This window comes from Hydra vulgaris, chromosome 15 (genome assembly GCF_038396675.1).
Source record: "Hydra vulgaris chromosome 15, alternate assembly HydraT2T_AEP".
Lineage (NCBI taxonomy): Eukaryota > Metazoa > Cnidaria > Hydrozoa > Anthoathecata > Hydridae > Hydra > Hydra vulgaris.
Window position 1 is genome coordinate 44172268 of NC_088934.1, and position 67411 is coordinate 44239678.

Consider the following 67411-nt stretch of genomic DNA (forward strand, 5'->3'; position numbering starts at 1 on the left):
ATGAAATAAAAACTTTTCTTTCTTAACGTAGAATTAAATTTAGAGATATTATTAAATTAGAATTAAAGAAACAATGAGTAAAGCAACGAAAAGTCCAATCTGAGACTATTTTGATATTGATGAAAATAATCGCTCAAAAGCAATTTGTAAATTTGTAGACATTCAGCCGTATTCTTTAGTTACAGATCAAGGATTTAAAAAACTAATTATGCATCTTGAACCAAGGTATACCATGCCCTCTAGAAAACATATGACTAAAACAGTTGTTCCTTTAATTTATGAAAAAATGAAAATACAAATTATGAATGATGTAGCAAAAGCAGATTTTTTGAGTTTTACCACTGACGGATGGACTACACATCACAATGATCTAAGCTTTTATTCATTAACAGCACACTGGATAAACTCAGAGTTTAATTCTATAACAGCTGTGCTACAACTTAAAAAAATAACAGGCTCTCATACAGGTGTAAAGATATCAAAATTTCTAAAAGACTCTTTAAATGAAAATACCAACTAACAAAGTGTACTTTGTACTTCTCAAGTTCTACTACCAGATGGGAAAAACAGATGAAAACACTTGAAGTCACCCTAAAAAGTCAAAGTGAAACACGCTGGTCTGCCAAAAAGGAGGCTATCCATTCACTAAATAATCAAATCACAAATGTTTGCAATGTTTTACAAGAAATTAGTAATGATTCTCTGCTAAATGCTGAAACAAGGTCCGGAGCTAGAGAGATGGTTTAAGTTGATTTTGAGTTTCTTTGCTGGCTTGACCTTTGGAACATGATACTTACATTAATTGACGGAGAGAATCGCAGCTTACAATCAAAAAATATGACAATTGATATTGCATCAAAGAAAATTGCTGGTCTGATTGCTTCTATACAAAACCTTCAAGACAGGGGCATCTATAACAGCATGAAAAAAGCTGAAATAATATCAAAAGATCTTGACATTGAAGCTAGCTTTCCAATCAAAAGAAAACGAAAAGCAAAAAGGATGTTTGATGATGAAACAAGGGAAGAAAGTTCATACATACCTCCAGAAAAAGATTTTGAAATTAATTGTAATATAGTCTTTGACAGTATAATTACACTGGAGATTTGAAACAATGGCTGAGATTTCATCAGATTTTGAGTTTCTAAATGGTAACTCTCTTGCAAGTATGTCAGTTGAAGATCTGAACAAATGTGGAGATAAACTTTGTCAAAAATATGTTCGTGACCTTAATGCTAACGAATTTCTATCTGAAATTGAAGTTTTAAGCCAGTGTCCTGATTCCAGATTTAAAAAACGCAAATCCATTGAAAATCTTGCAATTTATGCACACCTATTCTTTGACTGAGGCATACCCTTTCATTGAAATTGCTCTTAGAATCTTTCTCACACTACTCGTTACTGTGGCATCATGTGAACGTAGCTTTAGCAAACTTAAGCTTTTGAAAAATTATCGAAGATCCTCCATGGGTCAAGAACGTTCGACTAATCTTGCCATTTTGTCAATTGAAAATCCCCTGGCAAAATCTCTGTGTTACAATGAAATTATTGATAACTTTGCATCATTGAAAGCTAGAAAAATAAATTTTGTTTAAATGTGTCTAATTTTAATATTTATTAGAAAAACTAATGCCTGGTAATTTTTTCAATGACTTTCAACCACAAAGCACGATTTAAAGTTGATTTTAAATGTGCTTTAAGTAGGTTTATCAAAATTTGAATCAAATTAAACATTAAAAAAATTATTGAATTTGAGGCGGCATTTTTTCTCCTTGCCCGAAAGGATTTTTGATCTCACTACTGCCCTGGTTTTATCTCATAAAAAGGAAAAGTATTTAAGGAATCGTCCATAAATTACGCAACGCAAAATAAATTAAAAACAAAAGTAGGAAGTAATAAGCTGTTTTATGCGGTGATTTTCATTAAACTTAATAAGCTATTTTGACTTTTTATTTAAATTAATACTCTGCGAGGGAAAATTTTTGATTTTTTTTGTTTTGTTTATTTTGAAATTTGTGTTACGTAATTTAAGGACAATCCCTAAGCTAAAATTAAATTAAAAAAAAAAATTGTTTTTAATATTCTAACTGAATGTAACTTTAAAAGTAAGCTAATGTTAAAATTGAATATAAAAAGTTAAAATTTTATTAGGGCTAAATACCATAACGGTAACCATAGGGCTATATAAAGGGCTAAATACCATAACGGGAAAAGCGTGTAAAATATTTAAAACACGTTTTTTATTCAGCAGTAAAAATTTTTAGATTTTTATGAGCAGTAAAAAAAATGTAAAATATAAAATCGCACCACTAAGCACTAAGCGTCACTAAGCGGAAATAGGATTTTACTTTAGGGAAAAGGCGCCTATGATGGCATACTTAGCTTTGAAGCTTTATTATTAAGCATCCTAAAGACCAAAAACAAAAGTTTTGCTATGGATACATTCTTTGTTACATGTAGAAAATTAATAACCCTAGGAATTTTCATCAGTTTTATTTTTTTATTAGTTATTTTTATTTAAAAAAAAAAAAAGCACAAGTATGCCATCATATGCTCCTATGATGGCATAGGGGATGATGGAACTGGTTAAGATCAAGGGTAACTTGACGATTTCATTCTACCTTAGAGTCTTCCCTCAGAAATGCCAGATATTACGCGTAATCATCCTAATTAACCCTTTCGTGCTATACAGCAGCAGTGAAGAATTTTGCGCATGCGCATAAGTGATATTGCGTTTTATGTGTTTTTTGAACCAAAAATTTTTTTCTAAAACATCCTTTAAAAAAATCTTATCAAAAAATCTTATCAAAAATCTTACCAAAAATTTTTCAGAAAAATTCCTTTTTACACTAACAAATATGTTGTTTTTATGAAGAAAAAAAAAAGTTTTTCTCCACTCGTCAATATTGCAACACACCTAACTCGTCAGTATGCCATCATAAGAAGAAGTCATCGTTTTCATTTAAACAAGCAATGTCTGTCTTGTTAAAAAGATAAAATTAAAATAAGTATTCCACTAAATGCACAAACTTGGAAATAAAATGGATGAAAGTTTCATTTCTGCACAGTTAACAACAAACTCAACAGCACATCCCAAAATTGATTTTTGTTGATTATAAAAGCATTATTTGTGCATAAGGGACGTATTTTCACTAAAACTAATGTAAAGTCAGTATAGACATGTTGGTCTAATCACTTTTTTTGCATAACCACTATTTATGAAAATATGACTGGTAAGCCATCATAGGCGCCTTTCCCCTGCATTTTGTAAAAAATTACAATTCGTAAAAATTTTCATTTTAACATTTTCAACTTTTTCTTTTCGGAATTAAGGAGTTTTTTACGGAATGGAATTAAGTTATATTTTTACGGAATTAAGTTCCTAATTAAGAAAAGACTGTTTAAAATATGTTCAACTTTTCTTTTTTAAGAGGAGGAATTCAAAAATTAAAAAAAATTTAAGGATTAAAAACACTCATGTCTACAATAAATTTTTATATTGCTCATGAAAAAAATCAAACTTTTGCATTATTCATATATATTATCAAAATAATAATTTATTAAATTAATTAAAAATCAAGAAAAAACCCAAAAAAGTTTTTGCATATATTTTTTAAGTCCAGAAAGGTTAATGGATTGAATTATGTTTCTACAGAGGTAGCCAGTTTTTTGTTTGATGCAAGTTTTATGCAACAAACGTTTGTTATTTATGAAAAATTATTATGAAAAAACAAATAACATGTTCAATAAAGACAACTCTTTATTACCGTAAACTAAATTAGTCCTGAAAACAAGAAAAAATTTATATATATATATATATATATATATATATATATATATATGTATATATATATATATATATATGTATATATATATATATATATATATATATATATATATATATATATATATATATATATATATATATATATATATATATACGTGTGTGCGTGCGTGTGTGTGTGTGTGTGTGTGTGTGTGTGTGTGTGTGTGTGTGTGTGTGTGTGTGTGTGTGTGTGTGTGTGTGTGTGTGTATGTCTATATATAATAATAATAATAATAATAATAAAAAATAGAAAAAAAATCCAATGGTTCTCAGATTACTAACCAATTTTCCTTTTTCAGAAGGAATGCAACGTTAGTGCTTAATTTAGTATATATTATATGTTAATATAATATAACTAAATATTATATTTGAGGCAAGTATTATATTGAGGCAAATATTATATTTGAGGCAACCTATGATATCTCTGCTTTTTATTATTTTAAATATTTATTTTAAACTACATATAGATTTACATTACTATTGAACTGTACATTTGTATATATAGCACCGGTTATTATGCAGTTAAGTGGTGTAAAATAATTTTACAAAAAGTAAATTTTTTACTAATTTTTCCATCGTGAGTAGAGAATTTTTAAACATAAAGGATTATTTATTGGCTTCAGTATTTAAATCGACTATCTTAAAGCCTGCAGCCATAAAGGAGTACCGCTACATCGACTGAGGGTTTGGTATGGACAGCAATCTTTTTTTTTCATTATTTCAATAAAAAAAAAAGATTGTTTCATATGCCAAACCCTTAGTTGGTGTAGGGGCACCCCCTTGCAGCAGCAGGCTATAAAATAGTTGATGTATACTGCCCTATTTAGCCAAATAGGCGTACTCCATGTTTTCTCTAAAAACAAGTTATTGGTATCATTATATAATATGAAGGGTACTGCATATGTTTATTAAGCCAAAATGACGTGTTTAGTTAATTATTATCCTCAACTGTTTCAAAAAAAAGAATTCAAAATAATGAATTAATATTCATTAAGTATAATTGTTTTATTTATTAAATTATTTTATCATTTTAGGTTATCACACATTTGTTAGTTTATAACTGTTTGTGATTGTGAAATATATGATTGATGGATCATTTTTATGAGTTATAATAGAAATATTGTATTTTTACCATGAACAAATCTTTAATTAAAATTAACCCTGGTGCCCTTGTTTGTAATGAAGCTGAAATTATTGGTGATGTCTCCATTGGTGTCAAAACAATTGTTCATCCAAAAGCAAGGATAATTGCAGACAAAGGTATTTGATATTATTTACTTCTTGTAAAACTAGCTATATTGAAATCATCGTAGTTTATAGATATAAAAGCAACGTAAAAGCATTAAAAAAAGGATGCTTCAAGTTTTAGTTTATTGCTAAATTATTTTATTCTAGATCTTGTTGAGCGTTGAATATTTTAATTAAAAAAAAAAAGGATATATGTATCTATATCTATATATATATATATATATATCTATATATATCTATATATATATATATATATATATATATATATATATATATATATATATATATATATATATATATATATATATATATATACAATGTTGTAAAGTATTTTAAATACATATTTTAAATACTTTTGAAGTATTTGTATTTTGTATTTCAAATACTTTTTCAATCAAGTATTTTGTATTTGTATTTAAAATAAAATTTTGAATGTATTGTGTATTTTCAGTCTTTTTCAAAATACAAAATACTTTATAATTTTTTTTTTTTTAGTTCTTTTAGCTGATAATATATACAGCAGAGCTGATTTTAGGCTGATTTTAGCTGATTTTATTTTTTGATTTTATTGATAATATATTTATAAAATGGAGTCAGAAAAATGGACGAGGTTTATATAAACAACAGTACAGGGGAGCAATGGCTAATTGCTCAAAACTGTGGTCACGTGTCAGCCGAAGCACACAAGCATCGGATGCTGTGGAGAATTTAACTAAAGTTTCATTGAGGACACCAGGGAAGACTCGATGGAATTCAACTTATGATGCCATATGTTGACTTTTGGAGCCAAGGGTAAAAGAAAAGCTCCTCTAAATCATGGATGCATTGAAATTGCGTCGTTTTAAACTAGTGGAGTTGGAGGTATTGGAAAAATACAAGCAGTATACGAAACCTATTGCTGATGCTCTGGACAAACTGCAAACGGAAAATAATTGTTTTCTGGGATTCCTGAACTTTTGGAATGAGAACTACAAGTTCGAAAGAAACTTGTAGTTCTCATTCCAAAAGTTATCCACAGTGGAAGTTTAATTGAGGGATTGATTTCAAACATAGATCAGTGTCTCCCACATTTGTTTGCATACATAATTCATCTAGAATCTATTCAATTGCAGCTGCATCTCATCCTCATTTGAAACTGCGATGGGTTCCAGAGGAAAAGAGAAACTGGGTTAAAAATGCCTTCATAGAAGAGGCACAAAAAATCAGTTTAGCTGAAAGTTCTGCAGATGCTGATTAAGCTTCGACATTTGGAACTGATGATTTTTTTGAATTCGAATCACCAAAAACAAGCTGCATACAAACTAGTCAGTCAGCAGTCACTATCAAGTGTTTACAATATCTTGAAGATGGTTTATACACATATTCATTAGCATGTTTGGAACAATATCCAGTTTTTAAAAAACTTTTCAGAGATGTTAATGCAACTGTTCCATTGTCTGCTCCAGTTGAAGGCCTATTTTCTAAAGGAGCCTTAATTGCTGTGCCACGCCAAAATCGGTTATCAGATAAACATTTTGAACAATTGTTGTTGCTGAAAGCCAACAAACATTTAGATTAGATTTTATTTTCATTTTAAACTTTAGTTGCAAACTGAAATTTTGGTTGCATGTATTGGCCTCTAAAGGCTCATAATAAGTTGTTTTACCATGGCTTAACACATTTGTTGTTGAAATATAAATAAAAGTGTTTCTGGTATCTAAAAGTAATTTTTTTAAAGCGCATCCTTTTTTTTCTATAGGTAACTGTAGGTAACTTTGTTTTTAACTGTAGGTATAAACTTTGTTTTAAAACTGATTATCAAAAATTGTAAAACATGTTTTCAGCTGCATTTATGCATGCTTGAAACTGCTTAACTTCTAACCTATAAACATATGGTAGCGGTTTTGTAAAAACTGTGGTAGCAGTGTACCTTGGAGGTTGCTTATGTTGTGTACCTTGGTGGTACCATTAAGGTACAAACTTGCATGATTTTGTAAATACTGTTATAACTAATATTTGTTATGAAAGTATTTTTTTATTGTTATAGTTTATTATGATATTTTTTTTGTTTATTAAGAATTTCTTGAGTATAATATGATGTGTGTATTTCTTTGTTAAATTATAATTATTTTTTTTTAATTGTTATTTTCTCTTTGATAATTTTCTTGAATTATCGAAGAGTTTATAAAACTGTGCATGAGTTGGGCAAAATAGACATGGTCAATTAGTTGCCATATCCCTCTATTACAGGAGGTTCACCATGACAGCTGGAAAAACTCATTTGGCATTAACTTTGATTACCTGAATGTAGTGTAGGTAGATGCTAAATCAAAGTGAAATACTTATTATTACTAAACTTTAATATAGATATTTGTTATTACTCTTTTCTTAATCAACATTATTTCTTTTGTAAGTTTTTAATACTTTTAAGTATAAGTTAGTTTAAGTTTATGATAATATATAATTTCAACATAAGTATTAATTAATATAAAGTATAGTTATTAATATTAAATATAGTAATATAATTAATTAATATTAAATATAGTTTATATAAATCTAACTAGATAGATTAATATTATTTCTGATGTGAAGTCCAATTATCCTAAAAGTAAACATATCAAATTTCTACCATGTTGAGTACTTAATCTGTTAAAATAATAATACCTCCAAGGTACAAAATACATACCTCCAAGGTACACCACCGGTGCTGTACCTTAGCTGTAATATAAACTGTTTTTTAAAGTTAAAAAAGGGATGAAAAAATATGTCTGGATGTTTAATAAAAAATCCTAAAGTAACTAATATCATAAAGTTAATAAAAATATATTATTACAGAACATATTGTAAGTTTTTTTTTTAATATTTGTAAAAGTTTGAAAATACCTCCGAGGTACACTAATCTCCCCTATATATATGTGCATATATATATATATATATATATATATATATATATATATATATATATATATATATATATATATATATACTTTGCCCAAGATAATAAATATACAATGGCCCAAGATATTAAATGTACAATGGGTAAAATAAAGTGGATTAAAAAAATGCACATAACCCTCCCGCCCCCCCCCCTCCCTAATAAAAAATAATAATTTAAAGTATTATAAATTTAACTCACCTCTCCATTTAAACATCAATGGAGACTTCAAGAACCTGTCAGAAAGGGTCGTTCTCTGAAGAGATCTGAAAGGAGGGGTGACATCTGTTTTTTGCCCAGTTAGGCCAAGAACTTTTTTTTTTTTACCAACTAATGATTTTATGATGAGGTTCACACTATTCTGCAGCAGTAGCAATGGTGAATATTGTTGCTTAAGAATAATAACATTAAGTGAATGGGAACCATGCTTCACAAATAATTCACTAGCAATGTTCCATTGTGGCTTATTTAAATATCAGGCAAAGTGCATTATATGCAACACGTAGACGATAGAATGAGTCTTTTTGAAGGAGTCCTAACTGATATCCATAAATTGGACTGCAAAAGGCATTAAATAACATGATCTTTGTTTGTACTAGTGCTGTGTTGAACTTTCTAGTGATGAGGTTAGCTTTAGCATCAATGAAATGTTTTTTTTTTTAAATATTTTTGTTATCTTGCATATCATTTGAGATCAAATGACCTAGGTATTTATATTTTGTAATGTATGTGAGAACCATGTTAGATGGGCTCATAACTTTAAAGAAACATGATTTAAGGCTTAATATTGTTTTAAGCTATATCATGTTTCACAGCATACTCAGAGCATAAGTCAAGTAAGATCTGGAGACCTTTGGCTAACAGTGCACACAAGACAATATTATGTTTGGACAGGAATTGCATGTGGTTATTGAGTGCTATCGCTGACCATGCAATTGATTTTTTTTGTTGTTGACAATTTGACCATGGTTGTTTAGATGTTTTGATAATTTAAACATTTTCAGATATGCGCTGAAAAAAGAAATGCTAAGCAAAACATAAACTCGGAAAAAAATAAAAATCTAAAGAATAAAGAAAATAGTTCTTTAAGAAAAAGAAAATGTATAAGCTTTAAAATCAAACTCGAAAAACTCAAACTCAAAGCAAAAATTACTTTTTGTTACATTTTTTACTTTAAAACTTATCTTTTGAAACATTTTATTAAAGTTACGCAAAATGCTTTTACAAATTACTTCTAATGTTTGATAAATTGTTTAATAAATGAACAAATTTTATTTATATTATTGAAAAGTAAAATTAAATTATTGAAAAAATTATAAATAGTACTTTTAAATTGCATAAACATTTTTTTCAAAAAAGTGCAAAAAAAACTCTTTAAAAAAATAATTTCGTCTTTTTAAAGTAATAATTTTTAATCATTTCACGATCTGATTAGTCAATCAAGTTTAAAAATAAAAAACTTTTAAACAATTCTTTGTAAAAGTAGAAACAAAATAAAAATAAAGCAAATAAATCATTCCATTGCAATAGGTGATTTAATTTAAATTATTCATTATTTAAGTAACTTGAAAAATATTCTTTTAAAAGATTTTTAGGAAGATATGGAAAATTAGTTTCAAATGTTTAAATTTATCATAAAAAATACATGTTTACTAAAAAAAAAAAATTAAATACAGCATTTATTTTGCACAAAATGCGTTTATTTTCCACGATCATTATAATAATTTTTTATTTATTTATAGCCTTCGCGTAAAATAAAAATTTTATTTATAGCATAAAATGAAAACTTTAGAAATGATTAAAAGTTTATTATAACAAAGATTTTTTAATCGTATTTTAATTAATAATTAATTCTTAAAACATCAAAACAGCCATGGTCAAATTGTTAAGAAAAAAGTTTACAAGCGTAGCCAGTTACAGCGTGCAATCGCATGCCATTCCTGTCTAAGCCTGCAATATCATCAGCATAAAGATGGTTAATGAGAGAAAAATCCAAGCAGTAGCCTATGGTAGATTTATTAAGTAGAACACTAAGATCATAAATATATATATTAGATAGCAAAGGAGACAGTATACCTCTATGTCTCACTACTTTAGTGGTGGTAAGTGTTTTGGATAATATGCCATTCTATAAGATCTGAGCTGTTTGACCAGCATACCAGACAATGAGTAAGCATAAAGTTACACCAGAGATAATTTTAAAAAGTTTCATAAATAGTGTGTCAAAGTGTACTCTATCAAAGGCCTTACTAATGTCAATAAAGGCTACATGCATATTTGAGTCTTGTGACAGGTAAAAATTTGAAATATATTTTTTTTAAATAAGAACAGGCATAAAAGTGCTATGGTTTTTCTTAAATCCGAATTGATCGGGATCCCAATAATTAACACACAAGACAAAAATATGCTCCAGAATCTTGGAGGAAATTGTAATCAAAGCAATAGGGCAATAATTAGCAGATTTGGAGATGTCACTATTCTTGCACCAATAGCCATGTGTTCATGGCAAAGCATGGAGGAAAAACACAATGATAATATATTAAAGTAATTCAGGCTAACATAAAGATAATGTTCCATCTGAAGTCCAAAATTTTCAGCTGCTTTTCCAAATGATTTATGATAGATTGGACTTGACTATTGGGAGTGACAAGATGGGCATCCTTTGATAAATTATCAAGACCTAAGGCAGAGTCAATAAAAGGTAAAGAGCTACATTTATTGCTGCGAATACATGTCACGGTAGACCAGAAACTTTTGTTCTTATTTGCTAAACTCTTTGTCAGCTTTTCTGTTTTTGTAGTATCTTCTTTTTTACAGCAATGAATAGCATATATATATGAAGCTCTTGCATTTTAAATAAGATTGAAAGTTGGGTTGTTATAGTTACGTCATTGACAGAATGCATCTCTAGCAGCCTTATGAGCATCTTTTACATAATCCGTCCAACCTGGTATAGGCGGTTTTTTATTTGAAAGTTGTTTTAGAATGGTTAAGACACTGAGATGAAGATTGAGTAAGACATTCATAGAACATGTAGTTAATGTGCTTATGCGCATTACAATGAACATCACTATAGTTAATTACCTCGAACTGATTCATGTTAATTAAAGACACCAAGTTAAACACAGTAGAAGTATACTCCTTTATCATAAGTTATTAACATAGCATTGAGAACTTTGGAAGACAAGATAGTGATCGATCCAAGAAAAGGTGCCCCTTGTTCACTAACAAAAGTAAAGGAATCATGTGGTAGACAGTTATCAGCTGTGACAAGATGTTCATTAGTACAGAAATCAACTAGGAGATTACTGGATGGAGATCGGAATTGTGGTTCACAATTAAAGTCACCAAATAATAACAAACACACCAAATAATAACAAATTTACCATTTAAATCTGAAATAATAGCTGAAAGACTACTAAGACATTTAAGATACTTATCATATTCTCTTACTATACACTTATTACATTCTCATACGAATCACAAGGCATGTAGACACTGATAATTATGAACTGAAACTTATTATAAACTGAAAATTATTAACAAGTTGGATAGCAATAAACTATGTATTATCAGTTGTAATTACTCAAGATATATATATATATATATATATATATATATATATATATATATATATATATATATATATATATATATCAGGGACTATTCTAGGAAAAAAGTTTGTGCAGCGGTAAACCCCCTCCCCGTCCCGCAGAAATTTAGCGAAAATATTGCCAAACATCAGGATTTTTTTGCAAAAAAAAAAGTCTTAAACATGCAATGTCCCACTCTACATGCTTTTTATAGCCTAATGTTGTCCTGACATTTTAATGTCTGTTACAAAAAAATTAAAATAGTAATACTCTTGTTGTTAAATGTTTTTCTCGTGTCATTATTTTTGTCTTTTCAGATTTTAAAAACACTAACTATTGTCAAGCAAATATTTGAGGGGTAATTTGGCCAAAATTTTACCCAGACCTCTATGAGCTACTAAGGTAAGTGCATTTTAAAGCTCGAAGCATTTACCATAAGGTAAGTGGGGTAAATAGGCCATTTTAAAAATTGGAATAATATGGGCACTTTTTTTTTTTTTTTAATCAGTTACAATCAAAATTTGCACGCACAAACTATAGTGACTACCTCATAGAACAAATGAAGGCCATTGCTGCTGGTATTCTGGTTAAAAGGGCATCTGAGACCTACAAAGTTTCCAGATCAACTCATAAAAATTATCTGTATGGTAAAAACAAAAATATGTGGAAATCTTTGTGAACTGCTATTCCTGCTGATGAAGAGCTTGTCATTAATTAAAATTGAGCAATGACAAAGCACTTTATCAACAGAATGAAGAGCTTTGGGATCTGTTTTTGTTAAGACACTCTATGAAAATTAAAAATCTTTGAAAATATTTCTCTGGGTAAGATTAAGTTTACAGATTTTTGAAATGGTACCGCAATTTTAAGAAGTGGTGCAGTTGCAAGTGAATAACAGCTTGTTATTTTTTCAACAATCTGCACAACCTGATCAAGGACATTGAACTTCTAATGTAATGAACTATGATAAGACTAATCTAAACAAAAACCCTCCAAGAAAATGAATTATAGAACACAATGCATCCAGATACCATTATAAAGATTGAAATGCTTCTGCAATTATGAATCTTTATTTTTTATTGTATTTGTAATTGTATTTAAAAAACCGAGAGAAGAATAGATGGTTTTAAAAATTGTTCTTAACATATTTTATCTGTTGTATTAAATTTTTGTAGATTAAAGCATATTCTTTCCACATTAGGAGACAGGGTCACATAAAATACACAAAAAAAAAAGCGTTCAGGAAACAATATGTTTTTGTTCTTGTTTTTTGCTCTGAGGTGAAGTGTATTTATCATAGTTTCTTTAGAAAGTTTATAATATGGATTAGAATATGAATATAAAAGAATATATAGTTTAAGAAGTATTATATTTTCAAATATGATATACTTAACTGGGTTGAATTCGTATAAAAAGTTGACGAAGATGCTCTTCTTAAATTCATGTGAAAATTCTCTTCTTAAATTCATGCATCCTCATTTACCTTACACTTTTAAACTCTGACCTAGTAGACATGATTGCCATTGGGTTCCTAAGCCTTGTATCCTAAATATGATAAAAACACCATTATCTTCAAGAATGCAGATGATTTGCTTAAGTCTTTATATTTGCTTAATGTAGTATACAAATTTTCTTTTATAAGCAATTTATGAATTAAGCAGACATAAATAGTCTTTGGTTTCTTATCAACTGGTTTCTTATTAAAAACTTGTATATTTTTAGACTTGAATATTTTATCATCATGAATTTTTTATTTTAGCTATTATGAATCGATTTTTTTTTAAATTATGGAAATTTTCAAAATATGTAATTTTTAACATCAAAATGTATTTTTTCATTTATTTATTTTTTCATTTGTTTGATTGTCAAAAAATCTCCCATCTCAATTTTCAACCTCACTCTCAAATTTGCACCAAAACTTTAAAATATTTAGTTTGATAAAAAGAATTTTTTCAAAAAAAGCCTCTGTTCTGTCTACTACATTTTCTAAGATAGATAAGGTCAATTCCCCATTTGATTTTATTTTATAAAATAGTCAACATTTTGAAACTGGTTCTAACTTTTAGATCACTTGAATGATCACATGTAACCCATAAAACTATCTCTAAAATCCATTTGATATTAGTGTTAAAATTTTGCAAAGCGATCTGTGTGATGTGGGCAACCATTTCTACAATCTACAAAGTAAAGAATATCTGAGACAGTGGGTTACATGCCTGGCCCATTTTCTTATCAAATACTTTTATCATTTTCTTGACAAAAGGCACTCTTCAATAATCCATTAATTTTACAATGCAACAAATAAATTTATGACACCTTGCTTGATATAATGCTCCTAATCAATCATCGAAATTTATAATAACATTTATAATTTATAGTTATAATTTATAATAAATAACTTAAATATATCAGGTGTAAAAAATTTTAAAAAAGGGTAATGAATACCTTCTCCCTCAAATACACTACTACCTATAACATAATTGTTTTTATTAACAATATCCTTGAATTGATTTATAAAATAGGGTTTACACGCTTAACCAAGCCCAAAATAGGCATCAAAAACGGAGGGGGTGTAACTTTAATGTAGTTTTACCAATAAATTAATTTTCTTTTAGCAACATTTTTTACCCACAATTTTACCAAATTAGAATTTTGCAAATCTTGAGAAGGGGGTGGTGGTTTCAAACACACACCGTCCTTGACCAAAAGATGCAACATCCTGAATGCATTACATGTGCTTGATGATTAGCTATTATCTCAGAGCAATTATTATTTGACATTGCTTTTATTTATTAATAATTTAAAATAAACAGATTGTTTCTTTTTTATTCATGGTTTTTTCAAAATAAACAGATTTCTTATTCATATTTATTTGAATAAAAAATGAATAAAAAGATTACTTTACTTTTTCGTTATAGGTAGTATCATCATTGGCGATGGTAATTTGATAGAAGAGCAGGCTACTATTATTAATTGTCATCCTGGTCGCACATTAGTAATTGGTCACTGTAATGTTTTTGAAATAGGCACGCATATTGAAGCTATTGCAATTGGTAGCAACAATGTTTTTGAAGCTAAAACATTTATTGGACCGAATATTGAAGTAACAGATGGATGTGTTGTAGGTGCTATGTGCCGATTGACTGGAAAAGAAAAACTTAATGAGAATACAGTGATATATGGAGAAAAATGTTCGAGAAGAATTGCTTTAGAGAAACCTGCTCAACAAATACTTCAATTAGACTTTTTAGCAAAAATCCTTCCGAATTATCACCACATGAAAGGAAAGAGTAAATAAAATCTATAAGATTTTCTTCGAAAACTTGTCTTGTTAACAATATGCGACACATTAAAATTACGGCATATTTTGTTTGTAGATAGCTATATGCGACACATCACAACCAACGGCAAATTTTGTTTTAAGATTACTTTGCTAGTTCATTATAACCGAGTTACGTCACAAATTTTTGAACGTAGATTAGTATATTGTTACATCAGATTCGTATTTATCGAGATAAAATATGATTTACTATGTCAATACTCTTATCACGTTTTGATTTTTATAAACATAAGTTATCGCTTTCAGGATTTAGCTACAGAAACATAAAAAATAATACTGAAAGAAAACATATACATTTATTTATTTAATGTTGTTTAATTTAATATTGTAATTTAGTGAATACTGTGATTTCAAATTTAGTGAATGTACAATTTTGTTTTTAGTAAGTAATGTTGAGTCTGCTCCATTTAGTTTCCAAAGAGCAACATCTTGAAATATTCAACACGAATTACTGACATCCAATCAAAAAAGTTTAAGAAAACCATTCAAAAAAGTTTAAGTAAACCTTAAATTTTGATTTTTAAAAACATTAGCTTTTATATTCGTAAGCATTAAGCTGAAGAGAGAAATTATTATTGAAGAAAACTGTTAATAAATTTTCGACAATTTTATATGGAAACTGATAGTCTAAAGAATAAAATAAGTTAAAAGGTTTTGAATTGGACAAAAAGATAGCGGACTTAGTACCCAAAATTAATTTACTTTACACAGAAAAAAAAAAAGTAAAACATGTTGTGAATACTTACTATTAATATCAATTGTGAATACTTAATATACTACCAAAAAAAAAGAGAAAATTGCATTAGAAGTGACCTACTCAGAAAAATAAACGTTCTATCTCGATGCTATACATTTAACAAGTTATTTAAAGTTGCTGGAACGAAAACATTCCGGTGAGCTGATAATTTATAGAAAATCAGTTTACTGTGTGTGTTTATAGAAAATCAAAGCAATTTTATTCCAAAGATAAAATGCTCAATAAGTTATACAATATTGATTAAACTTTGTTTGACAAAAGGGGTCGTTAATCAGCTATTGTTTCGCAATCTATATTAATTTTTTTCTTTAAAGGTTTTTATATTTTTATAGCAAAAAAAAAAAAAGTTCAAAAGTAAATATTCCTGAGTCATGAATTGATGTCTATTAATTATAAGAAGAAAGTAAAAAAAATTTTTTCAATTTTGAATAGATCTTAAGGTTCCTCTTAGGATTCTTGACGGGTCCTAATATTTTTGAATTTTTTTTTTTAAACCAAATTTGGACTCAAAAAGAGCAGAAAAGATGCTTATTTTATAAATAATAATTTTAACTGAAAAAAATATACCTAAAACCCCCGTTTTGTTGAAGATGGGGGTTTTAGATATATTAGGGTTAAGTAAAATTAAAAAATGTCCTTAATTTGAACATGTTCAAATTAACATTAGATCAACAAAGCTAGAACTTTTACAAAATGTTCTAGTTTAAACCCAAACTCCTTCGATCTATAAAATATTGTTTAAACTAATAATTTTTTATAAAAAAACAACAACTCCATTTTATATTATTTTTTTAGTTTTAAATAAAAGCAAATATTTTTTTCAAAATCAGCATATTATTCTTTTTTCGAGTACCAGGTTGATATAGTTTAGAAGAAAAAATATTTCAACAATATAGGACCCGTCAAGAATTTAGAGCCCAAAAAGGAACCTCAAGAACTCAAATTTATAAATTAAAAATTAAAGTAAGGTTCTTTTTTCACTAACTGACATCTATTCACAGCTCAGACAAATCAAATTTCGAAAACTTTTAAAATCGCTCCACTCTAGTGCATATATTTTTTAAAATATTTAATAATGGGTTATTGATACAACAAAAGTAAAACATGGTATTATAAATGTTAAGTTCATAAACGTTTTAAACAATCATATCTTTAAAAAAAAGGTTACGTATTTGAAAAATATATTACGCGCGTTGCATTTTTCATGTTTCTGGTAGAGACGTCATTTTTTTAACTTATGTTTACCTGTTCTTCCCCAGACGATATTAGAATAGTTAATATAGCTATAAATAAATGAAGAGTATAGTTGTTTTAAATTATTCTTGTTTATATAATTTTTAACCTTATATAAAATTTCAATGTTTTTTGCAACTTTGGTTAATATATAATCAGTATGAGTTTTCCATTACAGATTTTTATCAAGATAAACCAGATATATATAAGGCATATCAAGGAACTTAATAATGGAATCTTCTTTAATTTTTACTCAATCAATAAAATTTTTAGGCAAAAAACGTTTTTTTTGTTGAGAAACGGATACAAATCCATTTTGTTTTATCAATATTTAAGGTTAATTTATTGCCATATGAACCAGATGGAAATTGGTTTAAGTTCCTTGTCATATTTAAAAATTTTTTGTTTATCTCTTTGTCTGATAAAAATAAATTGCTATTGTCAGCAAATATGATGTCATAAGATCATAAGCTTTATTTTAATCATTAATATACCCTAAATAAAGGATAGAACTACTTTACTTGCTTACTTTTGGCCTTGTTAACAACTCTAAGCGAATTAGTAAAACTAAAATTTATGACTATGATGTTAAATGAAATGAAATAAATTAAAATTTATTTTATTGTGTTTTAAAAAATATTTCTCAAAATTTTTTTTGTTTATACAAAGTTTAAGACTTTTGTAAAGTCTATTTATGAACTTCTTGGGCGTTTTGCTCTGTCAGTTTGCATTAAAATGTTTTGAATAAAACTAAAAAATATCCTTAATTTGAACACGTTCAAATTAACATTAGATCAACAAAGCTAAAACTTTTACAAAAGTTTCAACTCAAACCCAAACTCCTTCGATCTATAAAACATTTTTTAAACTACTAACTTACGGACGGCGATTTCTTAAAAAGCACCTTGACTACGCTGAGAAGAGCATCGGTTAAACTTTTTTAAAAGGCGTTATAAACGTTGTATCATGCCACAGCCTGTTCCTTTCCCTTTTACATTTCCTAAAAATTACGTCTCGCTAGTTAGTCTCGCTTAGTCTAATTTACGACTTGCCCATTCAAGTTTTGTCAACAGACTCAAAGCTATCAATAAATAATGTTTTGGACAAAACTCTGCATTGTCGGATTGAAAGTTTACATACTAGTCTTTGTACTTCCAAAGTACAATGTAATACTAAAAACTAAAAACTAAATAAACTCAATACTAAAAACAAGAAGTGGTAGACTGATAATAAGTCATGGAGGTTTACAAGGTTGTCAAAACCCATTCCATTAGGGGTCGTCCATAAAGTACGTACGCTCATAGGGGGGAGGGGGGAGAACTTCAAAAAGCGTACGAAAGCGTATGGGAGGGGGGGGGGGAGGGTTCAATTTAAAAGTACGTACTTCGATTTTCTAATTTATCACAATTAACCAGCTAATCAATAGAAAAGTTACATTCTGACTAAAGATTCTAGTTTGCCAACATAAAAAGATGTATGGTATATGGAGTAAAGGGTATAGTTTTCCTCTATGCACACATATGTATGGGCGCCCTCAGAATTTTTTGATGTTCCAGATAGGACACTTTCACACATCGTGCAAACTCATAACTTAAGTTTGTTTATACCTATGCCAAATGAGGAGGTCTTGCAAAATATCGGGATGGCGGAGGCCTGTGAACAAAAAGCCTTAAAACGCTTACCCTCCCGACCCCAAAAATGAGAGGGGTGTAAATTTTGCATGGTCATAACTTTTTTGTAATTTACAATACTTTTCTAGAAAAATTAAAATCTATCGATAAATTTAAATTTAGTTTTAGATGTTAAAGTTAAAAATTTTGCTACATATTTCCCTCACGTTTGGGCAGGGAAGGGGGGAGGCAAACGCTTTAGGGCTTTTTGTTCCCAGGCCTCCGCCATCCAAAAAATTTTGCAAGGCCACCTCATTTGGCATATTATCAAACTTAAGTTTGCACGATGTGTGAAAGTGTTCTATCTGGAACATCAAAAAATCGTGAGGGGGCCCATGCACACATGCCACCCCTTATATACTGGCCCTGAGTAAGACCTGAGGGCCGTGGTTGATGGGACGGAGTCACCCCAAAAAAAACGTGTCAATGGCGTCTCAAAATCTTCCAAATTTGACCGCTAGGTTTTGCTAAAATAAAAAGCTTCTTAAATTAGCAAAAGGGCACTAAATTTGCTGGGTTTGGTAATATTGAAAACAAAGGGTAAAACCCAGTGGTTTTACCCTCACGTAAGACCCGTTTTTTACTTACTAAAGAGGGGTGCCTGAAAAAAACGTCCACCTTAAGTATAGTTTATTTACAATTGATTCGTTATTAAAACAAAAAAAAAGGTTTACATGGATAACACCGAGAACCGAACCTGGATCTCCGTCGACTATTACCGCCGCATTAACATCCCACCCAAATACACACATACTCACTTTGTATTTTAAATTAATTTAAATTATTATTTGCATTTATACTTAAAGACGTTTTTTAAAATGCGCAAACAAAGAGCTTTGGGGTCTTATATAGTATCTAAGGTACCCTCCATTTTTTTTTAAAATAAACTTTTTTATTGAGAAAACAAAATAAAGGAGGGATGGGGGGGGGGGATCTATAAGGGGGGGTGGTATTTGAGAAACGTACGTACTTTTAAGGGGGGGTGGGGACATAAAAGTACGCATGGCAACAGGGAGGAGGGGGGGGGTCAAATTTCAAAATTTTTGGCGTACGTACTTTATGGACGACCCCTTAGCAGTTAAAGCATTAGCAGTTTTGAGCAAATTGTAACATTCAAGCTCATGGATTTTGTAAGTTTTGTTTTTTAACTTTTTTGTCTCTATCATCAGTTTAATTATCATCTTTATGATCATCAGTTTAAATATTAGGCAAACTCCTTTTATAAAAGCTAAATTTGTAAAAAACTTTCTGGTTTGATTGTTGAGGAAGTGTAGTAGTATTAAAAAGTTCTTGGTCAGATGATATTCTTCATTATGTTTATGTTCTGCTTTTATTATGAAAAAGTAGGGTTTTATGTTTTAGATTTGTTTAGAGAGCACCTAAGGAAGAACCAACTTACTCACTTAGTTCTTCTTCAGGTGCTATTCTAAAACTTATGTCATTGTTATACTTTTTCATATCATCTGTGAGAAACTCATTCTTCACATCATATTTACAAAAAACGAAAACAAATTGTTTAAATATTAGATCCAAATAAGTTGCCAAACTTAAGATTATTTGCAGCTGAAATTCATCATAACGATGATAAAAACAATTTTATTTTTTTATCTAACTATTTTAAAATAGTTATTTTTTTTAAAATCTAAAAAGTTGCTATCGGCAGTGGATAAAGTATATCAAGAATGTAACTTTAGACACACACACACACACACACACACACACACACACACACACACACACACACACACTACAATAAACGTTTCCAATCGAAGAAAAATAATTTAGATTTAATGTTTTAACAGCCCATCAATGACTAACGAGTTCAGAAAATCATCAAAAACAAAGCGAAAACTTGACATCAAGTATATAAAAAATAAAAATGAAATTAACCTAACTATACTAAGAACACAAAAATTTATTTGAAAAAATTTAAAAAAAAAAAATCTACTATTCAAAACAACTCTTTGTTAAATTACCTAAAGCGTGAAGACACCGTAGATCAATATATATCCGATACAATCCTCGGACAGTTCTAATAAGATAAGTGTCTAATCGAAAGAATGATAAGTGAACGAAAAGCTGGAAAGTATGTCATTTTTGTATACGACAAGGTGGTGGTTAAAGAATTTAATTGGAACAGTAAACAAGTATAAATAATTTTTTTTTTTTTCTTAATTTTTTTCATTCTTATTTTTCTTTTTCTTTTGCAATGTAGGAAAATCAAATTTATAAGTTTTTCGATGAAAATGACATTTTGAATGATAAAGACACTTATTTGAGCTATTTTAAACAAAATGCGCTAAAATGTAAATACTACACAATCACCACGTCCTCCCAATTATTTTATCAAAATAAAAAATGTTTTTCAATTCTAACCATAAATATCCAAAATATAAACAAAAATTGTAAAAGTTTGAAACTTTTATAAACTAAATCACAACTTTAAAATAATTTGTTTGAAACTTGTATAATATTGATAGAAACTTGTGTAAAATTGACAAAAAAAAATTCACAATTCATATTACTAGATCACGTATCTATGCATGCACCACGAAAATCCCATGCTGGTGGAGGCGTGAGTATTTTTAATGATGTAATTTTTAATAAAGACCTTTGTGTTAGATTTTAAGTCATGCATAGAAATAATAAACTAAAAACTTAAAAACGTTATCGCAAATGCTTCATATTATTATAATGATATAAATATTGTTCATGTACCCGCTGAAAAATTGAAAACTTTATCACGCACAATTCTCATCAAAGTTAATTAAAATAGGAAAGCATGTTTACTTAATTGGTGACCTCATCAATCTTTGTCTCACTCGTTGTGTTAGATAAAATGGATATGATTTGCATCTTAGATAAGTGACAGAGGCACTGCTTTCATGGTAGAATGATGATATAGTGTTAATAATATAAAGCGGCAATATTTTATTGTCAAAGGTAATTAATAATTTTAATTTTATATATAATTTTAAGCTTTTTTGACAGCTTTGCGGAAATTTTTTTGTACCATTCGATATCGATTACAAGTGAGCGTCAGCAAACCTTTTTCGAAACCCATCTTACGCCTTTTTTTAAAAACTTAAAGCGATTAAATTGTTTTAAAAAATTATGACATATGCATTAGGTGCCGTATTTATTTTCGAGGTTATAAAAATTACTACATTTTTAATTTCTAATAATAATAGTATCATTCGTATATAAAATATTATTGTAGATTTTACAAATTAAATTTTTTTTTTTTAAATGTTTACTTTAATTTAAAAGTGGGATTCATAACTCGCAATTAAAAATGAATTAAGTCATGTTCACCTTAAAAAAATGTATTTACTTTCACTTTAATTTGCATGAGATCAGCAAAACATTTTAAAATTACTATTTTTAAAATCTAATTTCTAATATAGAACTAGAATGAAACACTTTTATTGCTTCCTTCATGCACAAATATATATATATATATATATATATATATATATATATATATATATATATATATATATATATATATATATATATATATATATATATATATACACATACACACACACACACACACATATATATACACACATATATATATATAAAACACATAATTGAAAATATGGAATATTACCTCTATTGCAAATTTAATATATAAAAATAATTACAACGCTATTAATATCGTGTTCTGTTAATAACATAATATAAAAAATTTGGCCAAAATTAAAATTAATAAAAAAATGAAGCTGACTTGTATTGAGAATAAATAATGTGAAACTAGGTAATAAAACTAAAAAACAACTAACGATGATAACAACAAATTTAGAAAAAACAGGACTAACAAATATTAATTTTAAACATTAGGTAGAGCAGCATACAGTCAAATTTCATTGAAAACAAATCATCAAAAACATTGAATAGAACGCACAGACGAATATCGTTAAGAAATTGTCAAACACTAACAAAGAAGCTGATTAGTTGAAAATATTGATATAAGCATCAATTTTAGACTTGTTTCGTTGAGATATACATTCTGCAATCCAGACAATATTGCGACATTCTTGTTCCTTTAGTTTTACGTAGGCATAAAAAATCCCAAATTGAAATTGTCTCATGAAAGCAAGCACATTTAGTTTTACCTAAATACAAGAAAAATAGTTTATACTTTTTCTCAACCTTGAGTAAACAAAGTTTGATGCATTAAAAATAGGGCTGTGGAGTCAGAATCGCTATACAAAATCGCGACTCCGACTCCAGTAGTAAAACTTCTCGTTATTGCACGTGCATGTACAAAATATTCAATAAACCTTATATTCATACTAAACCTCAAAAAACTTTTCATAAATTTGGCAAAAAAAATTTTTTTAACTTTTCGCGCAATAATTTTTAAAGAGTTCAAAGAATTTTTCAAAAATTTTGCTTTGGAGTCAGAGTCATACTCTGAAAATTTCAAGGATTGGAGTCGGTCCTTTTTTTTACGACTCCACACCCCTGATTAAAAATATATTGTATGCAATAAAATTTTTGCGTAATAAATTTTTACTTCGTATTCAAAAAACTTGTCTTCCAGAGTTTTGTCTCCAGGGTTTGTACCAGTGCCATCAAACAATGATTGATACTCCTAAACACAAAAGATTATGAAACATATTACATATATCTTTGTTTATTTTTAGGTTAACTTTAGTGTTACTAAGCTATTCATCATTTTATGGTGTTTTTTATAATTTGGAGTTTGTTTCATATGGAACCATAACAACGTTTAGACTCATCTTTTAATAACCCAGATATAACCATACCTTAAAAAAATAGAAAGGCATGTTGTTCCAGAAAAAACAAAATCCAGGATCTACGCAAAAAAAATTATGTATTGAATTCTACTGCTAGACTGAATTTTTTTGTCATAATGATCATTTTGTTTGAAATATGAATTAAAAACACATTCAAGCTTGTAAGAATATCCAAGGCGGAGTTATCATAAAAAGAAATACAATTTTTTAAAGTTTAGAAGTTTTTTTTTAAAGTCTTAAAACTTTTTTATGTTCATACTCACAATAAAATCAGGTTTAATGCTTATAACGATTGCCAAGAAAAATTATTAGAGGTATGAATGTCCATATGGTAGATTAACTCAAGATTACCAAAAAGAAAGTAGTATTAGAATAGCTTTTATAAAACAACACTCATATTAGTTGTTGCTTAGAAACAACACCCTTATAGCTGTTGCTTAGGAACAATACTTATATAATTTATTTTGTTCAAAATAGGAAGTAGTAAATTAATTAAAGCTATAAAAAATTTTTTTTGAAAATTAAAAAATAAAAAAAAAAAAAATTTTTTAGGAAGTAATAAAAAAGTAATCTATAATTAGTCATATATTAGTCAAAAATTAGTCTCGCAACTTGTTTGAAACTTGTAACTTGTTAGAAACTATGCTTTGCTTAATAAGCATTTTGAATGTTAACAATTTAAAATACCTAACAAAAGAAAAAACCACAAGGACTACTACAAAACTGTTTACAAAAATGCAAAAGAAAACTTAAAACATTTATTATTGAAAGAGTACAAAAAATTGTGAAAAAATGGATTTTTAAAGTGAAAAAGTTTAATTAAATGAAAAAACAAATTTAAATAAAAATTTATAATGAAAGAGTTTGTGATGACTTTAAAAAGAGCTCAATTAAAAACATCTAGTAAAATGAGAAACGAAAATAAACATGCTTATCATCAAGATCAAGAGCAACATTCAAACTGAAAAAAGATGAACAAAAATTGGGATAAATCATAATCCTACTCGGACAATCTTTCAATCATTGGTTGAAGTAAAAATCTGTTCTGTTTGTAAAAATTGATTCTTTGGTTTGCTTAGGACGGTCAAAAGCACTGATTTCTTTTGCAAACACTCATTAAACCCAAGTGATTGTCAATCTTCAGCTCAATTATTTTTGGCCTTATTAACACATTAAAGGAAACTGATGAAACATCTTTGACAGCAAACTTTAAAATCACTCAAAAATTCAATAGCACAAGACACTGGAGTCAAGTGCCAGTTAATCATTGCAGAAGAAGTTCCAGAATCTGGTGATACTCAATCTTAACACTCTAGAAGAGCAACAAAAAAGGGGCGACCAGATTCAGCAGTATAAAATCGGAAACAGAATAGAAAAAGTCGACTTTTTAGTTCCACAAGTATATGCAGAATCACTATCAGAGTATAACGTGCGTGGACATAATCAATAACTAACACGGTAAAATGTGAAAACCTGCCAAGAATGAGACAGCTTTTTTACTAATCAAGTTGGTAACAACTGGAATGGGCTACCAGCGAAAATAGACATTTAAAAAATATAAATTTGACGCGCTATAAACCTAACAGGACACACCTGTGATGCTGCATCACTTCATTAGAGTTTACAACTAAAACTTTACTTTTATATGATGGTTCTGATTGTTAAATTTTAATTTATGAATAAACAAATTTAAATTCAAATTCATAATCTTTTGGAAATTGTTAACCACCTTTTCAAAAAGCCTCAAAAGTGTTAGTAAGAAGCAGGAGACTGGCCTGCAACCTAAACATTCAGATGGAGCTTATTTATGGTGGTCAATTTCCAGGAAATGAGTGTAGTCATCTACCTTACATATATAAACTGTTAAAGAATATTCTTGGAAATAACCAAAAGCATTAAACCTGATTTTTACAGACCTTGTACTTTCTACTAGTTAAAACTTTGCAGAGTAACCAAATAAAGTTAAATGTTAGCTCTACTACCAAATATTACATACCACAACCATATATTAGAAAAAAATAGGTTTTTAAAAAATGTTTACATCAAAATTTGAAAAATCAAAACTTATCCTAAAATTGCTCAGAACTGCTTTAATCATTTAGTTTATGCCTGTGAAAAATTTGAGTAAGGAAGTCATACTAACTTATTCAAGTTTATAGTTCCACAGACCTTACTTGGTGTGCTTTTTGATGCAAGGTAATGAAAAAGATAATGAAACCAAAGTTAAATTTGAGCTCATTGTAAACATATTAAACATTAAAAATTACTCTATATTTAAATACGTAAATTTAAATTTTAACTTGAAACACTTTCAAATATTTTAGGCTAAAAATAAATCTATTAAAAACATATTTAAAAAATGTAATTAACTTGAAAAAAAAAATCTCACAACACCTTGATTAGCTTGTGTATCAAGAAATAGCTTGACCCTAAATCAACCCTAAAGTTACCTGCTATAGTCTTATTTTTAAAAAATGCAATTATTTAAAAAAAGATTCGAATCAACAAATAATATCAAAAAAAGATTTAAGCACTTACACCATAACAATCAGCAACTTGTCGAACTTGATCATAGTCTTCTGCTCGTGCAAGTTTAGCTAATCCATCAGGAGCTAGTCTACCACAAGTGGGGTATAATTTAGCACGATCATCTTTATTAAGTTCAGTACCAAATGAATTGATGGTAATCATCATAGCTCTACGATCTGCTTCAAACTAAGAATTAATATTTTACAGAATACAAAATATTTATGCATAAATTATAAATATATTCGCTTCCATTAAATTACAATATTTTAATAACTAAGTAAGAAGCATTTATAATTTTTTGTTATATATTTATTTCATATAATATTTATTTATATAATAATATTTATTTATATAATTTTTATAATTTTTTGTTATATATTTATTTCATATTTTTTAAACTAATTTCATATTATATCAGTCAATAATTTACAATCAATAAAATTTCAGATACATGATATAAAAATATTTGATAATTGCTCGAAAGGGCATCATCATATACATGGAGATGGTGTGGTAAAGTCTTTATTAATTTTATTGTTATTTGAATGTTAATTTATTCACTATATATGAAAAAATGTTGTTATTATTAAAAAGCATTGATATGTTTAGACATTTGGAATGAAACTTCAATCTAAATTTTTTTCTTTCTTTCTTTATTTTCAGAAAAACAAAACACCAGGAGTTTTAAATTATCAGACAATTTTTAGCAATAATTTGTGGCAAACAGCTTTTTACCTATATCAAAATATGACCAAAATGGCAAATTTAAGCCTACTTCTAAATAGGCCACCTAACAGATTTGCTGCAGTGTCTTAAATGAATCAGATTTAAATTAGATAATTAAAAACTTTTCTATAAAATGCTAACTTATCTACGAAAGAAAACTATTTTGTCCATTTGAACAAATAATAGATATGAACCAGTGTGCCAATTTTAGAGGAAAAAAACAATATTAAAGTATGAGATAAAAAAAAAGTACTTTTGACAAGTTTATAAAGACACTTTTTTTTTAATAAAGTAGTTAAATACATTTTAAATACTTAAATAGTTTTTAATAGTTTGTATTTTGAAAAAATTGATTATTTAACCATACTGAAAGTTAGAGGGTTTAATCATTTCTGAAGTAAATATGAAGCCGTACTCTTGTTTTATTAGGAAAGAAATATATATATATATATATATATATATATATATATATATATATATATATATATATATATATATATACATATATATATATCATGAAATATATTTTACTTGTAATATTGAACTCATAACTTCTTCATTTGCTCCACCAAGACTTTTACAAAAATTGTAAAATGCTCCCAAATATGACTAAAATAACAATTAAATCTAATCATTAAAAAAACAAAAAAACAACTCATTATCTCATAAAATTCATATATAACAACCTCATATATACCTTATATAAAGAATTTCGTATGATTTCAATATTCATTTCGTCCAGGTCTTGTTCAGAAATACAGTCAACAAAGAAGGGAGCTAAAAAAAAAAAAAACTCGCATGAATTAAAACAATTTTACTTTTTTTTTTTTTTTTTGTAATTCACCTCCCCAAGGCCAAGAAGGACACTACAGATGAGGAGGCTACTTAATTGTAGTTATAACCCTCTCTCTACTCTATAACTCTGAAACACTAACCTTGACGAACAAGGCCGCTGCGCAGAGAAACGAGTTGAGTGTGGTACAACAAGGGATGTGGAGGGAATCGAACACGGAACCTTTTACTTATGAAGCGAGCGCTCTACTGCTATACCACTACCGCTACTCATCATCTATATATCCTAATATATGTTATTAACGATATTTAAGGTTCAATTTAATTCTGATTAAATTTGAATAATACAAAACAATTAGTATATTTTGGAAAAAGTTAGACTGTTTTCCTGCAATTATGCTAATAATCATTGAGAAAATATATTCTAATTGCAGGAAATACAACTTCATTGAAACAAATGATTTAAATCTCTCAGAATGTTATGGGTGCATGGTACAATGCCATTGAATTTTATTATTGAAAAGCTTAATTTAGGGTATGATTTAGGATGACTTAAGTTGTTACTAAAAGAACCAGCTCAATAAAGCAAACTGGTACTGAACCTAAGCATCAAATCTTCAATTATGCTATCTATCAATGTGGTTTTTTTAAAAAAGCACATTGATAATTAACATGTTACACCATGACTACCACTACCATTGACAGCAAAAAATTCCAAGAATTAGTTAGAAAGATAGTAAAAATGTTTCATGAATAACCTTGAAGCAATATTTTTGATTGAAAGCTTTTGCAAATTTAAAAACTTTTTTTTATTATCAAAATTATGTTTTTTCTTATCCTCTTCTTTTCTTATTTTCGACTTTTTATCACTTTCGACTTCCTTAAAAGTAATTTAAATTAGACATTAAACTTATAAGAAAAATGTTTATGCAAACAAATATGTTAAACCAAACAGATAAGTATGGCCAGACTAAATGAGGATAGTTTAGCAGGTACAAACTTCTGCAAATAAACAAGTTATGCTCGCAATTATTTTCTAGGCAACAACTTGGATATTTTCCTGATTAGATATGTTTCAATAATTTTTTTCTCAAAAAATTTGTATAGGGATTTTGATTTGTGAGTTTTTAAGTTCTTGCAATAGCAAATAGCACCAGCTATTGCATGATTTTATCATAAATAAAAATGTCAAAGACATATCGAATATTGATCAATACTTATTTTTATTTAAAAAAGAAAATAGATATAAAAAAAAGTTAAAAATTTAAAATACTTGTTTGCTGATTATTTAAAATTCAAAATAAATACCTAATGGTGTATCAACAAGTACAGCATTGTATAGTTCAGCAGGTGTTGAAGCAATATTGATTGAGGTCATTTCTGGAAACTTTCCTAATGGATGACATTTTGGTAAAAGTTCATTAATGGATCGTTGATGTAGAGTTCCCGTGATTAAAAGAATGATATTGTCGATCATGTAGCTGTAACTAAAATTAAAAAAATAATAATAAGAAGAAAAAATTAATGAACCGTTAAATATGTTAGCACACAATTATTTGGATTTAGATCAACACTATCCTCTTATAATTTACATTTAAAGTGTTAAAATGTTAACTTTAATCCATACAGTTTTTTATAGAAAAATAAAAAAAAATAATTAAAAAAACAATATTTATTTTGTTGTAAATGATGTCCTTTATACATGTATTGTTCTACCAAAAATCTAAAACCTAATTTAATGTAACTTAAGCCCTGTTCTTTCAGTAGGATATCATCAGTGAGATTTTATGCACAGCTAAATCTTTAGGAATATTTGTGTGTGTGTGTGTGTGTGTGTGTGTGTGTGTGTGTGTGTGTGTGTATGTATATATATATATATATATATATATATATATATACATATTTGAGTAAATTGCCCTGCATAAAACATGTCATACTAAAATAATTATTTGTGGAGGCTCAAGCACATTCATCTGACTGAGGTTTTTGGATAAGGCAGGTACAGCCCTATATAAAATGACTTTTGGATAAATGGCAATGACTTTTTTAAGGCTAATGGTAAAGACTTTTTTAATGGTAATGACTTTTTTAAAAGTAATGACTTTTTAATAAATGGTAATGACTTTTTTAAGGCAGAAAAATTGTTTTTCATTATTCTTCTTTGTTTTTTTGTTTGTACTTTAAAACCTAAAATGTGCAAAATATAAGGGGACAGTGCTAACGTAAATCAGCAAAGTGTGTATTCATTATACACATACACATCTGTACATATATACATACATTACATACATACATACCTACATACATACATAACTACATACATACACATATATACATATATTTTTATTAATTATCTTTGTTGTTAAAGTAAAGTCTCTTAATACATAAATTTTTGTAAAATTGTCCTTAGTAAAACTTTACGAAATTATACAAAGGTGAAAACTTTGCTTTATGTAAAACTAATTATTAAAAACTAAATTTTCACTTCTGTATAATTAATTTTAGGTATATTCTAAAAATTCAGAACAATCAAAAATCACAAACCTATAATACCACAAATAACCACAAATAAGTATTTGCGTATATACAATATTTATATATATTATATTACAACATAGACAAATAATGAAGAAAAAAATCCAGAAATTATATAGCATACGTTATAAAATCTAAAAATTTTGCTAACGGCTCTACAGCTTGATTTCGAACATGCTCAAACTCTATTACTAACTTTTCCCTAAGTTTTTCATCTATAACAGGAACAGTTAATGGGCCTGCTTCATTTGCCAAAAAGTTACCATAGTCCGTTCCCTGTAAGTGCAACTTCAAATCTGAATATAAAAAAAAATTCAACAGTTATTGTTATAATTATAAGCTAACATGTGATATAGTGTTAACGAATTTCACACTTGATTATTTACAACTACAGTGGATGGCCAAATTATAATGTAACTAACACTTTACTAAACTACAATTAACACAGATTTTAAATGAATACATTTATTTCTGTCCTTAAGATAAATATTTAAATTAGTTTACTAAACTGTTTTTGAATTTGGTCATTGTAACTGTAAAGAACTTTGTCATTAATTTTTAGCATTATAGAAGTTAGAATAGTAAGTAATACAAAGTGAAAACTTACAAAAAGCGCATTTTTGCTTTTTGTGAGTTTTCACTTTCTATTACTTAGAAAATTTTTTTTGTTTTGTTTTTAACTTATTGTTTTTGTGATTCCGATATATGAACTTAGATTGAGTAGTGATTTTAACTTAAAAACTTTTTATTCTTTGGTGTTCTTCTTTTGTTAGACGTGAGAAAGAGAATATAACCCAGGCCTTGTTAAGAAGCGCTACGCAGCTCGCATTTTGCTTGCGAAAAGGCGATTTGCCTACGCGTTCAGCAGTTTTGCGCTACGCAAAAACTTTTATCTTTTAGAATATTTAAATTATTTTTTGATTACCATTAACGTGGCGTTTATTCAGAAGAAATAAAGTCGTAAGTAAAAGCATTTAACCGCAATTGTAAAATAATTGATTTTTTTGTTAAAGAAACAGTTTGTTTCATAAATTTTTTTTTGTTATTAAAAATTAGTTTAAAAAAAAAAGTGTTTTAAGTTTTATCTTAACGAATTAAATATATAAATTCCTTTTAAATATAAAAATTATTTTTAGTCATAATAAGTTTAAAAAATGCACGATTTATTTTGATGTAAATATTTTATTAATAAGATATTTTGTTTATTGTTAATTCAATAACGTAAAGTTTTAATGACGTTCATTTAATTTATGAAAATAAATTATGATCACGAATATGTTATTGGTAACTGATAAATAACAAAAAAAAGCTTTATTGTTTAAAAACATTATTAAAAAGAGTTCACAAATTAAATAAGAAAAAATGTATTAACAGTTAATAAAATAACCAAAAACCAAATATAAAATCATAAGAAAATAAACAAATATTTTACGTTTCATGAAAAAAATATTTTTTTCAAAATAAAATTTAGTTCGTATTTGAAAAAAATAATAAAAATGATTTTTTTAATAAGAACAATTTGTTTGTATGATTTTTAACGCGTTAATATTAATAAATAACTTTAATTACAATGCGGTACTTGAAATGACGCTAGTGACGCAATATAACTTCTAACGATGCAAAATATATTTGCTGAGTTGAGTTACTTAGAAATGCGTTACGCGTTTTCGCTACGCAGCGAAATCTCGTAACAAGGCCTGATAACCCATATTGTGTCATGGAGCCAGTAAAACATCCTCTGAAGGTGATGATGTGAATGGTTATAAGTGGCAGACACAGGCCTTTTTTATATAGTTCAAAGAATTTAAAAGATCATTAAAAAAAGTATTAGCTACAATATTAATTCCTCAGATACGTGACTGGTTTCCTGAATAATCCATTCTAATGTATGATTCTGTCCCATGCTATAAAGCTAAGTCTGTGAAAAGATATTTAACAGAAGAAAAAAAAACTGTTGGGGCTAGTCCATTCTCAGAACTTAAATCCAAAAGAGAATACCTGGGATCTTTTAAAGTGAAAAATTGGGCAGGCAAAACTTTAAAGAACAACAAAAAAGTCTACTAAGGTCACTAAATAGTATCTAGCATTAGAAAATGACTGGGGCCCCTACCAGATATTTGCGGATAGATGCGGTAGTGGTGTAGTGGTAAAGCGCTTGCTTCATAAGCAAGAGGTTCCGAGTTTGATCCCCACCACGTCCCTGGTAATACCGCACTCAACTTGTTTCTCTGCGCAGCGGCCTTATTCGCCAAGGTTCGTGTTTCGGAGTTATAGAGTTGAGAGAGGGTTATAACCACTATTAGAAGCCTCCTCATCTGTAGTGACCTTTATCAGCCTTGAGGAGGTGAATAACAAAAAAAAAAAAAAAAGATATGGTATTTTTTACAACCCTGGCACTAGCTAAACAATAATTTTAGTAGAGGTTATTAGCCAGGGCTAGGATATTTTATTAAATTTTCAAATTTCAAAGAACTTCTGTTCAAGGAAAAAAGCTAGACAAATAAGAATTTTTGGATCACTTAGGAACAGTCACAGTAAAAGGATGAGACTTAATTAAATGACGAGTAACGCACAATTTTGCAGAGGCCGGAGCCAGGTTAGCAAAAAGTCTTATTTTCAGCCGGGACCCCGGTCACTTCCTATGGCTTCAGCTATAGTTTAACAAACCCAGCCCCGGTAAAATATCAGCCCGGGCCGCTTGCTATCTGGCATAATAATCAGGAATTAAGCAAAAAGTTACACCCAAAGTATACCAAAAAGGATACAAGAGGTAATTGCGCAAAAAAATTTTTATATTGTCAATTTTCTTAAATAAATGGTTGAAAATAGTAATGAGTATTAATGCTTTTTTTTAAAAAAAAAAAAATCATTTAAGCTAAAAACACCAATACAATTATAAATATATGAATACTTTAAAGAGATTATAATGGGTAATACGACAATCTTCACTAGATCAACTAATAATTAACCACACACTGTATATCATTTCCGATTAAATTGTATATTAACTATTTCTAAACCTTATGTAATGTGAAAAAATACTAATATATATACAGGGCCAGATTTACACTCTTGGCTGTCTTCTCCGCTTAGCCAGTGTTTTTGTGCTTGCCCACATGCCCGCAAAAACTTTGGCGAGCGCATAAAAAAGCGCTTGCCAAAAAAATAAAAGCATTGTGTTTTAAATTGCAACTAAACCTTTTTGTTTATTTCTTCAACTTTTATGAAACATGGCTATTTTATCAGTTGTTTTTTTAAAATATTTTATCTAGTGTTTATTCAAAGCATTCGTTTTTATTTTAATTTAAATAAAAACAGCAAAAAGAATGTTTATCAAATCAATATCAAACCGCGTAGGCTAACTTAAAAATGACCATCCTGCCAGTATTTTTTCGTGCGCTGGCACTAAATTTCAAACGGAGAAGACTGCCATGGAGGGTCTAGGCTAACTCATTTTTTGGGGCCCTCAAAAATAATTTAAACAAAAAAAATTATATAATATATATAGAACATTAAAATGTTCGTTGTTTGCTTTTGTATCTTCAATTCTTTAGTTTACTAAAAAATTAAAGATACGGCTTATATAAAGATTAGTTCTAGAATTCTACGTGCAGAATTAATCTCTAAGGGATTAGAGATTAATTCTGCAATTAGTATTGTGATATGTTGCAGCCTATAAGTAGATCCATTCCTATATACAGGCTTGGTCAGGAAGCGGGAGCGATCGCTCTCGATTACTGACCACGGAAGTAATACTTAGTTGCGAAAAACTGGCCAGGTTTTGTAGTCGTTTCTAGAACATTTAAATTTATGTATGTCTGTAAAACAAAAAAATTTTGTTTACGGACATACATGGAAACATACATAAACTTGAATGTTCTCAAAACATCTTGGCACGGAAGAATAAAAAGAATATTCACGAACACTTAAAACCCCCCAAATCTACGAACAAACTAATTCTATTGGTTCAAAAAATATGCTGACTAAGCAAAATAAAGTTCTAATGTCTTCTGTTGAACCGTTTTAAAAATTGTATTATTGGAAAATTGTTGATATTTCTAGCATAAATTGTTTTAAGAATATATAATCATACGAACTTAATACTTTAATACTATGGCTCATTCTCGGAGCCACATCTGCAAAGCCATAAATCTTTTAAACTAATATTATTTTTTTACAAAAATAAATGTTTTAAATATATATTTTTTAAATTGTCAAAATTTTGAAAGTTTATTATGTACTATTGATTTTTATTAGTATATTCTTATTTTTTATTTAAAAGTATTTATTTATTATGTACATGTAATTATGTGTATCTGTTTTTTATTCTAATGTAATCTTTTAAAGCAATTTTTACGATTTATTTTGTAAACAAAAAGACTTTCAACAATAATTGCATTTTCAATGAAATTGTTAATAATCATCAAAGTTAATAAAACTAATTATAAAATAAACATAAAAGATGTTTCTGATTATTTAACGCAAATACTAATTAATATTAAAAAGCCCACTCACTAAACATCATCAGCGTTATTGTGAAGCAGTTCCGCTTCCTCTTTATAAAGTATTTTAGTTGATTTTTATTTTTTAAGTTGATTTCTATCTAGTTAATTTAATTTCTACAGTAACACAATGATTTAATTGTTTGATTGTTCATCTTACTAAGAAGAATTGTTTCAAATATGTTAAAATTTTCACGCGAAACAAAATTGTTATTAAAAAAATTAATTTTTTTATTTATAAAATAATTTAGCTTAAATAAAACTAAAGCTAGTGTTAGTTTTATCAGAATCTTGTTAGACTTTTTGGGGCCGGGGACACGAGTATATAAATAAAAATTATATCTTACTCTTTAATAAATAAAAGAACATTGGTTTCCTTATTAAGTAATCGTAAGATGTTATTTTATATATAAAAAATGTCGCTTAATTTTATGAAAAAATTATAAAAGAGTGATGTTTCGAAAATATTTGTTCTAAACATAATTTATTTTGCTTCAAGTTTTTTCGCGTTAAAAGTTATTTTCTTTTTCTAGTTTTTTTTTTTTTTGTAATTGTCTTTCATTGATCCAATTAATTTTTTTTGCGCTTATGTTTTGTTTTTTGAAATGTTCTCAAAATGACTAATAAATCTGGCCAGCTTTTCGCAACTAAATATTATTACCGTGGTCAGTTAACGAAAGCGATCGCTCCCGCTTCTCGACCAAGCCTGTATATATACAATATTTATAGGATTGGATTCCTATATATAGTATATGTAGGGTTGAATCCAACCCTATATAAGTACTATTTTTTTTATGGCTTCTCTCATATATCATTCATGTCTTAAGACCACTATTAATAAAATAAAAAAATTGGTGCCGTTTTTTCAAAGGAAGGTTTTGAAGGTAAGGATTTCTAAGTACCAAAACACATCAAATTTGTTTGAAAATTTTCATATAGATTACAAATAAGATAAGGAATATAATGGAATGGAAAACATTTTTAACATTTATATGTAATTTTTTATTTTTCATTGTTTAAAAACTTTAAGGTCGGTTTATTAAAAAAAAAAAAAACTTTTTTTAAAAAAGTGTTGGTACCAAGGATTTTTGTTTAGAAATTATACATTTTATGCTTTTTATCCTTTGCATATCATTGTTTTGCTTAATTTTAGATGTTTTCTTAAATTATTTTAGTGCCATTTCACAGCAAATTTAAGTAAAAGTGTTTTGTCAAAAAATCATCAGTTTTTTCAACATAACAAAAGCATTAGCTTCAGATCCACCTAACTTCTAAAGTTGAAAGACCCCTCATTTTTTTAAGTATTATCAAGCTTTATACTAGCGATTCCACTTTATTTTGTCAAATTATTTATATATTAACATAGTTGTATAGAGCTTAAAAAGACTTAAAAAATGAGGGGTCTTTCAACTTTAGAAGTATCTAGATCCTCTTATTTTAGTCTCTTATTTATAATTAGATCCAAAGTTATTGCATTTTTTGTGCTGGAAAAACAGACAATTTTTTCACAAAACGCCTTGTCCTTAAGTATGGAAAATTTAGCATAAAACGGCACCAAAATAAAATTAAAAAATATCTAAAACAAAGTGCAAAAATCATAACAAATGATATGCAAAGGAACAAAAACATATACATAATTTCTAAACAAAATTCCTAAATACCATTTCTTCAAGAAAACATAAATCAATACTTGTTTTAAAGTGAGAAAAGGCTATAACTTCCATTTCCACATGGACTCAAAAACACTGTTTTTTCTATATAAATTAATCTTGAAGTTTTTAAATGCTGAGAACTAAAAAATTATATATGAATGTTAAAAAGAGTCCACATTCCATTAGATTTTCCTTTTTTTAATATATATGGAAAGTTTCATACAAATTAGATGTGTTTTGGTGCTTAGGAAGTCTTACCTTTAAAAACTACTGTTGAAAAAACATGTCCAGCAGCAAGTATTTTTATCAATAATAGTCTCAAGACATGAATAATATATAAAAGAACCTATATTAAACATAGTACTCTCTATATATGGTTGGAAAGAAGTGGAGTTAAACTAATTGATGCAAAAAATCTCAAGTTTCTAGCTTTATTATAAAAAAAGATATAAGAGAATAAAGTTCATGAAATGTTTTTCGCTGCACTCTGGAATCGCTATCTATAAAACTATGATAATCATGTAAAAATATGTCAACAACAAAAAAATCTTTTGGAATGGCTATTAAAGGACAGTAATAAATTCCTTGATCCTGATGATTTAATGATGTTTCCTACTTAAGGAGAAACTGATAGTAGAAGCTCAAGTTAATAATAATAATAATAATAATAATAATAATAATAATAATAATAATAATAATAATAATAATAATAATAATATATATATATATATATATATACAAATTCAATATTAAAACTTCTTTATTTTACAATTTAATCCGTTGTACATTGTTACTATTAAACTGGATTATTTTTCATTAGTACCTTCTAAGGTTTCACATTGAACAAGATTTAAATAATCTGCTCTCGCAAGAATTCCAGAACGAAAGCCTCTTACTAAACCTTCCAAATAACCATTATCAATATTAAACATCATATCCCCATAAATAGCAGCCATGATTGGTAACAAGAATAAGTTCAGTCAAGTGTTTTTATTTTACATAGAAATGTGCCGATCATGTTTTTAAAATTTTTCTTCCTAAAAAACCGTGCGTTTTTTAGAACTCAGTCTCTTTACTAAGCATATCATAGCACAAATAGAATAAATTCAACAATTAACGTTATGGGTTACTGTTAATGAAATTTGATCGTTAAATAATGTTCTTAAAAAAATTCTGCATTTTAAAAAGCTTGTTTTTAAATAATGCAAACAACAATAAAAGATTATTTTTTTTTTGAAAATAGTATAAGTTGTTTTGTTTACTAGTCTAGCTAAGTATATAGTTCGCATATGGCAGCAATAAAAAAGTTTTTCGAAAAGAAAAAAATTAATGCAAAGTTTAAAGAAGCTGGAGTAGGACATTCACTTTCAGAAAATAAACCACCTGTTGTGATTCCAGTTACAAAGCCATCAACTGTGAGACAGCAATCAACTGAAAACAAAGCTGGAGAGGCTGCACTTTTAAGGTAGATTTAGTTGTCGCTATAATTTTTTTACTTAATCCAATATAACTTTAAAAAATGTATAAATATTTGTGTTTTCTAGACTCCAAAACCAGCAAACAAAACCTAAAATTCCAAAGTCAGTGAATGCATCATGGAAACATCACACAAATCCTATTGGGTCAACAGCAATTGACATGGAACAATTAAAAAATGAGATGTATACTTCTGTTGTAAAGCCTAAACCTAATTTTAAACCTCAAGATGGTACAAAATCAAAATTAGCTGTTGACTCTCTAACCTTTATTTGTCCTTTATGTCCAACAACATTAACCAAACCTGAAATTTACTATCATTTAAGAAAATGTCTTGAAAATGATTTCGAGGCTGAGCCCTTGATGATTTCAATTACAATGATATATTCATTAAATCAAAATCGTTCAGAAATTCAAAATTGTGTAAACATTCTTGCAAAATATCTACAGAATATTATTGACAACAAAGGGGAAGAAAAATATCTTAAGATTAAGAAATCTAATAAAATATTTTCCCAAAAAGTTGAAAGTATGCAAGGTACAAGAGAGTTTTTAATAAATGGTTGTGGATTTGAACTTAAAATGTTACCAAATGAAGCTGAAAATACTATCGTAGAGCAAGAGTTTTATGTGTTGCCTAAATCCATTGCTGATGATATTGAACATTTGAGCATTATTAAGCAAATGCTTTTAGAAGCCGAACCTTTGGAAGTATCTTTGGATAGAAATGTTCGTGTTTTTTGTGCATCATCTTCTTCAAATTTTTTAGAAGTTCCTGATTCATTTTTCACTGTGTCTGCATCAGAAGTTAAGAAAGAGTATGAATTTCTTCAGCAAGAGATAGAGAGTATGCAGGTTTTAAAAACTAAAGCAATGCGTGACAGTCTTACATCAAAGCGTAGCTATCAGTATATGGTTTTAAGAATTAGATTTCCTGATGGTATTTTATTGCAAGGTACATTCTCTTGTGATGAAACTCTGAAAGATCTTTATACCTTTGTTGTAGATAATTTAAATATGAGTTGGTTACCTTTCATGCTTGTTGATTCTACAGGCAAAAGTTTTCAGAATAATTCTTCAAAATTGTCTGAATTTAAGTTCGCACCTGCTTCTTTGCTAAACTTTCAAGTTGAAACTAATATTGTTGAAGAAATGAGTTTTAGTTCTCCGGATAAAAAGCTGCAGTATTTAAAAGATGAAACTTTGGCTTTAATAAGTGAAGAAATATAAGTATTAGTTATATTTTGGAATTACAGCAACATAATTCTAAAATGTTATTAGAAGTTATGTTTAATTTTATCATTCCAAACAATTTATTGTTTTTTATATATACTGTAAATATTGTATGCAATGAATTCAAGTTTTGTTAAACAAAGTTTCTTGTTTTCTATATTTTTTCTATAAGGTTTTAACCTAAAGTTTTATATTTCAATAAAATTTTAGGTTAAACATTACCATTATACAACCTTTTTTAAAGCTATATTTTATCACTTAGCTCAACTTTGTTAAGTTAATAGTATTTACAAAATCATAACAAAGTATATTGCATAATTATCTTATTTATTTTTTAACACTTAAAGCAATGTGCTTAAAATATTTAAACTTCTTTTATAACAAAACTTAAATGTTTTTATAGAATAAAACTTATAAAAGTTTTCAATTTAAGGAGAAAACAAAAACTATAAAATTTTTGAAGAATTTGAATGAATGTTAAGAATTGTACAAAATGCTATCTAAGGAAGCTCAATCGTATCCATACTAGGGTGGCTCTTAAAACAACATTTTTGAAAAAAACCTGTTCCTACCCCTTTACTTTGTTCTATATAATACTAAAACACAAGGTTGAAAATTTTTTTAAACAAAAAATTATTTTAGGGGTAGCTCAAGACCCTTAAAAATTTGACTGGTCCCTAAAATTTTGAAAATAAAAGTTCTTCTAAAGTATGTCAACCTGGTACTCAAAAGAAGCGAAATAATATAAAAACTTTAAAAATAATAATCAATTTACAAAAAAAGAATTTTTTTCTTAAATGCATATAAACTATTGTTTTTAAACTGAAAATAAAAAAAGTCATTATTTTCAAGTTTTAAAGAAATAGTGTTTTTTTAAACATGCTTTTTTTGTAAAGTGATTACTGTTTTTGAAGTTTTTATATAATTTCGCTTCTTTTGAGTACCAGGTTGACATATTTTAGAAAAACTTTTATTTTCAAAATTTTAGGGGCCAGTCAAAATTTTAAGGGTCTTAAGCTACCCCTAAAAAAAATTTTTGTTCAAAAAAATTTTAAACCTAGTTTTTTAGTATTATATAGAACAAATTAAACGGGAAGGAACAGGTTTTTTTCGAAAATGTTGTTTTAAGAGCCACCCTAATCCATACCGTGGGCGTCATCAGGTGCGATCGGCCCCCTTTTTTTATCAAATGCTTTTTGTTTTACCCAAGACACATAAAAATTGAGCAAGATTTTTACTAGCTATTATAGACTTGTTATTCTAAACTGTTTCAATTTTAAAAATTGAGGCAGTTTAGAATAACAAATAAAAATGCAAAATAAAAAAAGACTCCTCTTCCCCATAAAAATTTTTACGGTACGGACCTGTCAATGCTTATGTTTCTCAAATCAAATATATTTCTGAATAACAGTTCTTACATCAAGGATATTTACAAATAGTAATGACTACTAATATTAAATAAACACCTGCAAATTTCAATAATAATAAAAATAGCGATAATAATAAATATACCATAGATATATATAAATATACCATAGATATATATTATACTATACCATAAATAATATACCATAGATATATATTATACCATAATAATATAGCAACATCAATAATGACAGTAATAAAAATAACAACAAAACACTAATAATAACAACAATATTAGTAATAATAGTTAAATTATAAAATTATAAATATTAACTGTATTTTTTTAATAAAAGTTAGAATAAACTGGTTTTAAAGGTTGAGAATGAATTGAGAGCTTATATTTCATAAGGATGGTTGTTCCAAGTTTTAATGTTTTGATATTATATAGATTTACGCCCGTAAATATGAGAGCGGTGTTAAGAGACAGACAAACTTAAATTACTATTGGAACGAAAGTGATGACGAGTGTTAGCAATTATGGAAGAGAAATTGATGAAAGTTAAAGGTAGTTTATTGTGTTGATGGTTCCAGAAAAATTGACAATTTAAAAGTTGAATATAGTCACATAGTTTTAATACTTTAAATGTTAGGTAGAGCACATTAGGGTTAAAATTAGTTTTCTGGAAATATATAATTTTTAAAACCTTGTTTTGGAGGTGGAATAATCTAATTTAAGCTTGTTAATGGGACTGCCCCATGCTTGGCATGTATATCTAAGATGTGAACCAAAAATAGTATGATATATGTTCAAGAGTGTTTCAAGATTAACATAATGGCAAATTTTGGCCAACAATAAATGCCATTAGATCTACTAAGTTTCATCGCTAAGTCTTTACAGTGGGATAAAAAGGAAAAACTTGAATCAATTTTTATGTCAAGATATTTAATTGAGTTAACATGTTCAATTTTTATGCCACTTAATCTAAAGTTCATTTGTTTATAGATTTTTGTTTTATTTGATGCAAAGATAGTGAGTTTAGTTTTGTTAGAGTTTAGAAAAGGTTTGTTGGAGCAAAGCCACTAAACTAGATTGGCAAGATCATGGTTAATGTGTTTGTCAATTTTTTAAAGAGATTTATTAATTAGCATTAAATAAATATCATCAGCAAAGTGGTAAACAGTAGCAAACTTAATGGATGTGTGAAGATCTTAATATAAAGAAGAAAAAGCAGTGGTCATAATACTGAGATCTCATTGTATTTTAATTTTTTCAACAAAATTGAATGATCTACTGTATCAAACGCTTTCTGTGAATTGACAAACACATCACATGCAAAATATTTATCATCGATTGCTTTTCTAATCAATTCAGTCATTTCAATGAGAGCATGAGTTGTGGAGTGATTGGTACGAAATCCATACTCATGGGTGTAATAGCAATTAAATTTTTCAAGAAAAGCATAGAACCTAATATACATCGCTTTTTCAAAGAGTTTACCGATATTACAAAGCAGGGATCTATATTAGATTTCACCAATTATCGACCCATCGGTAGGTAATTGATGAAATCTAGTAGATAGCCTTTTTGAAATGTTGGAATCATTTTGGCAACTTTAAGAATATCTGGGAAAATACCACTTTTAAATGAGTTATTTATAACAGTACAGAAAGGCTTTGAAAAAATGTGTGGGACTAGTTTAAGAAGGAATGTAGGTACGCCGTTAGAACCAAGAATTTTTTCAGTTTTGAGCGTGTTTGAAAGGAGACAAGATATTTCATTTTAAGTTACAGGAATAATCAAAAACGATTTAGCATTTGGAATGTTGAGAAAGTCACTAAATACGCGTTTAGGGTTATGGCTTTGTTAAGTAGTTTGTTATGTACAGTGCTAAAAAAATTGTTAAATATATTAGATACGGCAATGTGATCAGTGATAAGATTTTCGTTCAATTTAAGTTTAAAAAATGTTTTGTGTGTAGAAGGTCTAATATTAATGATTTCTTTTATTTCCTTCCGGGTGTTTTTAATATTGTTCAGATTATTATTAAAATATGTAATAAAGTATGTTTTTTTGCTAAATTTTAATAAATCGGAAATTTTGTTTCTATAAAATTTAAATTTTGCGAATAATTCATTTTTCTTATAAATACTTTTTGATTTTATAACCTTTTCATAAAGTTTTTTTTTTAACTGAATAGATTTATGTATTCCATACGTAATCCAAGGTTTTGATTTTAGTTTAATTTGTTGGTTGGTTAGTATTTTGCAAGGAGCATGTCGGTCTAAGATTTTATCAAGTGTTTTTAAAATGAAATTTATGAATTTATTAACATCATCATTTTTTAATGGAGAGTTCCCAGTTGATATTAGAAATTTCTTCAATAAATATACTCTTATTAAATTTTTCTCATTGAAAGTTGTTATTGAAAAAATAATTCCACACAAGTAGCAAAAATTGGGAATCAAGGAAAAAAAAATCGTAGCACATACTAACTTCATTAAAAAAAGATACAAAAACAATTGAGGTTTAAGCTTGTTACTATTATTAGATTTAATTTTCATTACATTTTTCAACGTAAATAACTTACATTCACAGAAAAGTGAATGTAAGTTATTTATATTCACAGAAAAGGTTTTGATCTGATTGGTAATGGTGGCTATGCTTTGTTGTTTAAAAAACTGCCGATAAAGTAAAAGTTCTTGCAGGAGATGTTCCTGCAGCAAATCAGAAACACAGGACAAATAAAAAAAAACGTCAGAAACTTTAAAGCAATTTTGAATGGTTTTGAAAAAAACTTCAACATAAGGCATTCTTCAACTATCACAAATATCGTATACCTCCATAAGAGCATTTAAATGTGTCTTTACTGTAAAGATTCTTTAACAAACTAATTACTAATCCGTGTAGCGGTTGAGGTTTTTGGCTGCAATTAGAGGAGGAAAAGGAATTTTATGTTAAAGCACAACGTTACTTACCTCAGCTTTATCTAATAAACCAATTAATACATGACAGTGTCATTTTGAGAAATTGGTAAAGAACTTAGTGGCATCAGTTATTACAACCAACACAAATACTAACTTAAGAACAAAAATCCCTGGTGTAAATATCAATTAAATTAAAGAAAACTTCCAAGATTTTTTATTTTTTATTTTATTTTGTTTTTAAAGATGTTTACAATGTAAAATGCATAGACATATATCAAAAAGTTGTTGGCTGGAGCAAAAAGAAGTCGCATTTAGTTTTATTGCTGAGCCTCATTTGAAAAGTTTTACATAATCGTAAATTTATGTAAAAAAAATAATTGTAAAAAACTAGAAAAAAATAAAAAATTAGAATATATTAGGAAATAGAATACAACAGATAAATAAAATGTACTAATAAACTTACAAATGCTCTAATGTAAAAAAAAAAAAATTTTGTTGAGGCAATCCCTTTTTTTTTTTTAAACATAAACAATAAAACTTGGTGTAAATTGAGTTTATACACATTTAAAGCATCGAGCAAACGTAAAAGTGTCGGCTCCAAATACTATTCTGCATGCATGCTTTTGTTTGTTACAACAAAGAGTTTTCAGTTTTGAATGGTAACACTCAAGCCCTCACAAAATCAAACTAAGCCTAATAACTATGAATAAAGGAAATAAGGTTTATCCCAAAATATGATTTTCAACATTTTTGAGATTTTAGTCTTAATAGAACTTATATGTAATTAGCAATGTAAATTTTTATCCAGCTTTACCCCTGAAAAGTTTACAACGTTTCCTTTTTATTATAGTTATTATTATTTTATTTTATTATAGTTATTTTTATTTTATTATAGTTATTATTATTTTATTTTATTATAGTTATTATTATTTTATTTTATTATAGCTATTATTAATTTAAGAGAAAAACGTTCTGTTTTATTTATAAAAAAAAGTATATATTTGGTTTTATATGTATAGAGTGAAAATTTGTGACTTACGAACCAATCGCTAACTTTACATCACTGTATGTTAACTATTTTAAAAAAACGTTTAATAATTCTGCTTTGATGAAAAAGCTGCATATATAAATGGAAGGAGTGCGCTAAAATTGCTTTTAAATGTTTTGAAACACTCTAAGAACTATACGTTATCGCTATTTAAAATCCAGGAAATTTCAAAAAGTATTCAACAAAATAAATTAAACTTGTTCCTTCGTCTTCTTAATAATAAATCAACTGCAGACATTATCTTTTCACAGCTTAAACACCTTTTATTTCAACATTCGTTTGTTATTAATATTCAGGACCTATGCCGTTTTCAGATGTTAAATTTCCCAAATTTAATTCAAAATAAAAATAATGTAAAAGTAGCACTATCTAAAAGTGATATTCCCTCCGAAGTTGAACAAACTTTGAAGTATGCAAAAGAGTGGTGGAATGCAAAAGAGTGGTGGAATGCAAAAGAGTGGTGGAATGCAAAAGAGTGGTGGAATGCAAAAGAGCAAAAAGGAATTTTTAAACAAATTCTGGAAGAAAAATTTTTAAGTGAAAATCACCAGAAATAACTTTCTTATTTTTACCTTAAATTACATTGGGGGTTAAATAAATGAAATAATAATAATAATTTATTTGTTGTGATTTTTTTTTTTGAATTTTTAAATTTCTTTAAGAGATTTAAAATCTTATAAAAAATAATAAAAAAATATTTTTAAAATTTTCGTATCCAAGAAAACATAAAAAATTTTTAAAAATTTTTTATCCCAGGACCAATGCTATGAACATAAAAAACGAAGTTTTTACCGTAAAACTCGAAGTTTTTACCGTAAAAAGCGAAGAAAAAAAAGTCCATTGCTATAAACATTCAAAAAATTTTGTTTTCAAGATAAAAACTTGCTATTTAATCCAATGCTATAAACGAACAAGGGAATCGCTTTTTCAGATAAAAAATGGGTTTTTTCGAAAAAAAAAAACAGATAGATTTTTGATCTTAATTTTAGATATTTTCTTCGTGATTTTTAGCGCCATTCTTGTAACAACGTTAGCACTTCAAAATCATTAAACATTCTTTGTTTGTGTTTTTATGTAGATATTTTAAAGATAAATTTTTTCGAAAGATTTTTTTTCTCGAATTGTTTATAGCATTGGCCCCCAACGATGCGTAACGATTCACTATCTGTTTCATTAACAAATCGATCGTTAAGTAAAATTAGTTAATTGAATTAAATAAAAAATTTAACGCCCACACCTGCGTTAAATCCCAGCTGTTGGTGAATTGCTGAATGATTAATTAGTTGATATTCCACATTTGCAATATTATTCGGTCAGACAGATAATTTTAAAATAATGTTAAAGTTTATAAAATTTTAATATAAATAACATAATTTTAAATATTTATTAAATATTATTAATAAACTCAATTTAAATATTTATTAAATATTATTAATAAACATTATTTTAAATACTAAAAATTTTCATTCAAACTTTGAATATTGTTATGTCACGAAATTTTTGACCGTTTTTTAATAATACTATCAAGAATCGGAGTATAAATGAAATATTTATCTTTATTTGTCAAAATAAGTAATCTTGTTTTTTCCTAAAAGATTTTAAACGAGTGGTTTTTTTTCATGGGTATAGTTTTTTAACCCACTCTGCAATTTATTAATTTTAAAAATTAAAAAATTTATTAAACCCGTAATGTTTCAAAAGTAAAACTGCTCTGTATGTCAATGATATTGTCATACAGAGCAGTGCAGCATTTTTCTTAATATTAAAAATAAAGGAACAACGCAATAACCTAAGAACTTCATGCTCAGAATAGTTTGGAAGATTAGCATACTTTGAAACAACATTGACTTTATTTTTCTTATACCACTCAACTACGTGTTTGCAATAGTGAATTAACATCAGATCTAGGCAAAATAAACTTTGTTTGTTCTTGCCTTTTTACAAGTGGAAAAAGTTATTACTCCAAGTACCCATTCAAGTATAAATCAAAGTTTGATTTGTTATAAAATAAAAGTTTTTGCTGCCAAATAAGAATCTTAGCCCTTAAGTATCCAATGTCAGTCGAAGCCTGCTTAACATTTGGCTAACAGTCACAAAGTATCTACTAACAAGAAACTTAGTTGCATAAACCACTTGGCGTTGCGCCTTTGTATATGTCTTTTCATTTTCAAACTGTTTCACAAACTCATTGTAAATTTTGCCGCTGTCGTAACTGCTGCTTACCAAAGTCCGCAATAGTTTGATTATCTTCTTCTGCTGACTGTTCCAAGAGAGCTGATCTAGTGTGTTTGCAACCCCCATAGCCGTCTTTGTGAGTCAACATTTTTTTAACATCCCCGCAAAAGAAATAGGGTCACCAATATATATTGTCTTTTAGTTTAGAAAACGTCGCCTAGTCATGCGTTTCCTTTTCGCAAATAATTTGAGGAGCTCTACACCAGCTCTTTGATTTCTTGCGTGATCGAAAAGAGTTCCACACAAGCTCTTTCGGCACCGAAAGATTTAGATAAATATAATCTGAAGGTAAATAAATATCTAAGCTAAATAAATCTAGTTTTTCTAATTTCAATTTCTGCTGATTTTGCGCAATTAAGTCACTCAAATAAGTCATTATCCAAGCAATCCTATTGAGCTAGGATATTAAAAAAAAAACAGGGCAGAAGTTCTTTTCTTTTTTGTTTTTCTTGTCAGCTCTTTTTTTTGTCAACTCTTTTATTATCAACATTTTTTAAATTCTTAACAGTTTTAGGTGAGACTGGTAAACTAATCACACATTTATTTTCATCAGTAACGTGAATCTCTAGTGGCTTTGGAGTATCAATCACCCATCATGCCAATCAACCGTATCAAGCAACCACCCATCATGCATTACTGAGCCGAGGACGAGGGTCAGAAGAACTAAATGATCTCCTTTTACCACAAAATTTAAAATTTAAATTTAAAAATAAATTTAAAAGAAAATTAATAAAAAAAAAAATTAAGTATTAATAACATTAAGTATCATCATTATATTATTAAGTGTATACAAAGTCTAAAAAAGATTAGGCTTTCTGTTCTCTGACTGTACACAATTAAAGAACACTTTGTGCTTTAATTGTGTACAGTCAGAGTATAAAAGGAAAGAAAAAAATATTTTTTGAAAGTTTTTTTTCTTTTCTTTTTTTCTTTAGGTAAACCATATACAGGTTTAAATACAACTTGACCTCCCAGAATTTTAGGCTTCCTGGCCTCTTCACCCTTTGTCAGTATTTTAAGTTTGCAAATGCAGAACTTAATATTTAATTTCAATGGAAGTCAATGTCAGATTTTCTATTGAAACAATAGAAAATCTGATTTTGAAAGATCTAAAAGACACATAATAAAATAAATGAAACAAATGCCATACTTATTAAAAATTAAAAATATATGCATAATGCATAATTATAATAGTTATTTGAATTTTAATATAGACCTTTCTATTGATAAAGATTATTATTGTTAAAGAGATATTTTTTTTTTAAAGAGATATTTGTTTTTTTATGTTCTGAGTATTTAATATGTTGTATATATACCATAATGTTGTATATATACCAGAGTTGAAATGAAAACTTTCTAAAAAGTATTAAAAAGCAATTTAAAAAATTAGATTTTATTTAAACCCCCTCAGTGTTATTAATGAAAATATTTCATTGGTGAATAAAGTGTCAGTTTGTCCAATGATTCTATAATTTGGCTCAGTTGGGTCTTTAAAATTCACAACAATTTTAGCCATGCATGATAAAAAACCAACAAGGGTTTATTATCTAAGACCAGTGGATAGGCTTGACCTGTCCACTGATCTTAGATAATAAATGCTCAAAACATTAGAAGTCAAAACAGAATTCCATTTTCACGAACGCCCACCGCTATATAAGTGGGCACTCCTTACTATACAATGCGTGTTGTAGTATTAGAATTTTCAAGAAAATTAGACAACAAAAGATCTTTTTACTTCACAACTTTTCTTGAATATTTTTTACCTTTGTTAACGTGATAAATGTAAAAATCAAATAATTATTGCTGATAGTACCTTAAAGCTTTTTTTCTTCTAGTACCAGTTTCTTATTTAAAAAAAGTAGCCTAGTTGAACAATAAACGCTCTCCGAAACATTTCGTTGTTGCCGCGGTTAAGAAATGATTTTTTAGGAGTTGTCGTAGACTTTGGGTCTAATTTAATCTTTCTCTTAACAGCTTTACTTTGAGATTAAATGTGGCGAATAATTTTTATTTGGTTGACACGTTACTTTTATTTTTTTTAATTTTGTTTTTCCTTTTATAACCTTTTTTAAATGTTGTGTTTTTTTATTTATATTTGTTGTTTTTGATTTTTTACTTGATTTATTTTTTTCTTTCTTTTTTTACTCTTTTGTTTTTCTTTTGAAGATTTTTTTGTTTTAAAAATATTAGTTTTCAGATTAATATAAAAACAATCTTAAAACCACTAAAATTACCTGACGTCACCTTTAATTTAAATGATAGTCCCTATAAATCAGAGTTATTGGTTCTTGGTCTTGGCCTAGGCCTTACCTTAGGGCCAAAAATTACGGCTTTGACCTTGAAACTGCTGGCCTTGGTCTTGGCCTTGAAAATTTTGGCCTTGGCCTTCAAATAAAATATATAAAATTAAAGAATTAAAAGTTTTCATTCTTTATATTATGTATTTTTGTTTTCGGCTTTTATATATATCTACAAGTATATTTTCTTATTTACTTCGTTAAACTCTGCGCATAACCTTGGTTTATTTTTACAGCATTTGGTTTTATTGTCACGGCAACTGTTACTTACAGTTTTGTTAATAATTGGCCTTAACGTAAGCAAAAATTTAATCCTTGATCTTAAAACTCTTGGCCTTAACTTTGTGACTTTTGGCCTTAGTCTTAACCAAAAGCGAAATATAATATGGTTTAACTTTCTATTAAATAAAAACGTCTCCTTAAAACAAAGGAAAGTACTTTTTAAAACTTTTAGATAAAAAATATCCAAGCTATACAAAATCCTAGTTCGAATAACGTTAAAATTAATCTACAGCTTTGCCAAAAATATTAAAAAAATCATTAAAAACCAAAAAAAAAATTCTTCTTCCAAAAGTTATAGGCTTTTTACAAAAATGCACCTATAGAAAATAGGATACCCCATGAACGAAAAATACAAATTTACAAACGTCACATACAAGTATGTTATCACCGCACAGTGGGCCAGTAGGTAAACAAAATGGGAAAAATTTTAGTTGTCTAATCTTAAAAACTTAAATAATTTTAGCATTTATATATATTGGAGAAATTTATTGGTAATTTATTTTTATTAAATCCCTTAGTTACCAAAACTCTGAGCATTCGAATATTGAAATAAAAAATTTGTATAAATTAGTAATTTTGGTGACATCAACGTTGTGTGATATTTCAATTGCATCTACGTTTTTAAAACAAAAAATTAGTACATGTTATTTTGGAGTATTTAGAGATAAGAAAAACAATTGTGTGAAATAAAATTTGTCATAGCATGTTATCTCAGTTACACTTGCTTTAATTGAGTTTCTATTGATTGCTCGTCCCCTTGAATCCCCGTTCAGATTTTGTTTATGTTTTTACTTGGTTGCTTTGATAGTTAATTTTGTATAGCAACAATCCATTTTTACATTAACGTTATTTTTACAGTATTTTATTTGCGCTAAGTACACAATATTGGGTGTGTGTATTAAAATAAGATTCACAATTCTTATGATGTTAATTTTTATGGTTGCTATAGATACCTTACTTTGCATGGCATAGCCACAGTTTGTAGATTTTTGACCTAACCCCAACGAAAACACCCGGAAAATCCTTTTGAGGGATGATAGTACATACCAATAGAAGTTCATAGCAATAAATCTTAAAATCAGGGATTACCGTCCGTGGGACTTTTTTGCGTTTAAAGTTCTAAATTAGAGTGAAAGTTAGTTTTCTTTATTTTCCGAGTTCAATAATTAGTTTTACAAAAAACTTTATAAAACAAAAAATGTTCTACATAAAATTCTAAACAACTCTTATCTTATTCATATTTTCACAAAACGCTTTGTTTTGGGAAATGGCACTTGAAAAGCTTGACTAAGCTTTAACTTTTGACTCATTACGACCAAAATGCCTAATGCATCAAAAATACATGATGAATGCAAAAAATCTGTATGTGTTGTGTGCATGAAAAAAAGTGATAGAGAACTGACAGTTGCAGCAAAGGAAAAGATTCTTCAATTCATTGAACCTGATTTAGACTTCAATGATGACAGGGTTCCATTAGGAATTTGTGTCAACTGCAGATTTCAACTTGGAAAATTGGATGGCTCCATGAAAAAAGTTCCAACACTTTTCAACTTTCAGAACATCTCAAAAAAGCCTTCAACTCGCTCATCACTTATTTGTGATTGTTTGATCTGCCAAACAGGTAAACTGAGAGGAAAGGAGCAACATCCTATGAACAAACTTGAGGACTCCTCTGAAAAATCAATCAAGCCTGAAAACCAGAGCGTTGAAAAGAGATGCACCAAATGTCTTTCATTAATTGGTCGTGGACTCCCTCACAACTGCACACCGGGGACTCGCCATGAAAATTTGAAAAAAATTGCTGAAGCTGATGGAAAGGGCGCAGAGTTAGTAGCTTCAGCAGTTATTGCTTCAAAAGATTCATCTCCTAATGGAACAATTTGTCTAGCTCAACAAGATGGAGGCAAAGCCATTCCACTGCGAAGAGGGGCATCAGTAGCACAACAGCTGTTCAAAACGCCGCTTTCTACTCAGGATATGGTTCACATTCAGCAAAACACTGGACTCTCCAATAATGGTATGCGAAAGCTTGGCTCCACTTTGAATCAAATCAGTCCCTTACAGTTGGTAGAACCCAACTTTCAACTAAAATTTGATCAGGCAGGACAAAAAAGTAGCAGACCACTTTACAATTAGCAGCATGAACCTGTCAGAAGACAACCAGACCAGGGAGGTTGTGCACTACCATAGTCTCATTGACCTCAGTGTCAACGTACAAGTTTTAAGAAACTTGGGAGATTCAGTCATCTTGAAGCTGGGAATAGATGGAGGTGGATCATTTTTGAAGGTCAGTTTCACTCACATTGAACTGGAAAAGAATGAGTTGGAGCAACAAAGTCCTGTTCAAAAAAACATGAAACTAACTTCCACTTTCAGCCAAAGCAACAAGTGTCAAGCAGCAAATACTTGTTGCTCTCTCTCAAGACACACCTGAAACTTACCAGAATGTCAAGCAGATTTTTGGTCTCATCAAAATCCATGAGAAGTCTTTGCTAGACTCTTTGGTTATTTCCTGTGATTTGAAGCTTGCTAACATTATCTGTGGAATTCAATCACATAGTAGCAAACAACACCCTTGCTGCTGGTGTGAGGTAGAGAACACAAACCTCATCAGAATTGGCCATCTAAGAACCTTCGGTCAAATTCGGAAGCAATTCGCAGAGTTCATGAAATCAGGCGGTGACATTCGCAAGTTGAGAGACTTAAAAAATGTTGTTCATCTGCTCTTGCTTGATTTTCATGATGACATGCTTGTGCTGGAAGCCATCCCACCTATGGAGCTTCATCTACTTCTTGGTTTAGTCAACCATCTCTTCAAAAACCTCTGCGATCTTTGGTCAGATGCAAAGCAATGGCCAACCACACTGCACCTTTCTATTCAATCATTCCATGGGGGCCATTTTAATGGAAATGATTGCCTTAAGCTGCTGAGAGGATTAGATTGCCTGAAGCAAATTGCAGAGCAAAAGCACTTCAAACAGGCCAATGGATTTATTCAAACTTTGTTTCTGTTCAAAGATGTTGTTACATCTTGTTTTGGAACCACTTTGGATCCTGATTTTGAAGCAAAAATTGAAAGCTTTAAACAGAGCTACGTTAATCTTCCAGTCTCTATTACTCCCAAAGTACATGCTGTCTTTCATCATGTTCCTCAGTTCATCAAGAGAAAAAATATGGGACTAGGACTTTTCAGCGAACAAGCAACTGAAGCTCTTCACTCAAACTTCAAGCCCTTCTGGGACAGATACAAAAGAAATCCAGAGAATCCTGATTATTCTAAGCATCTCCTCTCTTGTGTCATTGAATACAATAGCAAAACAATCTAGTCTCAGCAAGTCAATGGTAAGTTATAGCTACAGATTGCTAAGTTGCATCTTAAAAAAAACGTAAATTTGGGGGAAAACCCAGATCAAAAATGAGATCAAAGAAAAATCCGAAGCTTTTTTTTCAGTTTCCTCAAGAACTAAAGGAAATGTAACAAGAAAGAACAAAAATGTCAAAGAATCAAGTGAGAACGAGCCAAACCCAATGAAGTTGAAGAAGAATATTCGAACTTATAGAAAAATGTTTTTTCAAGAAAAACTAATCAAATTCAAAAACAACTCTTATCTTATTCATATTTGGAAAATATGAATAAGATAAGAGTTGTTTAGAACTTTATGTAGAACATTTTTTGTTTTATAAAGTTTTTTGTAAAACTAATTATTGAATTCGGAAAATAAAGAAAACTAACTTTCACTCTAATTTAGAACTCTAAACGCAAAAAAGTCCCACGTTGGGGTTAGGTCAAAAATCTACAAACTGTGTTTCAGCTACTAACACTAACACTAATTTAATTACTTATAATTTTAACTAATAACATTTGTAGTAACTTACTTACTAACAAGAATTAGTACCCAACACGGCATATATATAGTATAATATTAAACTTTTAAATACAAAATATTTGTGAAAAGAATTATTTAGATATGGTTTTGTTAAACTTTGACATTCATAATTTTTTCCAAAAGAACAATCTTAGTATTTCAAAGCAAAATATTACTGAAGAAATTTATTCAGTAAAAATTGCTAAATTTAAAGACGTTGATTTTAGGCATGCTGTTCAACGATTTGTTAACTTGTATAAAAAAAAAAATTGGAAATCTGCAAACTATACTGCCAAAAATTTTGAAAAGAAGTTTGTGAACTGGCTTAATGAATACTTAGTTGTCAGTAAAAGACAATAAACCAATTGCAATTAGACGTGGTCGAAAACCAGTTACATTTGATGATAGTTATACTAAAAATGGTGTGCATCTGGTATACTTAAATCTTATTCATCCAATGAATTATTTTTGCTGCTAGTAAAAAACTAAGAGATGAATCTATTGTTATGGCTGCCAAGGACGTTTTAAATATTTCAAATATAGATAAAGCAAGAAATTATTTAGCAGAAAAAGCACTGGCTTTATTAATTGATGCCAGTCTGACAAAAGCTTCATATCAATTGATTAAAAGCGGAAATTTGGAGAAAGAATATAACATCTACCGCGCTTACAATGATGTCAGGGATGCAAAATTGAACTATTATCTTAAAAATTTAACAGTGGAGGACTATTCGGCTTTAGTTTATTTAAAAGATTTAATGATTCATACTTTGCAAAAAATCTGTGCACTTCAGGAGCCTGTGCACCTAATATTGGACGACGAAGCAATAAAAGCAATGACACTCACGTGTAATAACGTGTCACGTGGCTGTAATAACAAAAAAAAGAATAATAACAAGTGGTTTTGATTACTGGTCAAAGCATTTATAAAAAAAAGTCAAATCAAAATCAAAATCAAAACTTTTCATTCAGATTTTACATTATCTTGGTAACACTCTCTTCAGGTAATGAAGTAGACTGATTATTATTTTGACACTCTTACACTATATGTGTCCCTTTATCCATGGTATTACATGGCTCAATCAGTTTAGCCATGTAATACCATGCCCAGGTATCAATTCTTTATGATTGATACATGGACATCACATAATTGAAAGCCGTAGATTATCCATGGAACTTATGTCGGAGGAAACTCAAGAGACTAGAAATAAAGAAACAAATCTTATCGCGAAAATTTCAGCCGAAAAATAGACAGAAGAGCAACAAATACTGATCAAATCAATAGACTCCAGTCTAGTTTCCAGTGATCCTGTTATTTCATTACTGCGTTAATCAACATCACACCTAACAAATCATAAAAAATTTTCCTTCAGATGTTTTACAATTATTTAGACAATCTTCGAACGATATTATTTTTTTATAGTTTTTAGTGTAGTTTTATGTTGACAATGTTTTCTTCCATTATTTTTTGTTTTTATCATTGCTAAACCATTATTTACCTAAATAATTAATTGTTATTCAATACAGATGGGCCGAAAATGTGATAAAATTTATTCAAAAGTCAATTTACCCCTTTGTAACTAAGGAAAGTATCTGGTAACTAAGCATTATAAGTATCCATAGCAACTAAATAAAAATTTTCATCACTTTTATAAGCAGTGTGATCTCATATTGAAACTCATGCCAAATTTAGTGAATATAGCACTCGTGAAATATCTGCAAATACCAAAAAAAGGTTGTTGCTCTGCAAAATAAAGGCATCCATAGCAACAAAATAAAAAAATATTTCTTTTATTAAAAGCCAAGACTTAATATTAGTACTCATGTTAATATTTGTGAATATAGCCCTAATATTAAATTAGTTATGAATTTTGTCCCGTAAAAGTGAATTCTGGCCCACTGTGCACCGCTAAAAAATAGCCTGAAAAAATTTACAACAGACCAACAGAAGGGTAGTGGAAAACAAGCTTAAACAGCCACAAATCTTCCTTCAAAAACAAAACATACTAAAAACTAATCGGCTATATTTGCAATTTAAAAAGTAAATACAACAAAACCCCTACTTTTGACTGGTCTTTTCAAAATTTTTTAGCCCCTTATTCAAACACTTCTAAAAAATGCACACCTTACCCAGCTAGCACACTTACGTTGGGCCAACGTATGTAAATACATCGCGAACGTCGGCTGTTTTCTCCGATGCAAATACAAACGTTGATCTAACGTTAGCTTTATCGTATTTATGTTAATGAAAACATAAATAACGACGTGATTAAAAATAGTTAGGAAAACTATATTGGTCCAACTTATGTAAAAACATCGCAAAAGTTGGCTGTTTTCCGATCTAAACCCAATGTTGATCTAGTGTATAGGGATCAACGTTGATACAATCTATATGGATCAACGTTGATCCAATCTATATGGATCAATTTTGATTCAATCTATATGGATCAACGTTGATCCAATCTATATGGATCAACGTTGATCCAATTTATATGGATCAACGTTGACCAAATGTGTTCAACCCCAAAATGGATGAAAAACATATGTACAAGTACGTACATATGCTATCATATATGTGCATAAATATATGATATTCGATGTGTATATACATAACTAAAATATAAAACAAATAAATTTTATTCCGATAAAAGTTAAATATAATGTTGTGCAAACGTAAAATATAACGTTGAATCAACGTAAAATACAACATTGTACCAACGTAAAATACAATGTTAAACCAACGTGAAATATTATGCAATGCCCACTTAAAACACAACGTTGGGCCAACATTGTTTTTCGACTGCTGGCGACGTCGCATTGGTAACCAAAATGATATAAAAACAACATTGGCGGTCGATGTTAGACCAACGCAACTCACAAAATTGTTCTAATGTTTTATCATCGTGTGTGTGCTAGCTGTGTAGTATAAACGAAAAACTTGCAATTACTTGAAACCGGAAAATTACTTAATGAACGATTCATATCAAAACATTGTTACAAAAACTAGTATTTACGGAAAAATTACATATCTAACTACAAATCTTAACTAACAGCAGCTTTTTGCGTTTAAGTTGACCTATTTTCTCTTTAATTTGTTATTTTTTTACTTTAATTTATCATTTTGTCACTTTAATTTGGAACTTTTCACTTTAATTTGGCATTTTTTCATTTTAATTTGTCAATCTTTTTTTTTTTTTTTAAATATGGCGGCTTGAAGATGGCAGGAGAGTTAAGCACATGTTTTAAAAAAGTTTTAATAATGGTAGTACCAAAAGATACAATTCAAGTAATTAATACTGCTATTGAAGTACTTAAGGAGGAATTACTTGGGCGTATTTTTAAATTGGAAAAGGAAAGTGAAAGATTTAATACTAAAAATGAAAGTTTAAAAAAACAATTAAAAATAGTAATACAAAATAGCAACGAACCGCTATTTAGTAGTCTTATTAATAAAACAAGCGAAGGAGCATCTCCTATCAGTGAATCAGAAACGAAAATAATTAATGTAATCTCAGCTGAACAAAAAGAAAAAGTAAAAAAAGAAAAAAATGTACTTGTGTTTGGATTAAAGGAATCGAGCCAAAAAAGCAAGGATGAAATCAAAGAAGATGACGATGGAAGTATTGGTGAAGTTTTTGATTCTATTGGATTAGAAAAATTGAATATTGTTACTATTTCAGTTTAAACAGTAGAGATAAAAATAAACCAGGACCACTAGTTGTTGAACTAGTTAATTCATCATATCAGAAACAAGTTTTAAGTGTTGCTAGGGAATTAAATAAAATCGAAGCATATAAAAATAAAGTATTTATCAATCCAGATCTAACGTATAGAAAAAGAGCTAGCCTTAAATTGCTACTTGGTGAAGAAAAATAAATTAAATAAACTAGATTAAGATGAAAGTTCGACATTTCAATTCGTTATCAGAAACAATACGTTGCAGAAAATTGAAATCAAAAACCAATAAAATATTTGAAGCACCATTAAGATTAAGATCTAAACTCAGTGAAATAAGGTGCTTATACTTGAATGCAACTTCATTAAACAATAAGTTCGATGAACTAAATAAAGTTATTAACAAAGTTAATGTAGTAATGATTTGTGAAACTTGGTGGAATAATGAGTCAGTAACTAATATCAATGGATATACCTTATTTAGAAAAGATAGAGATGTTGGTAGAGGTGGAGAAATTTTTAAAAAACCCTAATATAGAACAAATCTTTTGTGTTATTGAATTAGGAAATGAAAAAATATTATATGGTAGTATCTACAGAACTGGAAATAGTTACATAAGTAACTGTATCAACATCACAAAGTCTATTAAATTTGCTCATTCAAAGAAACTATCAAACAAATATACTGGAATCCTTATTTGTGGGGATTTTAATTTCCACACGATTAGGTGGACGGAGGATTATTATGGCGAACTAACTTGTGAGTCTGATAACAAAGCCAAAATATTTTTAGAATGTTTAAATAATTGCTTCATGCATCAAAATGTGATGGAACCAACCTTTCAAAATAACATAGGAGATAAAACAAATGTACTTGATTTTATTATAACTGAAAATAAAAATAGAGTTTATAAACTGGCACACCTTCCATCATTGGGAGGTCATCACACTATTACATTTAACTACAGTTATACAGAAAAGTGTATTGATAACAATGTGTTTAAAAAAGACAAGTTCAATCAAGGGAAATTCTATGAACTAAATAATTATTTAAAAATTATAAACTGGAAAGATAAATTTAAAGGTTTGGAAATAAACGAATGTTACAAAAAATGGCTAAGTTACTAAGTTACGTTACGAAGAAGGATGTAAACTTTTTATTCCGATCATTAAAGTGGAAAATATTCAAACCAACACAAAACCTCTCTAGATAAATAGAGAATTGAAAGCGTTGTCGAAAGAAAAAAGAAAAATTTGATTCAAAAAAATGTAAGGGAAAAAAATTCAGAGACATTCATTTACTTGCAAAATACAAGGAGATAAATAAGACATTAAAAAAAGAGGTGAATTAGAGAATCAAAATATCATATTAGAGAATCAGAATATGATCTTGCTTTAAATTCGAAATCTAACCTCAAGAAAGTTTATGCATATATAAATAATAAAACTAAAGTCAAAGAGAATATAAGAGCGATCCAACTAAAAAACGGTAGTATTGTAACAGATTTAAAGGTAATTGCAAATACATTAAATGGGTATTTTGCATCAGTATTCATCAAGCCGCAAGATTTATCTGTTCCAATCATAGAAATAGAAACACAAAATTTCTGTAGAAATCCAGATTTTAATGTCTCTGTTGTAGAGGAGTACTTAAGTAAATTGGATACTAATAAAGCAACTGGAATGAAAAAAGTTCACCCAAAAGTTCTAAAGCAGTGCAAATCCGCTTTAGCCAAAACCCTATCATTAATGTTTAATAAATCCGTTGAAACAAGTAAACTCCCAAAGTTATGGTCATGTGCTAATATCATTCAGCTGTTTAAAAACGGTAACAAATTAGACCCTAGCAACTATAAACCTGTATCTTTAACATCTGTAGTTTATAAAGTCATCGAAACAATAATAAAGGATAAAATGATGAAATATTTAGTAGATAACAAGCTAATCATTAAAAACCAACAGGGATTTGTTAATAATAAAAGTTGTGTGACGAACCTATTGGAATCTCTAGATTTCGTCACAAATTCAATAGACATTGGTTGGAATGTGATTGTTTTGTTTTTAGATTTTGCCAAAGCGTTTGATTCGATTGATCATGAAAGATTAATGTTAAAACTGGATGCTTTTGGTTTTTAATCAAAATTATTGGATTGGTGCCAAGGATTTTAAAAAAACAGACTTCAAAGAGTGGTGATTGGAGATAATACATCTGAATGGGAAGAAGTTGTGAGTGGAGTACCGCAAGGATCAGTGCTAGGACCACTATTATTTGTAGCCTATATCAATGATATCTCCAATCAAATAAAATCAAGCTGTAAACTCTTTGCTGATGACACGAAAATCCTTAAAGCAATAAAAAATGATAATGATATTATTGAACTTCAACAAGATATAGACGTATTAATGGAAAGGATAATGAGTGGTTGATGAAGTTCAACCAGCAAAAATGTAAGATTATGGTAATTGGAAATAACCAACGCAAATTTTCATTGAACAATACAGCTTTAGTGTACTCAAGTATGAAAAAAGATTTAGGTGTGTACGTTTCTGACAATTTAGGATGGAAGCACCATGTAAATAAAGCAATAAATAAAGCAAATCAAAATCTAGGTCAAATCAAACACACTTTTAAATTCTTAAATGAAAAAACAACGAAACTCTTGCTTATAGTTCGTCCACATTTAGAATATACAGCTCCCATCTGGAATCCTTATTGGCAGTATGATAAAGATAAACTAGAGAGTGTTTAACAGAGAGCTACTAGAATAGAAAGTTTAAGAGAATATAGCTATGAAGAGAGATTAAAAAAGTTGGGTTTATTATCGCTGGAGAATAGATGAAGAAGAGGTGATATGATACAAATGTTTAAATATTTGAAAGGAAACGATATCATAAACTTTCACATAAAACCCGAAATGCTAGACAAAGACCATAAAAAATGTGGCCACAATAGTAAACTAAGAAGACAATATACGGGAAATATTAAACGTTTTTTCACCAATAGAGTGGTAAATGACTGGAACAAACTTAAACAAGAAACAATAGATACAGTTAGTATCAACCAATTCAAAAAAAAATTGAATGAACATTTTGAATACTAATTTTTATTATTTTTGTGTGTTACTACTGTTAAAGTACGAACACTACGCAGTTTGCACTCATCACTTTTGAAGTGTACAGCGCTATTATGTTATATATTATATTATATATATAAGATAAATTTAAATTCAATTTTTGTTCTAATTTGTCCAGTTTTTATTTTAATTTGACACGAATTAGTTTTGCGAGGTATAAGTTTTGTGTGGCAAATTAAAATGAAAATTGACAAATTAAAATGAAAATAAATGCCAAATTTAAGTGAAAAGCGCCAAATTAAATATAAAAAAAATGATAAATTGTAGTAAAAATTGACCAACTTAAACGCAAAAAAGTGAACTAACAAATTTCCGCTCTAAACCTAAATAAAAATAACCGTTACTTTTTAAGTAAGTTACTTTTTAAGTACAGTTTTAAAATCTTTTAAATTCTTTTTATTAGAATTAAATGAATTACAATCATAGGATTGTGTTACTATTTATATAAAAAAGTTGCTCATTTTTAATAAGTGGACTAAGTTGTCCTGAACCACCCTCCAATTTGTCCGATACCACCCGATCATGCCTCATTTACAAATAGTTTTAAAACCAGTGAATTAAAGCACTAAACAAATTTATATATATATATATATATATATATATATATATATATATATATATATATATATATATATATATATATATATATATATATATATATATATATATATTAGCTGATCTGCTCCTTAAAAATACGGGTATTTGTAAGCAGCCGTATTTACGGGGGCAAGGGGGGCTAGGAAGCTTTGATATAAAAGGTTTTATAGGGCGCCAGCCGTCAGAATGGTAGAATCTTAGAAAGTCGTTATTTAGTTATTTTATATCTTGGTGCTCCAGGCACCAAGTTTTTATAAGGCGCCAGCCGTCAGAATGGTAGAATCTTAGAAAGTCGTTAAATAGTTATTTATATCATTATCACGAAAATTTCTATATTATTATCATATCCGAATCATAGATCGACTCATAGACCTACTAAATATCTCCAAGTCTTTTGCGGCAAAGTATCCAATTATTTGCATTTCTGCTTACAACTATACGCGTGCATATTTTTTAAAACAAAAATATAAGCATTGATTTATTGAAAATATTAGCATTAATTTATCTTTATAAAAGTTCATCATTTTAAAAGCAATCAAAGCCCACTTGCAAAATATACATAACTATGCGCGAATTATTTATGCGTAAACTTTGATTTGGTAAAAAATAGTCTTATTGCCCAGTTTGATCCTTTTTTGAGGTTCCTATCCTTTTTTAGCGGATCGTACCTATTTTTTACTATATATGAGCAGTTCATAGGTAAACTGGCAGATAATTTTATACAAATGGTTGTATAAAATTATCTGCCATTACAATACAAAAAAAAACTAAGTATTTTTCCATCTGTATTGATATTAGTTATGTAGATGAACTGTATTCATTTTTCGGTATATTTTAAAAGAACGGCTGTCTAGTAGAAAAATTTTTAGGCTTTTACCTAACTCTGGTCATAAATTTGAAGAATTAGAAGATGCTATATTTTTCTGGATAAAAAATGTGGCACACGATGTCTAAAAAGAAAAAAGATTTAAAAATCATGCTCCAAGAAGCTTGGGCTGATATCGACTCAGATACGACTAAGAAATTAGTTGAATCGATGCCATGTCGACTTGCAGAAGTCATGAAAGCTAAAGGCGGTCCAACTCGATATTAAAAATCTTTAAGCCTTAATCTTTAAAATTTTGTTTGGATACTTATTTAATGCTAAAAAATTCCATAGTTTAAATGTATCTTAATTTTTTATCAATTAAATATTATTATTGATTTTTTTTTTTTGCATATTGAATTCGTAATAAAATTTCTTTCAGAATAAACATTTCTTTTATTTTTATAAAGTTTTTTTTTTCAGAAATAACCTGACAAAGTTTATTCTCCATATGAAAATCTTTTGTTCGGATACTTATTTCTCTAACTGTATACTTATTTATTTAATATTTATTTCTATGAATTTGTTATTTTACTTTTTATTAACTTTTTTATTACTTTAAAAAAATTTTTTTTTTTTTTTAATTTTTAAATTCTTTAAAAAAATTCTTTATGACCCTGTAACTTTTTGTTTTTGCTTTTATCTTTTTAAAATAAAGTCTTATTTTATATATATTGGTAACATTTATATACTCTATACGAAATTATTTATTTTTTACGGAATCAATCTCGGGGCTTGGCGATAAGACAAATTGTGTCTTCTTCTTGCCCCGGCCATCTGTATATTGGGAATATTGGTTGTATTTATATTTTTATACGGCAAAAAATGGAGAGAAAAAAATAAAATAAAAAAAGAACTTGCGGTAGTAGTGTTTGCACAATTTGAATTTTGTATGGGTACATCTTAAAATCCAACTTAAAAATTCTATGCAATGTCGTTCTGGAAATGACTAATTGGCTGGAGAACGGCGAGTTGAGACAGATGGATCATCTGCAACACTCTGCCGCATAGTTTTCACATTATCTTCAGTGCGAATATTTCGATGGGCACCTCGTCCAGTACGGTTGGCCACTGAACCCAGTTCATTAAAACAACCAACCAAACTCCTAATCAAGATGGCTGTGGGAGCTGTTCTGGAAATAAAATGTTGCCAATATTTACGCTGCGTCAAAACAATTGGTCGTTGACAAGAATAGAAAAACTCGATAATTTTAACGCGCTGTTTTGTACTGTATGGTTCCATAGTAAATCTCCAAGAATTCAATTATAACCTAAAAAAAGAGAAAAATAGAATATGTCAAAAAATAAAAGTTGTTTCGGTTTTACATTAGTAGGTCTTCTTTGGCCCACCCTGTATTTGTAAAATGATCAGAATAGTGGCGGATACAAAGAGAGGTGGGGGAGGGGTAACTAGCCTCCTATCCCTCCCCACCACCACCTTAAAAATTTCAAACTTTCAAAATATTATTGAAAAATTTGTAAAAGAAATAACAAAATATAAAAAATTATTTTGCAGCTAACTATTTACAATTTTTTTTTTTGCTAAACTAAATCTATTTCATAGCATTATAAAAAAATATATTGTTGCATTTTTAACAATTTTACGATATCGAAGAAAAACGACGAAAGTTTCTAAACATTTTAATGTTATCATCATCAGTTCATTCTATTATAGGATTAGATAACAATAAAAAGCAATACAATTACTATCTTTCTATTTTGATAAATATTTAAAATTGTTTTTAAAAACTTTCGAAATTTGGTTTTAATGGTAAATTTTATTTTTTTTTAATTTAATTTTAATTATTAGTATAACTTATATACGCGATGCCATACACGATGCCATATGCGATGCCATACGATGTCATCATCCGAACAATTTAATTGTGCATTTATTGGCATGGCTGAAAATAATCAAATTACAATGAAACTAAGCCATTTTTCTTCAGAACTTGGACTTTTTATGGAAGCTGCTAATTTTACAAGTAAAAATAGCGCAGAAATTAATAAAGAAGATTCAATACCCGTAACAAAAGATGATAGCTGTTCACCTATAGACATTAGGGCATTTTTAACACGTCATGTAACTGAACAAGATAAATACCGAATATTGAAATGCAGTTGGTTTCCTTGTCCAAATTACAAATATCCATATTCTGTGCATTTAAAGAAGGCTAAGAATGTTAATTGCTTTTTGTCCGAGAAACATAACATAATTTTACTTTGATAATGATTGCAAAATGCTTTTATAGAATTTTTTGTAAGTATTGCTTTCTTTTTGCAAAAGTTGAGTGAATACACAGTCAACTGCAATTACTCAAGCAACTTTACCTTTTAAAAGTTATTCAAAGCTTTTGGGTAAGGATGGAGACTTAGAATTACATGATTGCAATGCGTATTACAAAGTTGTTATGTTTGCTGCATCAGATTTTATCAGAACATATGAATGTCCGTCTACAGATGTACGTAATTTAGTTAACGAAGGAAGACTTTATAGTGTTATATTTGATGAAACAACGAATACCAGTCATAGTTCTCAACTGACAGTAGTATTAAGATATATTTATGTTAATACCTGTGAAATCCGTAAAGATTTTATTGGTTTTGTAAACTGTTATACTGAAAATTATTCTGATTTTACTTATAAAACTGGAGACTTATTAACTAGAGAATTATTAGCTAACACAGTGGCAAATACATTAACAGAATTTGGCTTCAATTTATAGGATTGTGTTTGTATAGGTACTGATGGATGCAGCCTTATGTTAGGCGAAAACAATGGAGCAGTCACGAAATTACAAAAGACGCAATAAAAAGTTCATATTACAACCATGCTTTAAACTTATTAATTTCCAAATGTTTGTCTGTGCGAGCTCTAAGAAATACAATTGGCACAATGAAAGAAGTAATGTCATTTTATAAAGCTTCGCCGAAGCGAAGTAACGTTCTTAAATAAATAAAAGTTACACCTTTAATTTTCTGATGTTAAATTGTAGAACATTGATTGAACTTCCTGAAAAAAACATTGTAATTTTCGGTTCGTTACAGATAGTTGATTCTATCATTTTTTGAAAAACGGCCCGTTTTAAGTCACTCTCCCCTATATACCAGTTTTAAATATAAGTACAATAAAATAAGTAGACCAAGATGACGTAATTTTATCTTCGGGACCTGTATTACGTTTTAATTTACTGTATAATCGTAAATATATAATGTATTTGTACAAGCAAGATGGATTGAACGGCATGGTTCTGTGTTAAGTTTTAAATCTTCTTTAATAAATATAGTAGAAACGCTTGATTTGATATCTCAGTGGAATAAACGGAGTTCTTCAACAAAGGTCGCATTACCAAAAAATGCAATATCTGAGACCTTATTTGTAAGAACGGTTTGTTCATTTGCCAATGTGTTAAATACCACGGTCTCTTTAAGTGAGGCTCTTCAAAAAAAATATTGGATAAAGAATATACCAAAACTATTCTTAAACATACCATAAAGATATTAAATAAAAGGCTACAGAATGAAGAAAACCTTAATGCTATGTTTATGACTGCATTAAAGTTACTAGAAGACTCCACGAATTAAAGGAAAACAAACTAATTGCGCAAACCTAGATGCCAATGATCCTCTAACTTTCTATAGAGTCAATGTTTATTTGTCGTTACTTGAAAGGATATTTCTAGATTTACAGTTCAGATTTTCTGATGAAACTTGAACTCTTTTGAATTAAATGTAGTAATACCTAGAAGTTTATTAAATAAAACAAAGACAGAGCTAACAGCATCCATAACAAATATACTGAGTTTTATGAAAGGGCTGCCCAACATAAATACTGTTGATGAGAATGTCCAATTAACAAAAGTTTTTTCAGAACTTGAATTTTGGGAGCTAAAATGGAAAGGCGAAATCAAAAAGCAACAAGACCTACCTGAATGTGCACTGGAAGCATACAAGCAATGTAATGGTAATGTCTTCCCTTTAATCAAATGTATTTTGCAACTGCTTTGCACCCTTCCTGTTAGCGTTGCTTCGAAACAACGGAGTTTCTCGGTTAAGATTTCTCGGTTAAGATGTCCTATATTAGATCTTAACCAAGAAAAACTTGGTTAAGATCTAATATAAGACAAGAACAATTAAATGGCTTAGCTATGATGACTATCCACAGAAATTGCATCATAAATGTCGAAAAGATTATAGAAAGTTTTGCATCTTCGAAAACTAGAAAACTCAATTTTTTATTGAAGTTTGTTAAGTTTATAAAAGTCTTTATTAAAAAAAGATTATACTAAAGATATTATTTTATCTTTTGTTGCACATTAAAGATAGATTTACCTATATGCAGACAAGACTGTAGCCTGTGCACCACGATCTTAGCGCACTCGATTTTTAAATGGGATATTACGGAAAAACAAAAAAATTGGTATTTAGTAGTGTTTAGGGCCTCCAAAACATTTTGTGCCCAGGGCCATCGAGGATATAAATCCGTCCCTTATTACAGACTAAATATTTATTTTTAACGTTTTGATTTTTTCAAGATATTTATATACTGATACATTCAATATATTTATTAGATAAACTTTTCTAAAAATATTCTAAATAATCAAATAAAAAAGTGGTTTATTTGAAAAAAAAAAAGCGGATTTTTTTTTTGTTAGTCAAATTACCCTCCCTAGGATAATGACCAGGATCCGCCACTGGATCAGAACTGATAAATTTCAAGAACTATATAACTATTCTTATTGCTATATCTACTATTAGTAAATATAGCATTAAGGATATATCTATACTGCCCAGCGTCCAGTTGTTCAGCCGAAAGATTATTTTCAGAGTTAAAGAGGGTAAATATTTTTTGAAGTCGGGAATGACTGGTGACTGTCTTAATAGGTTAGCAATTCTATCTATTGAATCTGCACTTATTATAGATATGAACTTTAATGACATTATAAATACATTTGCAAAACCAAACTCACGTAGAAAATAATAATTTTTTTTATGTTAAATGAGTTCAACTTAATTAATATGTTTGTATTGAAAATCTTCTTGTTTTTCAATAACCACATCATATCAAAGTATACAGTTATTTGTAAAAGAGGGCGCCTAAAGGATTAGTGCCCCAGGGCGCCTAAAATATATAAATACGTCTCTGTTTTTAAGTCTAATCCATACTGACCTTTTAAATACTTTTTTCTTAGATATATATATCCTAGCTTTCCGGACCGATAAAATAAGGGTCTTCACCAAACCTACCATTTCTATACTTATCCATTCTACACCGATCATTTCTATACCTAATATTTGTTTACTTTAATATTTTAACGTAGAATAATTCATTTTTAAAAATTGCTTTAAGAGCAAAAAAAGTAAAATACGCACCTTTTCCGCATACCTAGAGCTTATAAGAGATTTATAATAAGGTTTGTTTTTCTCCTAAACGCATATCATTGATAGTTCAGTGGTTTGGTGCGCTGTCACCAGTGTCGTTTTGGGGGAGTAAAGACATCCCCTATTAAATTTAGAATATTTTTCAATCTTGCTGTATTTATAGCAATATTTATAGCAAAATTTTTGTTATAGTATATATCTATAATAGTTATAGCAATTTTATAACAAAAAAATAATAATATAGCTAAAGAGTTTTCTAATTGTTAAAATAAAATTCAAAAGTTTTCTCATTTTAGAGATTTATTATGCACGATTGTTCCATTTACTGCCTGCAAACTCAGCATATATGCTGAAGACGTTTACACTTTTAGACATTTTTACGCAACGCTATACAAATGGCACAACTAAGAAGATCTTATACCATAATATAGACTATAAAACGCTAAGAATCGTCTATAAATTAGGCAACGATAAATTTATTTTTTTTAAATGTTTTGATTTTTTATTTAAGTTACGACTCTGCGAGATAAAACTTTTGATTATTTATATTTTGTTCATTAGCGAAATTTAGCGTTGCGTAATTTATAGATGATCTATCTATAAACTACGCAACGCCAATTTATAGATAGATCATCTATAAATTAGCGTTATAGATCATCTATAAATAAACGCTATCTATTTATCTGTAATCTAAAAGTTAATCCAAAATATAATGGAGTATAATGCTATTTTGATGTTTATCTAAATTCTGTCGTTGTTGCGCACTCGGTTTAGAATGTTTAACGGGGGCGTGGTAATAAAACTGTAAAACTCTAAATATTCTTATTACATCAATTTTAAATAATTTCAACATCCAATTATTTTTTAAATAGTTAATTTATTATAATGTTTTTTTTTTTCAATTTAAATTTAAAATTAAAATTTTCAATTACGTTCTTATTAAAA

The 67411-nt window shown here is 28.4% G+C and overlaps 4 protein-coding genes across 4 annotated transcripts; 3 read left to right on the forward strand and 1 right to left on the reverse strand.

Moving 5' to 3' along the window:
- The first annotated feature begins 4837 nt into the window (after positions 1 to 4837).
- Positions 4838 to 15292, forward strand: LOC100213533 (dynactin subunit 6). Its single transcript, XM_065818743.1, has 2 exons — positions 4838 to 5086; positions 14500 to 15292. Exons 1-2 carry the CDS (start codon positions 4960 to 4962, stop codon positions 14877 to 14879), a joined length of 507 nt encoding a protein of 168 aa, XP_065674815.1. The 5' UTR covers positions 4838 to 4959; the 3' UTR covers positions 14880 to 15292.
- Positions 15293 to 22177: 6885 nt separating this feature from the next.
- LOC100211964 (V-type proton ATPase subunit d 1) lies at positions 22178 to 37174 on the reverse strand. The gene is made up of 8 exons (XM_065819997.1): positions 36910 to 37174; positions 30057 to 30228; positions 28706 to 28884; positions 27303 to 27382; positions 27137 to 27214; positions 25889 to 26065; positions 23107 to 23184; positions 22178 to 22702 (listed from the first exon to the last, which is right to left on the reverse strand). The coding sequence occupies exons 1-8, from the start codon at positions 37040 to 37042 to the stop codon at positions 22538 to 22540; spliced, it is 1062 nt and encodes a 353-aa protein (XP_065676069.1). The 5' UTR covers positions 37043 to 37174; the 3' UTR covers positions 22178 to 22537.
- Positions 37136 to 38937, forward strand: LOC100208476 (UBX domain-containing protein 6). Its single transcript, XM_065819996.1, has 2 exons — positions 37136 to 37551; positions 37631 to 38937. Exons 1-2 carry the CDS (start codon positions 37376 to 37378, stop codon positions 38790 to 38792), a joined length of 1338 nt encoding a protein of 445 aa, XP_065676068.1. The 5' UTR covers positions 37136 to 37375; the 3' UTR covers positions 38793 to 38937.
- Positions 38938 to 56953: 18016 nt separating this feature from the next.
- Positions 56954 to 58624, forward strand: LOC136091980 (uncharacterized). Its single transcript, XM_065819701.1, has 2 exons — positions 56954 to 57572; positions 57942 to 58624. The coding sequence occupies exons 1-2, from the start codon at positions 56954 to 56956 to the stop codon at positions 58622 to 58624; spliced, it is 1302 nt and encodes a 433-aa protein (XP_065675773.1).
- Positions 58625 to 67411: the final 8787 nt, after the last annotated feature.

What these genes read in the sequence shown, in the direction of transcription:
- LOC100213533 (XM_065818743.1), top strand. Translation starts at nt 4,960, where the DNA reads ATGAACAAATCTTTAATTAAAATTAACCCTGGTGCCCTTGTTTGTAAT. An exon ending in AAGGATAATTGCAGACAAAG is followed by an intron (nt 5,087 to 14,499) that starts GTATTTGATATT and finishes TTTTCGTTATAG; the next exon opens with GTAGTATCATCATTGGCGAT.
- LOC100211964 (XM_065819997.1), bottom strand. Translation starts at nt 37,042, where the DNA reads ATGGCTGCTATTTATGGGGATATGATGTTTAATATTGATAATGGTTAT. An exon ending in ACTTGTTGATACACCATTAG is followed by an intron (nt 27,383 to 28,705) that starts GTATTTATTTTG and finishes TTTTTTTTTTAG; the next exon opens with CTCCCTTCTTTGTTGACTGT. An exon ending in TTATGAGTTCAATATTACAA is followed by an intron (nt 26,066 to 27,136) that starts GTAAAATATATT and finishes ATTAATTCTTAG; the next exon opens with TTTGAAGCAGATCGTAGAGC.
- LOC100208476 (XM_065819996.1), top strand. Translation starts at nt 37,376, where the DNA reads ATGGCAGCAATAAAAAAGTTTTTCGAAAAGAAAAAAATTAATGCAAAG. An exon ending in GGAGAGGCTGCACTTTTAAG is followed by an intron (nt 37,552 to 37,630) that starts GTAGATTTAGTT and finishes TGTGTTTTCTAG; the next exon opens with ACTCCAAAACCAGCAAACAA.
- LOC136091980 (XM_065819701.1), top strand. Translation starts at nt 56,954, where the DNA reads ATGGATATACCTTATTTAGAAAAGATAGAGATGTTGGTAGAGGTGGAG. An exon ending in CTGGAAAGATAAATTTAAAG is followed by an intron (nt 57,573 to 57,941) that starts GTTTGGAAATAA and finishes ATAAAACTAAAG; the next exon opens with TCAAAGAGAATATAAGAGCG.